The sequence below is a fragment of the Dermochelys coriacea genome, chromosome 10 (genome assembly GCF_009764565.3).
Source record: "Dermochelys coriacea isolate rDerCor1 chromosome 10, rDerCor1.pri.v4, whole genome shotgun sequence".
Classification (NCBI taxonomy): Eukaryota; Metazoa; Chordata; order Testudines; family Dermochelyidae; genus Dermochelys; species Dermochelys coriacea.
Genome location: NC_050077.1, coordinates 48,563,337 through 48,635,425, shown reverse-complemented (window position 1 = coordinate 48,635,425; position 72,089 = coordinate 48,563,337). Strand labels below are relative to the sequence as shown.

General features: G+C 48.6%; 1 long non-coding RNA gene across 1 annotated transcript; it reads right to left on the bottom strand.

Moving 5' to 3' along the window:
• Nucleotides 1–31,456: 31,456 nt before the first annotated feature.
• Nucleotides 31,457–54,174, bottom strand: LOC122456000. The gene is made up of 3 exons (XR_006274590.1): nt 54,046–54,174; nt 32,162–32,170; nt 31,457–31,467 (listed from the first exon to the last, which is right to left on the bottom strand). It is a non-coding gene; the product is annotated as an uncharacterized LOC122456000 (long non-coding RNA).
• Nucleotides 54,175–72,089: the final 17,915 nt, after the last annotated feature.

The following is a 72,089-nucleotide window of genomic DNA, read 5'->3' as shown; positions in this document are numbered from 1 at the left end:
CACCACCACAGCTGGGGTCAGTCTTTCTAATTAAGCCCCATTACACTGAGCTGGGGTCACTAATTAGCCTTTATGGGTATGCATACACTGCATTGTAAATCCAGGTCTGTAGGACCTGGGCTTCTGTACTCAGCATTTCCAGGCCCGTGCTAGAGCATCCACACTACATAGTAAACCTGGGTTCACAACTGCTGGACCTGGGTCTCACAGCCATGCTAATGGGTCCATGCTGCACTACGCAGACCTTCTGAGTCGGGTCTGTAGCTTGAGCTGCATCCACACTGCAAAAATGACAAGGCTTGGACCTGGGACTCTGGCTCTGACCCACCCCCCCAGCAGGGTCCCAGGATCCCAGTGCTTGCTGCCCCAAGTCAGACTGATCTGTGTGTGGATGGAAGCAGGGCTTGGGCTCAAACCTGTGTTGGAGCCCAGGCTTAGTGTGCAGTGTAGACATACTATATGCTGCTCAGTGAGGCTGAGAGAGAGCTGCTAAGTCCTAGGCAAGGCTGAGACCAGCTTGCTTCAGAGGATCAGTCAGCCCATGACAAGAGGCAAGGAAACAAACAGCAGCTGATGGCTTGTGTGGAGCAGGTCCTGGGAGCCTGCTTCTTCCCAGTGCATCATTGTGTGGGATCCTAGAAGGGACATCTCCATACCAGCGGAGTGACAGTGCTGCAGATGAGAGCTAAGTGAATGAGGGGCAACCTCTGGGAACGGAGTTGGGCAAAAGATTCTTTAGCAGTTCACTGATATGGGCCTGGTTTCAGGAGCTTTTCAGGCAAGTGGCTGAGGCAACGAGACAGCCTGGCCTAGGGGGGTGAGCAGAGGGCTGGCAGCCAGAAGCTCCAAGATTCTGCTCCCGCATGGCCCACTGCCTGGTCTTTTGCATGGATACAGCATTTCCCAAAGGTTATGGGGCCTCACAGCAACCTGAAAATGTAGGCGTGGTCTTTGAGCCTTAAACCTCCACCTGCCCTGCAGGAAAGAGCAACTTGTGTGCAGGAGATCAGTGTTATTCAGTGTCAGTGCCCAGTAAGGCAGGAGGGATTTCAAGGTCCTGCCAATGTAAATATCATTAACCCCTTTCACAGAGGCTCAGGGAAGGCAAGTGACCTCCCCAAGATCACAGAGCCCATCAGCGTCAGAATCAGCCCCTGACTCACCACTAGATCCCAGTGCCCTCCAGGCAGGGGGCTAGTGCCAGCAAATCTGTCCTCTGATCTTGGGTGCCCAGCCTGAGGCATCTTAAGTCTGACAAGGGGATTTGTGTGGGCTCATCCCCTCTGGAATCCACCTTAAGCCTGACAAGGGGATTTCTGGGGCCCTCATCTGAGGCCCCAGAATCTCTAGCTGGGCACCTGAACAACAGGCCACTTCTGAAAATCTGGACCTAGAGCTCTCTATGTCTCAGTTTCCCTATCTGTGCAATGGGAATAATGCTACTTGCTTACTTGTCTCCAAGCGGTGTCCTCCCCATTGCCTGGCTGAACCTAAGGACTGCACTCCATTTGCTGTCAGTCTCATTGGCTGAGTGGGGCAGTTGCAGGGTAAGACATTTCCACACTAGAGGCTGACCATGGATCCCCAGAGTTGGGCGCATGAATCTCCACAGCTTGAGCCAGGCCTCAAAGCTGGCTCTCAAGCTGAGAGTCGTAACAGTCCCATGTCCTCAGTAGAGTGGGCACCGTGGGCGATAGATAACACAAGAGCCAGTGGGTTCCACTCCCACAACAAACATCAGGACCATCCAGGTGGCAGACCAGGGACACAGTGTGTGAGAAGCTACTTGACCAGCATTGGAGGAGGGAAACTGGACGGAGGGAAAGGGTGACCACTGCATTGCAGCACCAGCCAGCAGGAAGCCACACTGCAGTTCCCAAATGATCAGATACTTCTCAGAACCCATTGCAGAAACTAATGGAAGTGCTAGATAAGCAGATGGCCAGTTCCTCTCCTCTGAGTCTGTGGCCTCAGCCAGTGTGGTGTGAGCAGTATAGGATCACCACCCTGCTGCCAGTAAACCCCCAAAGTAAATGCTCCCCAGCAGGTTAGCTTTGCAGTGTTTCCCATGTTTCCCAAACTAGTGAGAAGAGGCAGTGTGAGCCAGTGGTTAGGGCACTAGACTGCATCAGGAGACCCGGGGACTATTCCCGGCTCTGCTGCTGAAGTCAGCTCTCTGGGACTCTGTTTCCCCTCACTCCCTGTTCCTACCTTGTCTGTTTAGCTTGTAAATGCATCAGGGCAGCAGCCGGCTGTTACCATGAGTATATACAGTGCTTAGATAACCCTCAGATGGGGCTATTGATGCTTCTCTAGTACAAACTGTAATAAATGATGGGGGTGGGGTGGGTGGAAAGTTATATAAGTGATCGATTTTGCTGCGAAATACCTCGTTGCATTCCTTCTAAATGTGTGTCCCTTTGTTCTTGACGGAAAGAGTGGGTTAAAGGCAGCGGCCTCGTCTATCCCAGTCATTACTGGATAAATCTCTTTTATGATACTTCCTACACATCTCCTCTTTAAACTGAATAGCTCCTGTCCTCTAAATCTCTTCCTCTATGGGGACCTCCCTCTTCACTTCCTACGCTCTCAGAGCAGATTCTGGAGCACCTTGCAGCACAAATTGCTTCTCAAGCTGTAGCTACAGATGGATGTGCTGCATCCCAAGTGAAATGGAGCTGCGGTCTCTCTTGGGTGGGCAGACGACTGGCATGTGGGCTGCTGTGCATCAGCAGGGAGGCCGTAACACTGTGGCCAAGGGCACTGGAGTAAACCCCTACCCTTCAGAAAGGTGGCATGGCATCATTAGGGCCAGTTAAGGCACATGGGGCAGCGTGGCAGCATCTTGGGGCTCAAAGGGAGCATGCCATCTGCTACACACCTTAAAGGAGCTGCAGCATATGCTCCCCTGCATGGCTGCCCCTTTTTGGGGTGGTTTGCAGGGACCAGATCCTGAATTCATGAGAGCACAGGAACTGCAATTGTGGTTGTTTGTGCCACCCATATGGGGCATGCATGTGGGGAGGGAGCTGATTCTTGCAGATTCTCCGCCCTTGCCCAGGCATCCACACAGGAGCCAGCTGCAATGTGCATGCAGAACCTTGGTTAATTGCCCAAAAGAACTCCATGTAGGGACATAGCATGGAACTCGATGTATCCACCTGGCAAGATCCAAACCTCTGCCCAAGGTGTATATCCAAGCTCAGGGACTGCAACATGGAGCCCATATTGGAAATCTGAGGTCAATGGAAAGACTCCCCTTGACTTCAGTGGGTTTTGGATCAGGCCCTTAGAGAACAGAACTGTGCAGAATTATCTATAGACTATATCCTCTCATAGCAACAACACATTGATTTGAATTTATAACAATGTGCCTGTCCAAGGTTCTATGCACCTAACGTATTACTCTTAACACCCACCCCTGACATACAATAATTCCCATTGACCCAGTCTCAGCACTAAATCTTGCCCATCTCAACTCAGCCCTTCCCTGCTGTTCTAGCCCTACGCTTGCCCTAGGCAGAGATTGCTCATCATACCAAGTTAGGTAGTGGGTTTCTAACATCGACACGTAGGAACTAAGATGAGACCCCTTGGGCCCAAAGCTGGAATTTGAACCTGCTTATCCCTACTCCCACCTAGTCACACCACAGGCTTTAAAACACTAACCTGGTTTTGTAGTGCTTAAATTGTTGTCCATGTTCCTTGTTTGAGCCTGGATCACAGCACCTTCAGATCCATTGGTGTCAGAGATAAATTACAACAATCAGATCATCATTGGCCATGGCCTCACCGGCACATCCTGGGGTCCAGCCCTGCTTGAGGCGGCTGCAGATATATGATGAATGATGCAGTTCACACCCCTGGGAGCTGTGGATTCATAGAATCATAGAAGATTAGGGTTGGAAGAGACCTCAAGAGGTCATCTAGTCCAATCCCCTGCTCAAAGCAGGACCACACCAACTAAATCATCCCAGCCAAGGCTTTGTCAAGCAGGGCCTTAAAAACCTCTAAGGATGAAGATTCCATCACCTCCCTAGGTAACCCATTCCAGTGCTTCACCACCCTCCTAGTGAATAGTGTTTCCCAGTACCCAACCTAGACCTCCCTCACTGCAACTTGAGACCATTGCTTCTTGTTCTGTCATCTGCCACCACTGAGAACAGCCTAGCTCCATCCTCTTTGGAATCCCCCTTCAGGTTGCTGAAGGCTGCTATCAAATTCCCCCTCACTCTTCTCTTCTGCAGAGTAAATAACCCCAGTTCCCTCAGCCTCTCCTCGTAATTTATGTGCTCCAGACCCCTAATAATTTTCGTTGCCCTCCACTGGACTCTCTCCAATTTGTCCATATCCCTTCCATAGTGGGGGCACCAAAACGGACGCTGTACTCCAGGTGTGGTCTGACCAGTGCCAAATAGAGGGGAATAATCACTTCCCTCGATCTACTGGCAATGCTCCTACTAATACAGCCCAATATGCCGTTGGCATTCTTGGCAACGAGGGCACACTGCTGACTCATATCAAGCTTCTTGTCCACTGTAATCCCCAGGTCCTTTTCTGCAGAAGTGCTGCTTAGCCAGTCGGTCCCCTGCCTGTAACAGTGCATGGGATTCTCCCTTCCTAAGTGCAGGACTCTGCACTTGTTCTTGTTGAACCTCATCAGATTTCGTTTGGCCCAATCCTCCAATTTGTCTAGGTCACTCTGGATCCTATCCCTATCCTCCATCGTATCTACCTCTCCCCCCAGCTTAGTGTCATCCACGAACTTGTTGAGGGTCCAATTAATTCCATCATCCAGATCATTGATAAAGATGTTGAATAAAACCAGCCCCAGGACCGACCCCTGGGGCACTCCACTTGATACCGGCTACCAACTAGATATCAAGTCGTTGATCACCATCCGTTGAACCCAACAATCTAGCCAGCTTTCTATCCACCTTATAGTCCATTCATCCAATCCATACTTTTTTAACTTGCTGGCACGAATACTGTGGGAGACTGTATCAAAAGCGTTGCTAAAGTCAAGATATATCACATCCACCACTTTCCCCATATCACAGAGCTAGTTATCCCATCACAATCAGGTTGGTCAGGCATGACTTGATTCAGGCTGTCTGCACCCTTGGGGTCACATTTTTGAGCTTTTTCTTTATATTCAGGAGAGCTAGAGACATCTTTTTTTTTTTTAAATGAAAGCTCATCATGTGACTCCAGCAGCAGGGTCCTGTATATGGGCCTGGACTGCCAATGCCTTAATCTGGCCCTGATGGTGTGCGCTTGTACGGCATTTGTCTGCGCTGTCCTGCTCTGTGACTAAATTGAGACCTCACTTTCCAGAGCTGTCAGTACCGCTCCTTTCCCCCAATCTTCCCTAGTCAGGCATCCAGGTGGAGTTCCTCTGGGCAGTGTCCACTGACTCCTTGGACTCCCTGTTGTCTGAGGTTCTCTGCTCAGTTTCCTGGTCTGGACTCCTTATTTTGAACTTCTGACCCCAACTCCTGTTCCTGTTTTTTCATCTTTTGTCCCATTCAAGTAGCTGTTTTCTGGATTCTGCTGCCCCTTCCCTAGGTTGGTGGGGGGGGGGTCTTTTGTCCTTGGTGGGCTTAGGGCCATCCTCCTGGAATTAAATAGGCCATTTCCTTTCCCCCTCTTTTCCCTAGTAATCATCGGTATCCAGGTGGCCTTCCTCTGGGCACATCCAACGCCTTTGGATTCCTTCAAGGAGCAGAGGGTGTTATCTGGGGTTCTCTGCACAGAGCATCTGGCTCCTTCGTTTCATACCTTTGACACACACACCCCCGCCCCAACTCCTCATTTTTCCTTTCATTAGCCCAAGCAATTAGTTCAGTCGTTTCTTGGTAGGAAGGAGCGGGTGTGAGGACCATTCCCCAGGAATGTAATCAGCGGGCTCCTTCCCCAGCTCTGCCATTCACTTCTCCAGTGAAATATTTCTCAGAGATGGAAGAGAAATCATTTCTGCACCAAACAAACACCTAACAAACCCCGGCCTTTCACTCAGCGCATTCGTCAATAGCATAGCCTAGGAAGACCCTGCTGCTTTCCACGCAGCCAAAAAGAATCTCTGCAAACTCCACTCGGTGACAAATGAGAGTAAAAGCTGCTTGTTAGAACAGTGGGGATGAAAGGAGCTACAAGGGAAATGCACCAGCATCGTTAATATTCTATTAAAAAATGCATGTGATTTTTCCTTTTCATTCTGCTCCCCTTAATACCCGATCCCAGCTGACGGGAAATAACAGCAAGCTAAAGCCTGGGGAGAGAGGAAAATGGGCCCTATTGTAAAGGTGCCCTTATTTCTTTAGCACTCTTGTCCCCTTTCTGCTGCTCTGCCCTGTGTTCAGTGAGGGGCTAATTCTCTCCGGGCTTGGCCCTCTCTCTTTGGCCATGGTCTGTATATTGGGCTTGCAGGAGGCCTGTGCCTTTAAGAGTGAACACGCTGGGTGGAGAGTGCAATGCTCAGTTAGCAGCTGATCCTGCTCGGACTGAGGCCCCCTCAGCTCACCATGGACTCTGGAAGGAGTACAGCACCTCCGCAGGACTGAGCAGTTAGCGACAGAGGCAGCTGCTAGCAAGTACTGAGATGCAGATTCCTATTATGGTCCAATCTGTGCTAAACCTTCATTGCCTGGGGAAGTCAATAGCACACGCTCACCGGCTGGGCATGTGGCAGTTGGGGTCACCATAGAACGCAGACAGCTTCCATCAGGATAATCAGGTGTTTTCCCTGGTTTGGAGACAGGGTGAAGGTTGTGTTTGCCAGGGTGAAAGAAGAGAGGTATCACCTGATTGGTATGTGGGCCAAATGAATTAGCTGACTGGGGAGAGTTTGATTTGAACTATACACTGCCTGCTTTGCGATATTTATTGATTGGCTACTTGACAGGCAGTGTAAGCACAAGGTTCTTTCATGCGAGCTATATTTGTGCATGCAACCCGCATTGAGAAACCCTGGATCTTGGTCTCTCTAACAGCTGGTCCACAGAAGAGAATAAAAACCTACTATAGCCTGCCTGCATGACTACATTAGATGGAGCCCCAGATCTCACACTTCTGCTGCCTCTGGGTATCACAGTTTGAGCTTAGCCACTCAGATTCGCCTGTAGTGACTACATCACTCGTCATATTGCCTGAGTTATAAGGGAAACAACCTGCCCAAAGAATGGAGAGTATATAAATATATGCTCATTAAGACATTAAGAAATTTGACTAATTGAGTTTATCCTTATAAAATAACAACATGATAGCAAACAGATCACTCATTTCTTTATCCAACTATTTTCTGTCTAGATATCATTAATAACTGGTGACATTATTAATTATTATTATTATTATTAAATGACAGGCCCCAACTTGCGACTGGGGCCCCATTGCGCTAGGTGCTGTATGGACACATTGTGAAAGATAGGCCTTGCCCTCAAGCAGGGTCGCCCATAGGATTCAGGGGACCTGGGGTTTTCGGCAGGGGGGGTCCTTCCAGTCCAGGTCTTCAGGGCACTTCACCGAAGACATGGAGCGGAAGGACCCCCACTGCCAAATTGCTGCCGAAGACCCAGAGCGGAAGAAGCGGTGGCGGGTCCTTCATTCTGGGTGTGTTCGGCAGCACCGAAGGACCCCCTGCCACCAAAGTGCTGCCGAAAACTCTTATGGGGGCCCCTGTGGCAAATTGCCCCACTTGCCCCCCCCCCGGCTGGGCGGCCCTGCCCTCAAGAGCTTACTGTCTAAACAGACCAGACAGACAAACAATGGGAAGGGAAACTGAGGCACAGAGACTTGCCCAAAGTCACCCAGCGGGTCAGTAACAGAGTGGCCAATAGAATGCATTGCAATGGTATTTGCTGTGTGTAATGTGGGAGAATTGACTAATAAAAGAAACAAATGGAAAAGGAAAAGAATTACTCCCTTTAAAATTCAAGTTTCTCCCCCCCCCCACTCTCTTTGACCTCAGTGCACCCCTTCCCCCCACACACACACTTGGACAAGATTGTGACAGTGAGCCATGGTTGCACTGAGGAGGGGGCATGCGTGGGATGTATTTGCATAACTAGCAGCCCCTCATACCTACAGGGTATGATGCATGTGATCCTCTACACTCGCTCCCACCTCCTTCTGGCAATCTCGCACCATTGGTACCACTAGACTTACCCTGCCTTTGCATGCCAAGAGTTCACTGGCCAGAACTCTTCCTGGCTCCAGTGTAAATATACTGGAGCCACCTTGCCCCATCCCACCAATAACATGCATCTAGGCTGTAGTGAATTCTCCATCACTGGCACCTTTAAAATCCAGCCAGGATGTTTTGATAAAAGATCTGCCCTCATTCAAACAGGAATGATTTGGGGGCAGTTCTCTGGCCTGGGTTATGCAGAGGGTCAGAACTAGATGAACACGATGGTTCCTTTTGGCCTTGGAATCTATGATTCTGTGAATTAAGAGCTAGGTGCAAACTTGGTTTTAATGGTCAGAGATTATCCTAAGATTCCAGGCTCTTGCTATCAGCCCATTGCTCATAAAACAAAGCTAGTGGCCCATAGCACACAGAGAGGACAGATTTCAGAGTAGCAGCCGTGTTAGTCTGTATTCGCAAAAAGAAAAGGAGTACTTGTGGCACCTTAGAGACTAACAAATTTATTAGAGCATAAGCTTTCGTGAGCTACAGCTCACTTCATCGGACAGAGGTGCTCTATACGAAGGGCAGAGCCTGCTGGCTCTGGCTCATGTCTCTGCTGAGCCAACCCAAGTACAGGAAGTGTGTATAGAGCCATGGAGGTGGATGTGTCCCATACCTGCTAGGATACTGCTCTGGAGACGGTACTGAGCGGTGCTCTATTGTGGGGGCACCTGACAAGCTGTAGCTGTTGCATATGGGGGGAGGGGAAGGGGACACAGAGAGATGGAAGGGTCTGGTGAGGAAGATGCAGGAGTGAATCCAGGGAGGCTGTTTAAGGTCAGCATAGGAGGGAATATGTGTGCCGAAGGGTTACGAGGTAGCCCTGCCAAGTGCCTACGGAGGGCGGTAGTGATTGATTCAGTATGATTTCTTCTTTTTGAAGGTGACAGTTGTTCACAGAGCCCATCACTATTCTTCATCAGGGAAAGCAGTATGCATTGGCTTCAGGCAGGCAGGAGTAAGCATCCCTCAAGCGGCGGGAAGGAGGGAGTCTCCAGCTGGGAGCCGAATCGACTACTGCAGACTGGGTGTAAAGCAGTGGCCCAGTGGAGGAGAACCTAGCAACATGTCTCTATGACAGCTGCCCAAAGCCACATATGAGACGAGATTTTCAGTGCTCAGTGACAGGAGTCAACTCAGCTTTAACCCCAGCTCTCAGGCAACAGGAAAAGTAAAGAGGGAGTTGGAGAGGGAGAATGCAGCGAAGTTTGGCTGATGTGGCCGAAGCTCCCCATCCTCCTTCAATCTGCTTCAGTTACTGCTCACAGGAATATATCCACCTGCCCCTGGGTACTTCACAGTACAGGTCCTTCCACCTCCCTCCCACGTGGCCCCTTCTGCTTTAGCCATCCCTATTGGGGTCCCCCCAGTCCAAATGCGAGTGCTGTCTCCCAAATAAAGCTCAATGCAGAGCTCAGCCCCGCTCATAGACCAGATGAGAGGTTCTGATCTTGCAAAATGTCACAAAGTCTAGATTTCAGAGTAGCAGCCGTGTTAGTCTGTATTCGCAAAAAGAAAAGGAGTACTTGTGGCACCTTAGAGACTAACAAATTTATTAGAGCATAAGCTTTCATGAGCTACAGCTCACTTCATCGGATGCATTAGCTCACGAAAGCTTATGCTCTAATAAATTTGTTAGTCTCTAAGGTGCCACAAGTACTCCTTTTCTTTTTACAAAGTCTAGATTATCACAGCAAACTCCTCAGGTCCCCTGGGCATAAGGTGAATGGAAGGTCCTTGTACCTGCTTAAAAGTGGTTGGACCATGGTCTGGGTGGTCTCCCTGGCTCTGCAGCCTGTGACTTTGCAAGCATGAAAGTTAGGGAGTTCACATCTGAGAGCAGCAGGAGAATCTCATGGCTACACCTTCCTCTCCTTGGGGGAAGAGGACACAATGGACAGCTGGGCAGACATATTAGGGCCTGCGATTTCCTCCCATGGGCATGCATCACATCATACAGCTCCATTCCACATGGGCAAGGAACTCCAGAACATATTGCAGTTCCAGACTCATTCCAGCTGGATACACCACGAGTCTGTACCATGTGACCAGAGAAATTCAATTCATATGATCCCCCATCCCCATAAGTATATGTGGGGTATGGCCCCCAGAGCTGTCAAGGCCAGTGTGTTGAAAAGTCAATTTATATTGGATTATGGATTGAAAATCTCCCCTATGGAGCTGCACCCTGAAATTTTAAACTGAAGTCTCCAAACCAGGCCCATTATTATAGTAGTAGGGGGCTCCTCACAGATACAAACTTAGCCAACCTGATGTACTTGGCAACAAGATTCAACCCAAAATCAGCCAGTTGGTGGGATACAAGCAAGTCCAAAAGTCACAATGGAGGCTGATAAGGAGAGACAATTGCTTTGTATAGGGTTTAAGAGAAATAGATGAAGCATTGAACAGGCCCCCTTTAACCTTCCTGAAATAATACATTCTTCCCACAGACTAAAACATTTGTACACCACTCATCTCGGGCCAGATTTTCAAGAGAGCTCAGAGCATTGCAGCTCTGATTGTTCTCAATGGGAAAGAATGAGTGCTAAGCAAATTTGGCCCCTTGAGCCTTTCACAGCTAGGCACAGAAATCCAGTTCAGGTTCTTCCCCTACCAGGGGCTGTACCCAAAATGGATAAGGTGAGACAGTTGGTACTGAAGAAATGCCCTCCCAACAAAACACTTCAGAGTCCATTTTCAAGGTAGGGCAATGCTGCTTCAGGGAACCCTACTGTTATTCTTCTCGGTCCCTATACCTTAAGGACGGCCCATGGAACGAATGCATCATACTTAGATTGCAAGCTCTTTGGGCAAGGAACTGTCTTTTTGTTCTGCCTACAGCGCCTTGCACAGCAGGGTCCTGGACCATGTCTTGGGGTCTGAGGTGCTAATACAATGCCAATAATCATCATTATCATTCATCTTTTAATTGTCTTGTAGTTTTAGATTAGAGCTATTGAAATTTTCCAAATTCAAATTTTTGATGACATTTTCCATTTAGATTTAGTCAAGGAGAAACAGAACCAAAATGCAGTTCATTTTCTGGTGAATCTTCTTTGTCATTTTTCAATCGTGTGGGCAAAATTTTTCAAATTTTGATGAATATTTTCATCAAAAGTAATTTGAATTTTGTTTAAAAAAATGGTTTTAAAGGACAGAATTTTCTCAGAAATGTTGCCTAACTTTTTGACAGCTGGTGTTTTAGATTGTGATTTATGAGATGTAAAAGGATTATTTAATATGCATGGCTGATTTACATACCTCTGCCCCACCCACTAATGTGAGTATAACCCATGGGTGCTTCCCCTGCATAGTGGAACAGTCACTGGCCCTTTCAAATGCATAAGGCAATGACCCTCTCCAGAAAACACCACCAATACACAGCCCCTTTGCTTAAATGCCCCCAGGTGCTTGCTTCCTGCAGTAGAAAAATGCAGTGTGAAAGGTGGGTTTGTCTAGAGCAGAGACAGTCTGTGCCTGAATCAAAGGGAGGATAAAGAATTACAGGCAGCACCGGCTTCACTCCCACATACCCTGCTCTCTCCAACCCCAGAGTGTCTTCAGATGGCTAATTTATGCAGATAATGAGTGACAGGCACTGCCAGGGGAAGCAGCTGAAGCTCCAGCAGCACCTGGGGCCTCCTCCCAGCTCTCAATCTGTTTGCCTGTCACTTAGCAGAGAGAAAAACACAGGATGGAGATGGGCGGGGAAGTGGCTGCCAATGCCCAAAGTAGCTCTTAGCTTGCCAGAAACCACCTGCACAACTAGTCCTGGGGAGGAGGGGGCTCATCTCATCCATCTTTTGGGGTTATCCCCCTCCACAAACTCACTTACAATCTCTCCTGACCCTCATCTCTCTTCATCTAAAACCAGACACAGCTAGCAGGGTGCTAACCAATGCTCTGATACAGCAGGCCCGACAGTCCTGTGCTAAATTCACAACTGCCCGGTGCAAGTGACTCAGCGAGCAGTATAGTTGTCACCATGTCAGCCCCAGGATGTGACAGAGACAAGGTGGGTGAGGTGATATCTTTTATGGGACCGACCAACTTCTGTTGGTGAGGGAGACAAGCTAGACTGGAAAGCTTGTCTCTGTCATCAACAGAAGTTGGTCCCATGAAAAATATTAGCTCACAGACCTGGTCGATCAGGGAGCCCGTCACTCACAGGTTCCAGGAGCGCTGCTCACATCTGCAGCCAGCAGCTACAGCACCCCCCATCAGAAAAGCAGTCTCTTTAGAGGACATTCTCAGTGTTGTTCCTACTGTGTGTCATCGATGTCTGAGCATGAGCTCACCCTCAGCCTCCATCACCAGCTCCCCCAAGGGCATATGGCAGCTCCTTCAGGATCGCTGGGGTCTTAGGTCTGCTCGCTTGGGTCTCTGCCTGGCTCCTTCTTTCTCCATTGGCAGGAGCTGTGCTGTGTCCTGGAAAAGAGGGTGAATGGAGAGTCTCCCTCCTTGTTGATATGCCAAGTTACTTTGAGCAGGTGAAACAGGTGCAGGGAGGGGTAACTTCTAACATCCCAGTGATTATAAGGGTCGCCCCCTTGTGGTGATCAATGATGCAAGACTTTATGGGTCTCCCTCAAGATACATGATAGGGGTTTGTAACTAAATACCCCAACTTTGCCCAGAATACCCTGCCTGCAACTGCCCATTTTATCCCCCCTCTAAGTCCCTGCTCTTCATAAACAGCAGTAGGGTCTCTCTAAACTGCAGGAAAATGCATCTCACTCTTTGCACATCGCATGTAGGGCCTGATCCAAAAACACCTGGAGTCAATGGGAAGCTTTCCGTTTATTTCAATCCACACTGGAGCAGGCGCTTCCTGAGTGCAGGGGGTTCTAGCCTCAACTGTTCCTAATGTTTGCTGATTTACTGCAGTCATGCATACTTCAGAGAGATACTACCCGTCCTCATCTGCTTCATAACTCACATTGATCTAAGCTTCTGTCAGCTTCCCAGACTGAGTTTATGGCTGACAAATTTCAGGGGTGCTCATTAAACAGCACGTGAGGTGCTAAGTGGAACAAGAGGCAGATTTGCTGAGAGCAGAAACTGGAGCGACATCAGTATTATACACCTCAGTTTGGAAAGGTTTTGTTCTAAGGAGCATGCAAAGTTGGTAAAAATACAGGTGTGGGGACTGCTCACTGGTTGAAGGCAATGGAAAAGAGGTACGTGGTGAGTTGCAATTTAAAAAGCAGAGTGAATGACACTAAGGGAGACAGGTGGGTTTTTCCAGGCAGTTGGAGAGGTAGCAGCAAAGGATCAACTAGAGCTGGTCAAAAATATGATTTTTCTGGTTACTGGTAATTTCAAAAAGTAAAAAAAAAAACATTTTGGGTCAAATGAAATATCAAAGGATCTACGTACATAAAAAGTCATTTTGAACCAAAAAAAAAAAAAATCAAAAATTTTCAAAATTTTTACTTTTTGGGTTTCTTGAAACCAGCACGAATTTGTGAGCCATTTCAGTGCTACCAAATCTGCTTTTTCTACTGAAAAGGTTTGGTCAATTTTCTTCTCACAGCTCTAGGATCAACCTGCAACAGAGAAGACTCCTACAGGAGATGAGGAGGCTGTTGTGAGACTTAATCAGGCTGTAGGGATAAGCTTTGGGTTGTAGAAATATTGTAGTCTGAGAAGCCTTCATTGACAGGCCTACTGGCTGTGGAAATGGTGGGCCTCACAGGCCTTCTCGACAAACAGAGACAGCTCAGGTCACATATTGGTAACAGTGACATAGGAAGGAGTATGAGAGTAGTCCTGGAAGCCACATTTACATATTATGAAGGAAGGTTAAGCCCAAGGCCTCTATCAGAGCTTTCTCTGAAATGTTATTGTTTCCTCACACAGGGCCAACTAGACAGGGAGAGCTTCAAGGTCTGAATTCACCATGAGAAGACTGTGTAGAGAAGAAGCATTTATGAGGCAGTGGGTCCTTTGGCTGGAAGGGAGAGCCAATATAGAAAAGATGGGGCATATTAATACAGCATTAGTGAGAGCTGAGAGAGTCCGGGGAGCAAGTATTGCTCTGGCTGGCTTCACCATAACATGCTGGGTTATAAAATCAAGGCACCCTACAGAAAGCATTGGCATGAAGCACGAAAACTCTGCTGTGGATATAAGGAAGGAGCTTAGCAACCTGTCTCCTTCCTTTCTCCCTGACGCCAGTTTTGTTCCTTAAAAAAGAACAGCGCAAGAATTGAAATGAGCAAAGCCCAGAACACTGTCAGGAGGGGAATGGGTGCCAAGATTCTGAGCTAATGGCTAGTAATAAGAGCAGCCAGTCTGAGACAGGGAACTGAATCTATTCACAGACAAATAGTTTGTTAAAAAAAAGAGTTAAGGTTGAAAGCATGTTTCAGTGGTGTCCAACCCACATCGTTATTAACAACACCTAGCTCTTATCTAGCACTTTTCACCAACAAATCTCAAAAGGCTTTACAAGGAGGTCAGTATCTTTATTCCCATTTTACAGATGGGAAAACTGAGGCACAGAGGAAAGCAGCAACTTGCTTAAGGTCACCCAGTAGGCCAGTGGCAGAGCCTGGAACAGACCCCAGGTCTCCCAAGTCCCAGTTTAGTGCTCTAACCACTGAGCCACACTGCTCCTTTGTGTGCAAAGATTCAACAATCTTAAAACAACCTAATATTTCTATGTCGGGTAGAAGATTCAACTAGTGCTCCATGTAGAACGTGATCCAAAGCCCATAAAAATCAATATGAGTTCTTCCATTGACTTCAATGAATGAGTTTGGATTAGACTTCATCACTCACGGTCAGTGACTTGTCCTGTAATGGAAAAAAGGCCTGTTGGGTATATTATTGTTTGTTTATTAAGGACCAGAGTCTGAGCATCTTACTCACCTTGAGTAGCAGCTTAATCTATGAATAGAAATCAATTGCAGCACAGTTCAGAAGATAAGGCACTAGATTGAGAGATCTGGGTTCTCTTCCTAGCTCTTTCACTAACCAGCTGTACTACTCTGGTCAAGTTATTGCTCCTCGCATGCCATGTCTGTCTTACTAATTCTGACTATGAGCTTTTCAGGGCAAGCCCTGTCTCTCCTTAAGTGTTTGTTCATCACATAGCACAACGAAGGCCTATCCTTGACTGGGACCTCGAGATGCTATTGCAGGACACTTAAGAATAGCATTCACAGAATAAGATACTCACAGTGTGAGTAAAGCTGGTAGATTCTTCTCCTACATGTTCAGTAAAGGTTTTGTAAGGAATGTTGTCCTAGGGAACATTAAAGCTTTGTTAGAGTTCTATACATTTGTTCCAAATGCGATTGTTTTTATTATTAGACTTGGAATGATTGCTCTCTGTGCTGGTATGAAATGGGATGATTATATGGTGGTGTAAATTTCTGTACACATACAAAAATGTAGACCTAGGAAATCTGTATTGTTATCTAAATAAACTATGTTGTGTAGCAACCAACGTATACAGGGGATTGTTTGGGACTTTTATTAAGTGGGTAATGTTGACAATTATATTAGCATTACAGTGTATTGGAAATGGCCCCTTTGAATAGGAAATGGGGATTTTATAATAGGGTTTTGTTATTTGGATTTTTGTACATATTTCTTTTAAGTTTTAGGGGGCAAGTTATGATTGGGTTGGTGATGTAGGTTTAGGTTGGCAGTATAGATTGGGTGGTGTAGGTTAGCAGTGTAGATTACATGGGGTGGGTGGTATAGAATGACAGTGAGAGACAAAACATTATACAGCATTGTGGAAGTGACTGGATCCCTTTACTATTTGTTTTCAGCCTTTTTAATATTTGTGCATTTATTTGTTTGTGTAAGGTGTAAAATTGTTGTAAAGAAAGTGGAATATTGCCTGGGCTCCATGACACACACTTTCAACCTTCACTCTTTTTTCTCCACATTTTTTTGTTTGGGAGTTTCCCTGCTTTGTTTGGATGAGTATTAATTAGGGCATCGGTATAAAGTCCTCAGTTGGGATCTATAGCCATGTGACTAATTGCTGCATATAGCCTGATGCATGAGGACCTAGATTCAATTCCTAGCCCTTGTTTCTCACTGTGATCTATCCCCCCGGGTGGAAGGAGCTAGGAATGCAATGGAGGCAGAGCAGTTAGCTCCAGGGTGTGAGGGGTAGGTGGGGAGAGTACATACCCTGCTTGTTAGCAGTTCTGTTAGCCAGTAATGGACTCCCAAGGTGTTTTCAGCGGAAAGGCTTGTGGCTGTGCTGTCTGGTGGTGAGCGACTCCAGAGAGAATGTACAGGACCGCCGAATGAAAATAAGTGACAAACCTTTTCCCATCCCATCATGAGGAGGAAAGAATTCAAAGACTGGTTTCTTGTGCTGGAGCTCTAAGGGTTTCCTAGTTATCCAAAAATCAATGTGAACTATTTGGGGCAATTTGTCTTTCAATGTGTTAATTGTGGGTGAGGAAAACACTCTCGTAATTGACTATTAATAGCATTATTAAACGAATTAGCCCCTTTCTCTCACTTCTTAGGAGTAGTTCATTTCACTCTGAAAAGCGAGAAGTGAAAGGACTGGCTGGCAGTCCCCCAGGGACAGGTGGCCCCTTTGAATAGGAAATGGGGATTTTATAATAGGGTTTTGTTATTTGGATTTTTGTACATATTTCTTTCAAGTTTTAGGGGGCAAAGTTACGATTGGGTTGGTGATGTAGGTTTAGGTTGGCAGTATAGATTGGGTGGTGTAGGTTAGCAGTGTAGGTTACATGGGGTGGGTGGTATAGAATGACAGTGAGAGACAAAACATTATACAGCATTGTGGAAGTGACTGGATCCCTTTACTATTTGTTTTCAGCCTTTTTAATATTTGTGCCTTTATTTGTTTGTGTAAGGTGTAAAATTGTTGTAAAGAAAGTGGAATAATGCCTGGGCTCCATGACACACGCTTTCAACCTTCACTCTTTTTTCTCCACATTTTTTTGTTTGGGAGTTTCCCTGCTTTGTTTGGATGAGTATTAATTAGGTCATCGGTATAAAGTCCTCAGTTGGGATCTATAGCCATGTGACTAATTGCTACGTATGGCCTGATGCATGAGGACCTAGATTCAATTCGAGGCTGTCACAAGTGAAAGGGAAGGCCCCTGTGACTGGTTGCCTGCTGCTGCTGGGTTGAAAGGGAACATAGCTGGGCTTCGTAAGGAGGGAAGGGAGGGCAGGAAGGGTGGTGTGAGAGCTTCCTGGAAAAACACAGGACGGGTTCTGGAGACAGAGAAAGCAGCTGGGCAATGGCTTAAGCTAAAGGGAAAGTGCCTGAGGGGCTGGAGGAAGCAGCTAAGGAGCTGGGGTAAAGCCCCTGAGGGAAGCAGTTGGGGAAGCTCTCAGAAAGGCGTGGCCTGAAGATCTAGGAGGCACAGGTCCATGAAGACCAGCCCCTATTGTAACCGCATGGCTCTAAGAGGAGAGAGCAAGGAGCAGGCAGGGAGGGCTGAAATCCTGTCTTTAGCTGGGAACAACTGAAGCCAGACCTCAGACTGTGTTTGAAGCTGCAAAGTATAGAGTCTTCAGAAAGGGGGGGCTGTGCCTGGTAGGAGACTGGGGTGACAGAGACTGTGTTTGAAGCTATGTTAATAAATTAGTCCCCAAGAAGTAGAATAGTTTTATGACTCAGGCCTCAGTGGACTTATTGAAGAACTCCAGGGCAAAGGGAAACTGAGGCTGGGTGCTGCAGAACCACCCAAGGCCAGAAGGAGGTGCTGCAGAACAGGTATGCCTCTTTACAGAGCAGTATTTCCTCCCACCCTTTGCTGGTTTAATTTAGGAGGAGTAATAATAATAAAACTTTCTTCTTAGTTTTCAGTTAAAAAGAAAATGTTGATCAAAATGAATATTTTTCACTGCAAGTTTTGTTTTGATTGGAAAAAAATATTTTGTCAAAAAAGTGTTCTGATGAAAAAATTCCCACCAACTGCAGTACCCAGCACTGTGTTGTACTGTGTGCAGAGAGTATTGCTATTCTGGGGCTGGACATTGAGCTGGAGGAAGGTAGACATAGAGTAAAGGCATTTAAGGCCAGAAGGGACCATCTAGTCTGACCTCCTGTATATCACAGGCCCCTAAACCCCATGCAGTTACCTCTGCATAGAGCCCAGGAACCTCAGTTAGATTAAAGCATGACAGCCCTCTGGAGACCGAACTAGTATATGTCCCTGGCAAAGAACAGGTAGGAGAGAGGTGCACCAATGCCAGAGGCCTCTGCAGTGGCAGAGAAGGAATTTAGTGAGAGATACCCAGATGATCCCAGCAGGCAAACAACCATGCCCCACGCTGCAGAGGAAGGCAGAAAACCCATTACGGTCCCTGCCAATCTGATGTGGGGGAAAATTCCTTCCCAGCCCCATGTATATGTGTGTAGCATGTTTATGAGTGAAGTGGTTATATGCCATATGCATATATCTATGGAGATAGGTTGTCTTTTTGATCTCCCAGCTGGCTCAAGAATCTGGAGTTCTCTACAGGAAGAGGTCAAGATTGGAGCATGATGCAAAATCTAAGAGACCACAATGAGACCTTGAGAGCACGATGCAAAATCCACTTCAACCCACTTCAATGGGGAAAGCGGTGATATACCTTGACTTTAGCAAAGTTTTTGATACAGTCTCTCACAGTATTCTTGCCAGCAAGTTAAAGAAGTATGGATTGGATGAATGGACTATAAGGTGGATAGAAAGCTGGCTAGATTATCGGGCTCAACGAGTAGTGATTAATGGCTCGATATCTAGTTGGCAGCCGGTATCAAATGGAGTGCCCCAGTGGTCAGTCCTGGGGCCAGTTTTGTTCAACATCTTCATTAATGATCTGGATTGATGGGATGGATTGCACTGCCACCCTCAGCAAGTTCGCAGATGACACTAAGCTGGGGGGAGTGGTAGACACGCTGGATTGTAGGGATAGGGTCCAGAGTGACCTAGACAAATTGGAGGATTGGGCCAAAAGGAATCTGATGAGGTTCAACAAGGACAAGTTCAGAGTCCTGCACTTAGGACGGAAGAATCCCATACACTGCTACAGGCTGAGGACTGACTGGCTAAGCAGCAGTTCTTCAGAAAAGGACCTGGGGATTACAGTGGTTGAGAAGCTGGATATGAGTCAACAGTGTGCCCTTGTTGCCAAGAAGGCTAATAGCATATTGGGCTGCATTAGTAGGAGCATTGCGAGCAGATCGAGAGAAGTGATTATTCCCCTCTTTTCAGCACTGGTGAAGCCACATCTGGAGTATTATGTCCAGTTTTGGGCTCCCCGTTATAGAAATGATGTGGACACAGTGGAGAGAGTCCAGCGGAGGGCAACAAAGATGATTAGGGGTCTGGGGCACATGACTTATGAGGAGAGGCTGAGGGAACTGGAGTTATTTAATCTGCAGAAGAGAAGAGTGAGGGGGGATTTGATAGCAGCCTTCAACTACCTGAAGGGGGGTTCCAAAGAGGATGGAGCTAGGCTGTTCTCAGTGGTGGCAGATGACAGAACAAGAAGCAATGGTCTCAAGTTGCAGTGAGGGAGGTCTAGGTTGGATATTAGGAAACACTATTTCACTAGGAGGGTGGTGAAGCATTGGAATGGCTTACCTAGGGAGGTGGTGGAATCTCCATCCTCAGAGGTTTTTAAGGCCCGGCTTGACAAAGCTCTGGCTGGGATGATTTAGTTGGGGTTGGTCCTGCTTTGAGCAGGGGATTGGACTAGATGACCTCCTGAGGTCTCTTCCAACTCTCATCTTCCTTGATTCCCACAGCAATGCCATGTTAAAAGCAAGAACGTCCAAGACCAAGTCCACTCCCTGGTGTATGGAGGGAAGAGAGAGAAGAAAATGAACTATGCTATCACATGTACTCTTGGGATATGCTCATACAACATGGTGATGGCAGCCATGTAAGAATCTATGTATTGAGATGCCTTTGGAATGGAAGCCACACCCAGGGTAGTGTTAAGGTAATACACCTTTACACATCATGCATTTACTAAAGGATGCCCCAAGGAATACAGCCCATATTTTTCCTTTAAAAGGGGTAGTCAGACCCAATCACAACTTCTCCAAGGGGAAAATGGCATCTTAACCTTCACTTTACAATGGAGCATAATTCTGGGACTGGGTTATTAAACAGCCAAGCAGAAGAGTGGGCTTAAGGAATGAGGCATTAGAAGCGGAAGGAATTCAACACTATGAACAAACCAGGCAGAAACAGTCTAAAAATATGGACGAACAAGAAAATAGTGATGGTCCCTTACTAAGAGCCAGTTCCTCAGCTGGCATAATTCAGCACAGCTCCCTTGAAGTCAATGAGGCTCCATGAATTTACTGCCTGACCTGACATAAATAAATGACTAAAATGCAACAGGAGTTTTGCAAATGCTGGAATTTGGCATGGGCTATTTGCGGGAGTTGGGGGAGAGGGGGTTATTTACTCTGCAGCTTAAAAGCAACTTAAACTGATTTGGAAGCAGGTGAAGAATTAATTGCCTCTTTAAAGAATCCAGCTGTTCATAATATTGCCTACAGCAGCAGGTTATAAATGTCCCTGTCGGGGTGGAACATGGTCTGTGAAGCGGGACAGAGAAGGATGGAAAGGCCTAGAGGTGAGGCTACCACCTCCCCTGCCTGAAAAAATGAAACAAAGTTGAAATGTTTTCTGCCATCCAGCTGTTCCTAACACCTGGATGTCAAATCAATAGTATAATGACAGCACCACGGAACAATGCCCTATTACTGCATGGAAAATATTTATATTACCTCCCACTCTCCAAGGTATAGGCTGTTAATTGAGCACAAAGGGTAGGATTTGCCTGGAGCCTGCAGAACCCATTAAGGAAGCAACAGATAATGTTAGGATTAAATTGGGTAAATCCAGCGCTGCGAGGAGTAGGCACCTTGTGCAGGAAGAGGTGTGAACAAGGTATTCTTTGTGCTTTTTAGTACCATCGCTGGGAGAATCATATTGCGGAGCCACTGAAATTAGAGGTGGAAAAAGACCTTTGAGATAATCCAGGGATTAGATCCATAGCTATCATAGACTGCTGTCACTTTGGTAACTTCGATGCAAACATTAAAGCAGCAATAATACAAGAAAACAACCATGCAAAAATGAATCAAGACTTGCCCATCTATAAATATTCCCAACCCCCAACTCCAAGATGCTGTCTTAAGACTAGGAACCCCTTCTAGTTAGTGGCCAAAGACCTTAAAACCTCAGAACTGTCACCAAAAGACAAGTGACAGAGTCTGTGGGAAAATAGCAGGATCAAGAATCAAGACCTGATTATGGATCCTAGAGATCAGCCACCTGGTTTCACCATGCCACGTAAGGAATGGATCACAGAAAACCACATCAGAAGCTTATATGGGCATTGTAATTACCTACTACACAAACGGAACATGAGGGACACCCCAATATGTCAATGTGGAGAAATCTAGTGAACTGCTGCCCTCTAAGATCCTTCTCTGGACAGACACCATGATTCATTTCATGTCCCCAGAAGCCATAGAGTGGATGACAATCCTTGACGTTCACCTTTAACGTTGCTTTTCAAGTTGCCATACAAAAGAAGAGGAATGGAGCAACTCCAATGTAGAGCAGCTAAGGATCTGGCTTATTTTATCCATCTCCCAGCCAGTGCTGGATTGTCCCCTTCAGCATATTCTGAAGCCTTAAAATTTAAATATGCCAAGGGATGGAGCTTCTGTCACTTTCCTTGGGAGTCCATTCCACAGTCCACCCCACTATTAGGACATTTCCCCTGATATTCTGATTTCTCTTTTATTCACTTATGTGCCATTACAACAAAGCTTGGAACAAAATAAACAATTCTTTTCCTTCCTTGCGGTTTCACCCTTCATATATGGGGGGGGGGGCGCTGGTGGGGAAATGCCTGAATTGAACAGTGAAATGTGAAGTGATGGTCTCTTGCGAGTTCTCTCTCACTCTCCATCCATCTATTCCCTGTATATCTATCCATCCATCCATTTGTCCATCTTATTTATTGCCATCAATATCCCTCTATTGCTGTACAAGCCCATCTACCCAACTATTGCAGTACATACCCATCTTACTATCTGTCATCCATTGTTTTTTAAACAGCACCTATTCATCTTATAAGTATGTAAGCACTTATCTCTCTCTCACTCATGCACAAGGCAGAGGAGAGGGGGAGGCAAGACGCATAGCTTTGTGCACTCAGTGCTAATGGTGCCTGTGTTGTGTTCAGTGTTGAAACTGTCGGAGAGGAAGAGTGATGTCCCAGTTCAGCTGCAAGTGCATCCGAAGCAGCCTCCAAGCATCTGAAGAGAAAAAACTCCACAAGGGAGGCTTTAGTTTGAAACAGTTTCAGGGGAAGGTGAGTGGATGCACGCCACCAGTGCTGGCCTAGTGATTAGGTTCGAACAAATTGGTGGTCAAATAGTCCAATAAGAGATTGAAATCCTGCTGTTGACTAGCTCAGCAGGAGGTGACGGCATCTGTGGGGTTATCAGCTTCGAATCAACTTGCTGTGGAGAGAAAAGGTCTAAATTACTGTTCTGTCTGCTAAATCCATCTCAGCATTCCTTGGGGATGCTAGAGGAAATCATACTGCCGACAGGCTAGATGCGAGTGCTCTGTGTGATGGCACACAATATCAGAGATGGGTGTGTTGTTTCAGGAAGTCTTGCCAGCCACCCATCCAGGTAATTACATGGCCCTCATCACCAAGAGTACGAGACAGGTTTATTTTCACATCCTTACATTACATTTAATGTTTGCATTATAGCACCTAGAGACCCCAGCCAGGTCTGTGCTAGGCACTGTACATGAGAAATGAGTTAGAACTGATGGTCCCAGTGGATTCAGGTAAGTGATTTATGTATAGCTCTTGTATGAACAAACAAGTGACAACCCTCTAATATTTCCATTTGCTGGCAATCAACTGTTTATTCTTCCAGGTCATTTAAATACCTCCTATCTAATCTTCTAGGCTCATTATAGCCTAAAGCCAGATCCACAAGAACAGCTGGAGTTATAATAGTAAGAATTAACAAAAAATAGCAAAAAAATGTTTTGGAAGGAATCTAAACCCTCATGCTTCAGGGCATAATGAGCTTGTAACTAATGGGGGTTAGGAGGGAACTTTCCCTGGAGCCAGGTTATCTCCTATCCACCTGCTGCAGGGTTTCTTGCACATTCCTCTGAAGCAGCTGGTTTGGCTTCTGTTAGGGTATTGGGCTAGATGGACCGTGAGTCTCATCCAGTCAGGCAATTCCTATACTCCTAAATCCATGCTGTATACGTGACCTCATGACTAAACCCAAGGAGTGGAAGTTAGGACTTCTAGCTCTGCTTGGACATACTGGGTGACCTTGGGCAAGTCACAAACTCTCCGTGCCCCGGTTTCTCCATCTATAAAGTTGGAATAATACCAGCTCACAGTGGTTGCTGGGAGGCTCAGTCCATTAGCATTTAGAATGTATGTAGCAATCCTTGGGTGGATGAATGGATGGCTGTATAGAAAGGCAACATGCCCTCCTCTCTCTCCTTCTATCAAAGTTTCATCTTCAGTTTGGTGCTGCCAATGACATCCAGACTCTGAACCCAAGCCATTCCCAGCCTGATACCAGAGGAGACAGTGACCTTATGTCCACCAAGTCCACTAGTTTATTTAATTCAACCACATTAAAGGAGGCGGGGTGGGGGGGAAATTGACGACATCACCAGGCAGACCTGCTCCCCAGGGCCATCAGCTACACTCCAAAGGAGATACATCACAGGCAGCTGCAGGTCTGAGCCACCTGCACTGGGACAGCAGCCTCTCTTCTCTCCCTGAGAAAGCATTGAGCTGGCAACCCAGCAGCTCAGCAAGAGGCAGAAGCAGAGCTGGGCTCTTCCTGTAAAGGAATAGAGAGAGGAACATTCCGCCCTTCATCAGGCACATCTGCTCCAGCACTGCCCCTGATACACAGGCAAAACTGTTGCCCCCTGGCTCCTCAACCGTGATAGAATAACTATATTGTGTCTCCTTCTCAACAGGAGAATACCAGAGAAACTCCATTTTGAAGTCCCCAAATTCCATTTTATATCCCTGGCTTCCATTTTGAATAAGCAAGAGTCACTCCACCACCAGATGGAAGCAGCAGGTGACATAATGCTAAATATATAATTGGTGAGGGAAAGGTGGTAAACAACAACTCAGCAGATCAAATAATGGTTGTGAGTCTAAAAATAGAACTGGCAGTTAGCAAAAGAAGGTAAACAAGTAGGATGATGTCATGTGTCTAAAAATAGAATTGAAAAATGGTATAAAGGTCAGCGTGTCAGTTGAGGAGACAATTAAGAAGAGAGAGAGACCACCCGAGGGAGATAAAACCTGCCCTAATGAACACCTAAAGACTATTACAAACTGCTGTCAGCAACCTTGTGGAAGACTGGCCATTTGAAGCAGGGGGCAGTCACCTAGGATCATCTCGCCTCTATGTTATTGCGGGTCGGGGTGCTCTTTAACATGTTGTAAGGGATTTATGTTTTAGATTGTTACTGTATGGGGGTTGTGATTAGCACCAATAGAAAGGTGTCTTTTTTTTTTTTTTTTTTTTTTTAGAAAAGCATACTGCTTGGGTCAGTCATTTATCAGTTGTGTCCATATCCTCTGGGGGTAACAGCTCTGAGATGTTCTTGGGAGCTTCTGAAACAGAGAACCCTAGGCAAGCCCAAGATAATCCTTGGTCACTATTGTTCTGGGCCAAGGTGCTCGAAGCACCACAGGCCTGGCAGGAGTACTCTGAGAAAAACAAGGCTTACACGCAGCTGTGAGTTATTGGCTTTATTGAAGGTTAGTGACCCACCCGCAACGGGGACTCCAAGCATTGCAGTCACGGAGGCGGGGAACCCAGCACACCGGAGCTTTGCCTGGAATGGAGTCCGACGGAGGGGCAGACAGTCAGCATTAATGAGCATTACACAAAAACAGCTTATGAATATAAAGTTAGGTGCTTCTTAAGGAGGGGCTTTCTACTACCTGGCGAAGGGCCATGCAAAGCAGCTGTGTCCTTCAAGAACTATCTCTATCCCACAATAACGAAGCAGCTATCTATGTCCCACAGTAACCTCTCAGCTCGAGAAAGTGGAAGTTCCCTGGCTAGGCCGTAACAAAGTCTTCCGCAGTCCCTTACACTCCTCCCCTCGCTTTCTCGAGTGACGCTAAGGACCATGAGGATGCAGTGTGGAGAAAAAACTGCACACAGCACTGGGACACTAGGCCACGATTGCAAAGGCAGCAAAAATATAAGCCAATAAGGCCAATAAGTAGGCCTTGAACAAGATGGGCGGCCCAACCCCGTAACGTGAAGAGCCAGGACCAAAGCCAGGTATCCCCTTGCTGTTGGCGGATCCCTACCGCCAACTGACAGAGCCATTGTAAATCGGCCTCAATGGAGGGCCCGGCATCCGTCACATTAAAGCAGCACATAGCAGCAAACTCCTGGCACAGATGGCCATGTCGGAGTAACAAATAATCAATAGCTAGCCTATTTTGCAGCATGCCCTGGTGTACCTTGCCCAACTTGTGTGAAAGGAGTGCGAGGACTGTAGAGGTCAGGTTGATTGCTTTCACGACAGCACACGCAAGGTGTTCCACCACATGATAATTATGCACCACCAACCCAGGAATGCCAATCAACGAAAAAGCAAGGGCCGCAGCTTCGGCCTCGGAAAATAATGTCACATTGGCTTTACAGGTGGAGTCGAGGGATGGTGTCTCTCCAGTGGTGGGCAGAGACTTGTGAAGGATGAGGAAAAATAAGGGGGTCCACGCGGCCAAGGGCGCAGGGGCCCCCTGAACTATTGGCTGGAATGAAAGAATAAGCGGTCCTGCCACATAAGAGAAACCATCCTGTGGGCAATTTCATATGCCCGTATGCAAATGAAACCTCAGTGCTTTCATTACAGGTTAACTCCACATTGGTGTGATTTGCCCCAACGTGCCTGGCATTTACAAAGAACATACAAAAGGAGGCAACACTTACATTGGCCAAACGAAATGAATACATAGATGCATCTAAATTATATTGGGCGGGACCCAAAGCATACAAATCCATATATGTAATAGTCTTATCAATTGTCTTCAGTAAGGAATAGTGCTGGACGAGGATCAGGTCGGTGCAAACAGGTTCCCATCACAGCACCCACGGCATATGTATGCGGTAAGCAAAATGATGTTGCATTAACAGCACTTTGGGCTAACACCAACCGGGCATTCACGGAGGACGTGGCAGCTCCTTCAGCGGTGAGGCTCATAAGGAGCACCGTGACAAGCAGGAGAGTGAGACCATGCGAGGATAGTCTTCCCACTCGGGGAATATGTATACCCATCCTTCCCCGGTGGTAAGGACTACGGCGGCTTGCAATTCCTGCTCCGGTACCGTCCACCACACGTTAGCCAATACCTGCAACTCGGTCTCGCTCGGGGCGCTGGTTTCTAGGCCTGCGGGAGGTAAAGGAAACAGGTTACACAGGCAGGGCCTCCCCTTGCTCCCATTGCAGTGGCTCTGTTGCTGCGCTGGTGCAAGAGAGGGCGCCCAACGAGTGGTCTGAACTTAACCAATACAGGGGATAAAATCGTAAGCCTGAAATCAACTGTGTGATGAAAAATAAGCATGGTGGCTCACATTGGAGCTGTGACTGGGCAGACCAGGGGTTCACCTCCTGTCCGGGCTGCAGGGCATAAGGGTGTGGTGCGTAAAGGGTAATTACGCCTTGCACGGGGTCGATCACACCCAGCACCTGTATGAGACTCACCCGTAGGTGGGCATGTACGGCAGAGGGAAAGACCAGACACTGTAAGGGCGTCTGGCCACCCAACGAACGATTGTTGAGTAGCCAGACAGCCTGCTCCAGTACCCCAGACCACCCACGGAGCATATGGGTGGGGGTGAGGCGACGGATCTGATCCTTCAAGAGCCCGTTCAGGCACTCAATAAGGCTGCTTGCTGTAGGCATATACGGAAGATGGTAGTGCCAGTCCACTGCCACATTTGCGGCCCAGGTCCGTATGGCCTGGGCCGTAAAGTGGGTTCCTTGGTTGCTCTGTAGAGTGCGTGGAATTCTATAGCGGGAGCACAGTTGCTGTAGCGCAGCCAATGTAATAGCTGCGGCCGCGGTGGCGCTGGAATATACAAACAGCAGGCCAGTATATGTATCCACAGCCGTAAAGGCATACTGCCAGCGCTGCTCTTGAGGCAAGCGGCCAATATAGTCCACTTGCCAATCCTGACAGGGACCTGCAGCCCGAGCAATTCTGCCGGTTGGTCCAAGGAGGGCGATGGGCGCCAAGCGGGAGCAAACCAGACAACTGGCATGAACCGTCCGACAGGCTACCAAGGGCAGGGAGGCGCCTTGGCGGAGGGCCGTGATTTGCATTGCTTGGGCTCCTCAGTGGCCTCCTTCCACGTGGTACCGTTACGCCAGCTGCAAGACCTCCCTCCGCGCCATGGCATCGGCCGCTGCATTCCAGTGGGCCTTGGAGGTTTTAGCCTTTGTGTGGGCATCTACATGTCGCACAGCCAGAGGGGCCCGTCGGGCATAGCGCAGGAGCTGCTGCCAGAGCACCGCTCCCCACAGGGGTCGGCCGGCAAGTTCCCAACCCTTCACCTCCCACGCAGTTATCCAGGTCCGGAGGCCCTTGTATAATACCCAGCTGTCCGTATAAAGGTAAACCCGTGGTGGGGCGCCCTCAATTGTTAGGGTGGCGGCCCGCAATTCAGCCCACTGGCTGGAGCCGGCCGTCCCCCAAGCCATTGCCACGACATCTGCATAGGGGGCATAGGCTATGGCCCGCCATTTCCTGGCTCCCTGCGCTGTATAGGAGGCTGACCTGTCCATGAACCATGCATGTTCCTGCTCCTCGGTGGACAGTTGGTCCACTGAGGGGGCCTCCTCTATTGGAGAGGTGGGCACAGGGTCTTCCACTGGGGGCAGCTCCTCCGTGAGGGAGGGCACATGCTCGAATGTGACGGCCCCCAGTAACAGGGCATGTGGGGTAGAAAGGGAGGGCCGGCCCAGCAGCATGCGCTGTTGCAGGTAATGCTTCCACTTAAAGTGGGTTGCGCTCTGTGCAACCCCTGTCTGCTTTTGGGCCGATTCTGCCCGTACCCAGTGCCCCAGAGGGATGGGCGTGCACGATGACCGGGGTGAGGCCCGTTACGCGCTCAGTATCCTGCAACGCCCAGACCACCGCCAGGATCTGCTTTTCCAGGGGGGCGTATCCTGGTTCAGCCCCCTTCAACGTACGGGACCAGAACCTGATCGGTTCCTTTTGCTGGGCCCCTACCTGCTGCCATAGCCCCCAAGAGGCCACATCCACCACCCTGGTGACCTTGAGCTCGAAGGGGACCCCAGGCTGTGGAGCATGGAGCCGAGCATGAGTGAGCAGGGCCTCTTTACACAGGTCAAAGGCAGTTTGATGGCTCCGCTGTCATTGCCAGGGTGCAGCCTTTCGTAGTAAGACCTGCAAAGGCCGCATAAGGAAGGCTAGATAAGGAACGAAGGCACGCCAGAACCCAAGTAGACCGAGGAAAGCATGCAACTCTTTCTTCGTCTGGGGTAGGGGATAACCCTGCACCGTTTGTTGCACCTTCTGAGGAATTTGCCGATCTGGTCCCACCCACATAATACCTAGACAGACTGCCTGAGTGGGGCCCTGGATTTTCTGTGGGTTCGGAGTCCATCCGCGCGCCTCCAAGCCAGTAACGACTGCGTGTAACGCATCCGCCACCAGTTTGCGGGAGGGGCCGGATACCATCACGTCGTCAATGTAATGGTAACAACGGGTCATGTCCGGCAGCCGTTTTCGAGCAAGGTCAGCACTCACCAAGTGGTGGCAAATAGTTGGGGAGTGCTTCCAGCCCTGTGGCAGAACACAAAGTATATTGGCGGGCCTGCCACGAAAAGGCAAACTGCTCCTGACTCTCAGGGGCGATGGTGATAGAAAAGAAGGCATTCGCGAGGTCAATTACGGCGTGCCAGGGCAAGGCAGCTGCCGCAATGTGCTCGATCAGGGTCACCATATCCGGCACGACCGCCGTCAGCGGAGGGGTGACCCTGTTCAACTCGCGATAGTCTACCATCATACGCCAAATCCCATCCGGTTTCCGCACTGGCCAAAGGGGGCTATTTTACGGGCTTAAGGTGGGCCGAATAATCTTGGCCTCTAACAGCGCGCTGATTGTCTGGGTGATCTCCTCCTCCCCTCCAGGGAGGCGATACTGTTGTTTAGATACTACAGCAGTTGGGAGAGGCAACACCACGGGCTCCCACCGGGGGGGAGCCCCATAGGATTGTCAATGCCCGTACCTCCCGTACCCGAGGCGCACTTACATACCGGGGATGTCTGAACGCGAAGAGGCCGTACTGGGTATCCACAGAGCGACCCTGTAGGACGTCGATGCCCAGTATGTATTCTCCAATAGCGGCCACCAAAACAGTGGCCCGGAATAGGGGAGCCTTCCCCAGGGTCAGAGTGACAGTAACCTCATACGTCGGGGTCTCCGCTCCTCCGAGGTCTTTAATGACAGTGGCTCGGCCCTGGGTCTACGCAGAGTGAAAGATGGTGACCTTAGCGCCCGTATCTATCAACGCCAACACGTGTTGGACTCCTCCCCTCGGCCAGTGAATCGCTAGGGGTACATAGGGGCGTCGGTCCTCCGCCTCCCTCCTGTGTGTGGCCGCTGTGACACACGGAACGGAGGACCTGCCACGCCCTCAATATGGGCGTGGCAGTTTCCACTCGGCTGGCGGAGCAGAGGGCTCCACGGTCTTGGTTCGCTCCACACTCTTCTCCCCTTTTCCTCTGGCACTACGTTTGGTAGGGGGCAGCTGCATCCACTGCTTGTATAAGTCCGCCGTCAGCTTTCCATTGATTTCCTCGTGAGGGACACCAGCCTGCAAGAGATCTAGCCACAAGGTCTTCCGGGGCACCCGCAACTCCCCTTTCTCCCTACCTTGCTGTCCCTTTGTAGCCCGTATGGCTCTTGGCCTAGCACCCGCCAAGGCAGCTTCCAATTGCATAAGGGTGGCTGCCAAGTCTCCCACGCACCCATTCCCTGCCATGACGGCGGCGAGGAGGGAAGTTTTAACTCATCAGGGGCCAGGCGTAACACTGTGGCTTTAATCGATTTTGTCACCGGTACATCATCCAGCCCCATCTCCCCGCCCGTGGAGACAGCCCAGGCCATTCCCAAGTGACGGAGGGTTTGCACCCTTCCGGAACTGTCTTCCAGGGGCGCACCTGTGCCTCCAACTCCCCCAACGAGGGGTAGGCCGCCTCCACTGCAGCCGCCAGACAGCAGTACAAGGAGGGGCTTTTGATGTCTTGCCCCCCAGCCTGCGGCTATGGCGGGTTTGCCAATTGTGCACGTACCTGAGAGTCTTGCGATAGGACCCCCAACTGTTGAAATTCATAAGAAAGCAACAAAACCGTGTTACCTGCATTGTCCAAGACCCTCACGAGCCACTGCAGGCCGCTCTCCCCGGGCTCCTGTCAGAACGTCTTCACAATTTCCTGCAACTCACTTGTTTTAAACGGACAACTTCTGGCTGTAGGGCGCCTCCTTGCACCCGCAACTCCCGGACCGGGCGCGCCAGAGCCACAGCAGGAGACTCCTCCCCCCCTCGTCCGAGGATGAGGAGTCCCAAATATTCCCATCCCAAGTCTCGGGGTCCCAGGAGGGGGCAGCGGTCACCGCGCGCACCTGGGCGGTGGTTACCGGCTGCTGCCCACACCTAAGGCGCCTTTTATTCGCTACCCGGGCAACCAACACTTCGCAGCGTCGTGTCAGCTCCTGGGCGCGCTCCGCCTGAGAGGTGACAACTTCTTGAGCCATGGCACGGGTCTCTGCCTGCACCGTGCATTCCTGAGTCTTCCCTTCCAGTGCCCGCTGTAAGCGGAGCACCTCCTCGTCCTGGGCCCGGACGGCGGTCAGCAGGAGCCACCCTTGCTCCCCCATCGCCCGCCTCTCTGCCCCAAAGCGCCGGTTCGCTCGCAACCCGTGTAATCCCTCAACCAGCTGCAGGGGCATGACCCCTGCAGCCTGTTGAAACTCCAGCCAGTTCATAACCCTCGCTACCGGCCCCCAGCGCTCCGTCGAGGGCCATCCTGGTATGCGCTGTAGGGACAGCAACAGTTTCCCCACTTTCCCTACCTTCGGCCAAAGCGGCATCGCTTCTCAGAGTACCCTGCTCGCTGCGCCAAATGTTCTGGGCCAAGGTGCTCGAAGCACCACAGGCCTGGCAGGAGTACTCTGAGAAAAACGAGGCTGACACACAGCTGTGAGTTATTGGCTTTATTGAAGGTTAGTGACACACCCGCAACAGGGACTCCAAGCATTGCAGTCACGGAGGCAGGGAACCCAGCACACCGGAGCTTTGCCTGGGACGGAGTCCGACGGAGGGGCAGACAGTCAGCATTAATAAGCATTACACAAAAACAGCTCATGAATATAAAGTTAGGTGCTTCTTAAGGAGGGGCTTTCTACTACCTGGCAAAGGGCCATGCAAAGCAGCTGTGTCCTTCAAGAACTATCTCTATCCCACAATAACAAAGCAGCTATCTATGTCCCACAGTAACCTCTCAGCTCGAGAAAGTGGAAGTTCCCTGGCTAGGCCATAACAAAGTCTTCCGCAGTCCCTTACAACTATGGAGACCCATCCCTAATGAGAACAGATTGGTTATAACAGGTGCACTGTTTTAGGGGATCCCTTGGAAAACCCAGGAGGGGGCAATAGATTAGCTATTCTGGGGGCACCCAGATTCTGTTTTGGGGGTAACAGCTTTACTAGGGAGAATTCCCCTGGGGTGAAATCCTGACCCCACTGAAGACAATTGTAAAACTCCCATTGATTTCAATGGGGACAGGATTTCACTTCTGGATTTGGCTACATCCTCTGGGTCCCATAGCCCAGGGGTTTGCAGAATTAGCTCTGTCTTGGTCACTGCTGTCTTCTTCCAGACACTCTGGCCAAATCCTTATTCTCTGTCAGACCGTGATTCTGTGTCATTGCGGGAGCCCATCCTTTCCTCACCGTTCACACCCAGATCTTGCCTCTGGTCCCACAACATCTGTACCGTGCCCAACACTCCTCACCTCTGCCACCATCCCAATTTTGGGAATGTCTAAACATCAAGGATAATCTCAGCTTTCATGTCACTAAAAACACAGCTCTGTCATTCTCCTCTCCCTGAATGATTACAGGTTTTAAGTGCCCCCTCTGGCTTTTTGGGGGCCTGTAATGAGGTCCTGCCACTGTATATGGGATCCCCCAACTGAGTCATGGCTGTGGGGCGGAGTAGTGTGGCCCAAGCTATCATTGATGATGCTAGGGCTGCTGCAAACTCCTTCCCAGCCAGCTGCCTGCCTTTGAACCGGTTCCTTGGCTGAGCACCCAGTGCAACCTCCCACTGTGCAGGCCAGAGAGACGGCTCGATGGCATGAGCGGCAGCATGATTTAGTGGAATTGGCATAGGAGTAAGAAGTTGCTGTGTTCTCATCCCAGCTCTGACACTTGGGGCCTGATCTAAAACCCATGAAAGCTTCCCATTATTGTCGATGTACTAGGATAGCCCTCAGAGGCTCCAGCCAAGATGAGGGCCCATGATACCAGGAGCTGTCCAAACACACAGTGTAATCTCTCTGCTACTGTAATGCAAATGAATTCCAACAGCTATAATCATCCGAATACCAAGATTTAGCAGAGGGGTAGGCTCAGACTGGCCCAACAAGGCTAGGGGAGGTAAGGCAGAGCTGATCCTACTGCCATGCCAATAAAAGGGACAAGGCTGTCACCCACAGTGGTTCCCCACCCATGCTCTGCTCTTTTCTTCTCTGCCAGCCTCCTCTAGCTATGCAGGGCCGTGGAGAGGACGGAGATGCCCAGGAGCAGCAGTAACCGTTCCAGTGTCTTAGGCCAGGCAGGGCCCAGCTGGAGTAAGGGAGGCAGAAGGGAGGAGATGGGATTAGCGTGCATGCAGAATTTCTCAGGTGCGGAGGGACAGGTGAAGAAGGGGTGCAGTTCCACCACTGGGGAGTCCTCTGCTCTCTGCTCAGGGTGGCTCCTCCTCCACCAGCCAAGAATATCAATGAATCTGTCTCTCTCCCCTCCCGTTCTCTCAAGTCCTCTCTCCTTTAACCCATTGTCATTCAGGGTTGGTGACAGGAAACCCAAGTCTCTCACTCCAGGCACCATGACCTGAAATTCAAAATGGCAGGTGCAAGCCATGGCTGAAAGCTGAAGTTAATCAGATAAATTCCTTTGCAGTACCACCAACAATTTTGCTAAAGCACAGTCTCCCTGGAGCAGCTAATAATTACTCCAGACCCAGACACTAAAACAAAAAAAATATTTTTAATTAATTTTATTTTTTCAAATAGACCCACTGGTGTTAAGCTGGCTACATCGATCAGAGAGGAAATCCAGAAGCATTGCTCTGGTCCTTATGGCTCTCCCATCACAGCAGAGTGACTGCTTTACAGATTTGGTTGGGGGAGCAGGGTCATGCCTTCCTTCCTGACTCTGCTGTTTGTTTTCTGCACATCTCCACTGCCCTTACACTAGCTGGTGAGAACACTGTGGATCTAATGGAGCATTGTCCTCTCTCTCTCTCTCTCTCTCTCTCTCTCTCCAGCACAGCTGTCGCTGCTCATTCTTTTTGCATGTGGTATCTAAGAAAGCAGAGGCACCATGATAGGACACTTTGGTCCAATTCTGCCACAGCTTCCCCCTCCTTTTGACTTCAATGGAAGCTGCAGGTGCTCGGCCCGTGGGAAACCAAGCTGTTTTTTATGTAGGTGCCAAAATATGGATTTAGGAACCTAATTGGAGGCACTGGCAGGTGAAAGCAAAGGCCCGGTGGGTTCTCAAACATTTTCATGTTGGGGAACATGTCTTAAGGGAGAGGTTGTCTCATTGACACCTCTCTTCTCATTGGGCCAGCCCCTCTCCTATTCACTATCGCATGCCAGTGCTGTAAAGACAATAGCAACTCATTGCATGGAGGAGGCAACAACAGGAAAGTATTTATTGTCTTTAGAGGTCTCGCATGTCGTTTAGCAATTGGCAAATAGGAGGAGGAGCCCACTCTCCACTCCTCTGATGACAGCTACTTTAGAGCAGTCAGTATTTGCAATTCACTATGCAAGCTGTTTGGTTGGCCAGTTAAATCACATGGTGTGATCAGAAGATCTAGGTCAGCATTTCTGATACAAATACTGAGGGAAAGGAGGAGGAGGACTTGGAGATCATGTGGGGCAGATATGACAGCGATGAGGGGGGTATTTCACTGCTCTCACCTGATGCCGTTTTAAACCATATCATAGAAATGGAAGAGACCTCTTAGGTCATACTGTTCCCAATCCTGCAAGCTCATCCATGTGGGCAGACCTCTGTGCCCATCCAGAGTCCTACTGGGATTCTGGGGAGGCATAAGGGCTTGCAGGATTAGGGGTTAAGTCCCGGGCAGGGTAGCTTTCTGCAGTATCAGTGCTTGGGTATCACGGTGATAGGCCATATGTACAGCCCTAAGAACAAGACAGAGCTGTATAACCTTCCCCAGGGAGTCTGTGTGTTTTAGGTTATCAAGGATTGGAGTGAGGGGGCTTTCACCACAACCCAGGATAGGGAAGCAGTTGCCCAGGTTACTGGGTATTGCAGTTAGGAGGACATCTCCTATCATGCACACTTTGTTCCTTTCCTTATTTCATTCCTTCCCTCTTAGTTCTACCCCCTTGTATGACCTTAAACACTTCCTGTCTCTTTGTTGCTACCATGGTAGCACCAGAAAGCTCCCACTGAAATCAGGATCCATTCCAGTGTGGGACTAGGGAGAGCTCATTCTATTCCCAGGTCTGCTGCCAACCTGCTGGGTGACTTGGGCAAGTCACAGCCCTGCTCTGTGCCTCGGTTTCCCCATCCATAAAATGGGAATAATGATACTGAGCTCCTTTGTAAAGGGCTTTGAGCTATCTACTGATGAAAAACGCCATGGAAGAACTATATATTATGCCATACAAAGTAGGAAATAGTCACAGCCCCAACAAGCTTAATCATAGAAATGTAGGAGTGGAGGGGATCTCAAGAGGTCATCTGGTCCAGTCCCCTGCACTGGGGCAGGACTAACTATTAGCTAGACCAGCGGTTTTCCACCTTTTTTCATTTGCAGACCCCTAAAAATTTTTGAACGGAGATGCAGACCCCTGTGAAACTCATAGACATAATTGCAGACCCCCAGCGGATCCCCAGACCACAAGTTGCAAATCACTGATCTTGACTATCCCTGATGGATGTTTGTCTAATTTGTTCTTAAAAACCTCCAATGACGGAGATTCCACAACCTCCCTAGGCAATTTGTTCCAGTGCTTAACCACCCTGATAGTTAAGAAGTTTTTCCTAATGTCTAACCTAAATCTCCCTTGCTGCAATTAAAGCCCATTGCTTCTTGTCCTGCCCTCAGTGGAAAAGGAGAACAATTTATCATCTTCCTCTTTATAACAACCTTTGACATACTGTTATTGTGTTCCCCCTCAATCTTCTCTTTTCCAGATTAAACAAACCCAGATCTTTCAATCGTTCCTCATAGGTCATGTTTTCCTTGTTAATCACGACAGGCCTGAGGAGTATCATCCTCAATTTCATGTTACAGGCAGGGAGTGAAAGCACAGAGAGAGTTGGCGACTTGACTATTGGAAGCATGTGACAGGGCTGGGAATGAAACACAGATCTCCCGAGTCCCAGTGTAGAGCTTTAACCACAAGACCAGGCTATTTGAGGCTGAAACCCCTTTGATGTTTCTTCCTCACCAAATCGATCCCTAGGCTAGCTGCTCATCATCCAGAGCCAGCAGGGCCATTGATATATCTCCATTGTCCCATCATCCTGTACAGCCAGCTCTTTCCCAGCCACTGATCAGTGCCAGTTGATTGATCTATTCCACCTACGTCCCCATCTAGCAGCTGCTCAGCACCTCTGAACTTCCTTCAGCCAGGAGGCTTCCCTTGCAAGGAGGAGGAGGGAGCATGGGCAGCATGTGAACCGCCAACTGGTGGGCAGTTTTACCAGCGCTCCTTGATGACTGGTGCTCACTGGTAACAGCTGAACAGAGTTATTAACTGAGCCATGGACACTCACTTAGAACCCTTCACACAGTCCTGGCAGGTCAGGGTGGAGGCACGCTGGCTGTGGCAAGGGTAATTACCCTGCAGTTGTACCTGCTGTGATGGTAAATGGAGACCTTAGCTCTTAATCTGGCACCTCTCACTAGAAACAAACACTGATTCTCCCTTGGCACGATGCGGAGAAATGAAGATTTCACCTTCCCCCAATCCACATGTGGAGTAGGGGATTCCTGCTGAGAAGAATATGAGAAATGTGGCCTCAAGTCACTGCAGATCAGTTCATCCAGTAGAAATTGATACATAAACCCCTTGCACCTAATAAGGGGACAGACCTCCTGAAGAGGGTGCTGTTGCAGCGGATTTTTGCTCTCTCCTTTCACCCCGTGAACTGATGTTCAGATTCACCTCAAGTCACAAGTGAAATGTGTTTGCTTCATCTCTTGTACATCACAAAGTGATAACAGTGTACAGCTCGGTGAGTACAGCTGGCTGTGTGTCTCCCAGGCCTCTAGTACGCACTTGGCCTCAGCCCCTCAGTTGGTAGGGGACTCTGCAGAGCAGGAGTGAGTGAAAAGGTGCATGAGTGCAGCTCTGTGTGGACCCAGAACTGGAACCACAGAAGAGCTGGACTGTTGCAGGATGAAGGTGCGTTGGTAGAGCTGGGTGGGGTCCTGGACTGCCACAGCTGTGGATGCTGCAAGTCACAACTGAGAACTCTGCTGAGAGATCAGGAGTAAAAACCACACCACATGCATCTCCAATGACTTAGCCAAGCTGTAATGGTGACCCAGAATTGCCATCACAGAAAGTGCAGGTCAGAGGTGCACTGGCAGAGACATGTGGTTTTCCAGGATTGGAACAGTAGAATATGAGAGGGTGCTGCAGCTCAGGACTGAGTGGCAACGGCCGAACACTATATGGGGTCCCAGCACAGGAACAGGAGAGCTGCAGGAACGCTGCAGGTCTGGACTCAGGCCCTCAGAGGGGCTTGGAGACCCAAGTTACTGGGAGTAGGGGTGCCACATAAAAATAACCCCCCAGGGACCCCTTTTCTCATCCTAACTCCTCCTCTTCACCTTACTGCAGAAGTAAAAACTTGTAGACGTCTGGAGCCAGAGACGAAAAGCCGCTCGGAAATTCCAGCCACCGTGCTCTGTGCTCTAAAGAAATTGAGTGTTTTATTTGGCATGATAATTTTACTGCTCTGAAGTGGAGAGGCAACGGTGCAGGCCGCATTGCATCATACTGGATTAATGAGCACCTCGGGTCAGCACTTCTCGGGGTGCAATCCTGGCCTCGGAGGCTAAGCAGCAGAAGGTACATTAATTAGCACAGTCCCCAGAGGCAGAGCTGTTGCTGATGCTGCACAGTGCATCTTTGGCAGAATTCACTTTGGTGCCATGTTAAGTGCCAGGGCTGCACAGAAAAGAGAGCAAGAAATTGACAATGAATCCTCCAGAGTCAGCCTCTGGGTAGTTGGGGGGGATCTTTACCGTAGTACACAGTGTATATGGCTGCTTTACTTTATGAACAGCACACGTCCAGATCTCTCCCCTTAGAACATCCACTGCTGCTAGTTAAGACTCTGGCAGTGTGAGTGTCTTCACAGCTCTGAAGCGCCGGCAGGTCTCCAGCTGGGAGAAAGCAGGGACCCCCCGGCTGCTAGGATGCCTGACGACATCATCGCAACATCTCGTTAATTCCAGGTGGACTCCAGCAACATGTAGGGAGCAGCTTCATGGCAGCGACTCATGGATGCTAGCTAAGATTCTAGCTATGGGCTTTTTCACATCAGGGCCTAGCCAGACTCCAGTGCTGGGGGCTTCCTCAAAACAGGTTTCCTGGAGCACGTGGCTTGATTAGGATCCAGCAAAGGCATGTTCAGGCCCTAAGACAGGTAGGCACAAAGCTCAGCTGTGGATACTCAGGAGAAGAGTAACCAACACGTCCCCGTGCAAGACATTGGCATGCAAGATATCTGAGTCTGGTTATGTAGGTAATTGCTGAAGGGGGCTGCATCTGGGTTATCTAGTGGCTCACTCTTACTGTTCAGCTGAAGAATAATGTGGAATTACTATCTATAGCTATCTTAGGTTTTTATATGGTACCTTTGGCCACGTAGTAGCCTATTGGGGGCATCTCTGGGCTAGTGGCTGGAGTCCAGGGCTGAGAATCCGGAGACCTGATATAGTCCCAATTTTGCCACTAACTTGCTATGAAACTGTGGGTAGATAACTTAACTTCTCTGTGTCTCAATTTCCCTGTATAATGATACTGAATCCTCCTTTCCAATATGCTTTGAGATCTACGGATGAGAAGCCCCTAGTTAAGGTTGTAAATGAATTTACATGGTGAACACAGTTTTCCCCCTTCCTCACCAAAATACACACACACACGAAGTCATAGATTCAAAATTGGTAGGTTAGGTCTAGGGCCAAGAAAGTTTTTTATAACAAAGGTTCCATGGTGAGCAGGAGGTGTTTGTGGTCAGCAAACGAAGGGGGGCATCCTGTCTTTGAAAATCCTAGGGTCTGCTGAATTGGGCCTTCCCATTGTAGATCTGCTAATGTTTGCAAGAAACATACTCTTCCCCAACCGACCTTAGGACCGTTCCATTTAAAATGAAGGAAATTCTCACCCACAAAAACTTCACAAAGGGGCAGACAAGGTTGCAGGTGTATATCGACATCTTGAATGCTTGTGCCTTTGCAGGACCATCACTAGAGTTTTTTTTAAAATTAGAAACTTACGAGATTGTACTTCTCAAACAAAGCTCCCAAATAACCATAACTCTACCCCACAATAATGCCCGGGGAAAAAATAACCAGAGAAACGTACTGCCTTATCCATCCGCAAGACACAGTTTCATTTTATCTTTGATCATAAAAGCTCAGACTCAGCTCTGTAGAGGTTGTGCTGTTTTATGGCTTGCTTTACAACCCTACACTACACAGATTCAAGTTCCTAATTACACAAATAGCATACTGAAGGCCCTCTAAGGCACAGAGGTGTTCAGAGCAGAAGCACCGCACCTCACAAGATTGGGTCCTATGATGCCATTTGAGCATCAATTCTCCAGTTGTGTCATTAGACACAGACTGAGCGTGTCTCTAATACAACCCCCTTATGCTCAGATCTGTATGAAAAGAACAAAAGCTAGTGTGGTGGCAAATCACCATATTTTGTATCAGAGATGTGTAGGTATGAAACAAACTAGGAAGCCGATCTTCTGTGGTGCACATCTTCAATCCCTTGCATGCAAAGGAGGGCAGGTGGAGATGGACACAGCATTAACAAGGCTCGGGGTTGGTGGGCATCTCTATAATCTCTCTGGCAGTGGGAGGGCATGTGCAATGATGCTGGGAGGGGATAGAATGACTCCCACAGAAGGGGAGAGATGTTGGGCCACCAGCTCATGCAGTGGAGCGATTTCCACTGCCCATCCCAGCCTGAGGTCTCTAGCAAGGTAAGAGGGACAGCCCTGAACCAGGTGAGTTACTGCTGAGGGAGAGGTAAGCCGGAGGTGCTGGCTTTTCCCTTTGGGAGAGGAGTGGAGGGTGCATTTTTCTTCCTTTTCTCTGTGGGTCTGAGGCCTGAAGCAGAAAATGCACAGAGGTGCCCCTGAGAAGCAGTAGTGTTGGTTCAGGGCAAGGCTTTATTACAAGCAATACAATAGGACTGCTGAGATATCCTGGTTTAAAGAGCCTTGCAGAGATTCACAACCGATGGGCCAGTCGAGTCTGTTCCCATGAACAATCACCTCTAGCCTCTGGTGACTGGAGCCCCTACGCAGTCCCTGACCAACCTGTAATAGGAAGGCACTAGATGTAGCATGCAGCATAATTCCCTCCCCTGAAGACGCTCTAACCAGCTGGGCTGAATTTATTATTGCTGGGCTGGGGGGGGGGAACCAAAATAAAACGCATGGTCAGTGGAAAAATTTCCATTACCTAGAAGAGTTTGCAATGAAAAAGTGCAAATTCACTCAGCCCCGGTTATAACCTGATCAATTGCAGGAGGAGTGAGCGTGGCGGCGCTGAGAGATATGGCTTAAACCACCGCTCCCCCGAGCCCCATCACTCAGTGATATGGTAATAAAGCGACCAAGGCTTACGAGACTCTGGAGGGTTCTGTCTCATCTTGCTGTATTATATCCCTGTTATCTGCACTCCAGGGCCTTGTTAGAGCTCACGCAGGCCCGCTTAGGAGAAACAGGCCTGCAGCTGGGGCAGGGGAGTGGACTCCTCTGTCACACCTGCAGCTGGAGGGGGAGTAGATCACATTTCTGGGAACATTCATCCCTAGCAGGGCTCTTCTCAGGTGTGTCTCGGCGAGCAGCTGCCTCGGTGGTGGAGAGCTCCAGCCAGAAGGTGCCTTCCGTTCAAGTTCTCGCCATCACCCTCAAGTGCATCCGGCACACCTACTCGTATGGTGCCTGAGCCAAAGCCCACTAAAGTCAATGAAAAGACTCATGGGAAGGGCTTCCCTCCATCCTGTCCAATCAGCAACCACTGGGAGTGCAGCCTTCCACCCGAAATTTGTACACTCCATTCCCTGCCCCCACCCATCATCTATCTTTTTGACACTGTTGGTGATGGGCCCAGGCCAAAACCTCCCCTCCAGACAACCTGGAATTTTGTGAAAGTTTGGATCTGGTTCCAAACATCATGGCCTTTGCCTACCTCTTGCTACTACATCCAATATAATCACTAGGGCCCCAGTCCAGCAAAGTACTTAAGCCTGTGTTTAGCTGTTAGAACATGAGTCAACCCACTGACTTCAGTGGAATTACTCAGATGCTTACTGTTAAATGTGGGCTTACGTCCTTCATTGAATCTGGGCCCAAGGGTCTGATCCTATCTGATCCCATTGCACTGACTTCAATAGTCTTTGGAGCAGGCCCTCATGTCAAGGGTTCACTTAGATGGACAGAGCTAGATGAATGTTAATAAATGCCTTTAGGATGAACAAAAAATAACCCCCCGAAAGTGTGCATGAACAACTTGATTCCCCACCATCAACTGGGAGGTTTAAAAATGGCAGCAATGGTGAGCACAGTATGTGTCCACCTTGTATTGCCTAGAGCCTCTGAGGAACCCTTTCAGGGGTTTTCCTAGTACAGGACAATGTTCTGCTTAAATATGAAGCTCCAGCTATAGACCAGGGTCTCACGGTGGAAGGTGCTGTACAAACACAGAACAGGAAGGCAGCCCCTTCTCCAAAGAGCTTACAATCTAAGGACTGACACTACCAGCCCAAACCCTCCCAGTAAATACAACCAGGTGCCTTTCAGGTGCACATATTATGCATTTAAATCACCATCAGCCTCTGGTATCACATTTTCTCTAGCTCAGGAAATATTCCTCTCCTCTGTGGCTCATTAGTGATGCTCTTGTTTGAAACATGGTTGATCCCTGGGTTCAAAGGCAGCTTTCCTTTCTGTCTTTGGCCTTCATTAGAATACATGGCACCTAGACACTGCAGTGATGGGCAGTCTATGCATGTGAGAGATTAGGCTACTGCTGAGCCTGAACCAGAACACCAGCTATGAATGCTGCCTTTCCATAGTTTGGATATGAACTTCACAATGTGACTCTGTCTTTGCAGTAGCCTGTAATTACGAACTTGAATAATTCTTGTATCTGTGTAGTGTAGGGCTGTAAAGCAAGCCATAAAACAGCAGAACCTCTACAGAGCTTCCACTCCAAACAACCCCTCAACTTGAGTGACCTTCAGAAAAATTGACCTTATTGCCACAAAAATTCCCAGTGGAAATTTCATGAACATTTTCTCCTCATATATTTTTTCTAGTAAACATTTTCTAACCAGCCCTAGCAACACTTGAGCTTTCCTATTCTTTCCCCTTTCTCACTCTTTAGTCTAGGTGTCCCATACTCTGGCCCACCTAGAAAGAACATCATAAATCTTTTCACAGTCACTTTCCAGCTACAAGATTTGTAGAGGAGGATAATGAATGTTTTTATATAATAGATTCTGTGAATGTTTTACACAAGCCTTGTTAAAAAAACCAGTCTTTGACAGTTACTCTAACAAAAGATGTCTTTATTGCACAGTCATAAAAGCCATGATATATAGAGCAGTGTGATACTTCAGTTGTATTTGTTGAATTAATTGGATGGGGGAAAAATACCTAAATATGTAAGTGGAAAAGAAATAAAGCAACATTTGTATGGGATTTATTTACGATGACCCCAGCAATGGCAATAGCTTTAAGAAAGGCGCTAGGTGTAATAGCATTGATTTCAATGGAGGAATACCAACAGAGAAAATGGCATTGTGTATCTATCTGTAAAAGATAGTGCTAATGTATTGGAAAGATGCTCTGCACGCTTTTTACCAGGACTTTGGTCTGGACAAAGTAGAGACAGTCTCCTAAAGAGCTTAACCCAATTAATAGGCTGGGCTCAGCACGTGCTGGTTAAGGACTCCAGGAGTTTTTAAAACAAAAGCTGTACATAATGCCAACCCTGCTGGTGTCATTCCATAAACTGCTGTGTTAGTTAAAGCCTCCCTGCAATCCAGACCATGAGAAGAGCTGTGCGGAGAGGCAACTTTCAGGGGAGTTGGCCAACCCAATTCGGCAGTGAAATACACAGTGTGGTAAGTTACGCATTGGCCAGAAAATCTGTGTAAGCGACAAGTCAGAGTAATTTGCACTGACTGGATACACTCTACAGGTGGTCTCTATACACCTCTTCTGTGGGCCACAGACTTTTCCTTTACTGTGTGCCAATTTTAACCAGGTGTAACCCTATGGCCTGAGATGGTTTAGATCAGAGATGAGCAAACTACAGCCCGCGGGCCACATCCGGCCAACAGGACCATCCTGCCTGGCCCTTGAGCTCCAGCTGGGGAGGCTAGTCCCCGACCCCTCCCCTGCTGTCAACCCTCCCCGGCAGCCTCAGTTCGCTGTGTCAACAGAGCTCTGGGTGGCTGGGCTGCGAGCTCCTGCTGGGCAGTGCAGTGTCGTGGCTGGCTCTGGCCGGGCGGCTGCCAGACATGCTGCTCCAAGCGGCATGGTAAGGGGGTGGAGAGCGGGGGGTAGGATAAGGGACAGCGGTACCGGGGGGCAGTCAGGGGACAGGGAGCAGGGGATAGTTGGATGGGGTGGAGGTTCTGGGGGGGAGGGCTGTCAGGGGATGGGGAATGGGGGGGTTGTATAGGCGTGGGAGTCCAGGGAGGCCTGTCAGAGGGTGGGGATGTGGATATGGGTTGGGACAGTCAGGGTACAGGGAGCAGGGGGGATTGGATAGGGGGTGGGGTCCCAGGGGGGCGGTTGGGGTGGAGGGTCCTGGGAGACAAGGAGCGGGGCGGGGGGGCGTTGGATGGGTGGGGAGTTTTGAGGGGGGCAGTCAGGGAGCAGGAAGTGGGAGGGGTGGGGGACAGGATGTTTGGGGAGTCCCTCCATTCAGTTTTGGAAACCCGATGTGGCCCTGAGGCCAAAAAAAGTTTGCCCACCCCTGGTTTAGATCTAACTCCCCAAGCCCCATCAGACACTTGCATTTCTTGTGGCCATCATGTGAATCTCTGGATGAACTCCAAACAGCTCCAATTAGCGATACACCTCATTGCTAATGAGCAACAAATCTACCACCACCACCAACAAGGTGGAACTATTGCATTAGGGAATGGAGCTCCCTGCACAAAGGAGAGCACTGGATTATTTTATATTGGAGGTAAGGGATTTTAAAGGCCAGCTGCCTTGCTCCAGCTTCCATCTGCTGCATGCTGGATTGCGACCGGAACTCTGAGCATGCTGCGTGCCAGCCCCTGAGGGAGCGAGCAGCCGCAGCCAACACCAGAGCAGCTCTGCTTGGATCCAACTTCTGGATCAGGCTCCTAGGTGCTAACAAAGGCAGCTGATCCTTTTCAGAACATAGGCAGAAAAGACGTGAGAACTCGGGGCAGGGGGTTAAATCAGGTTATTTGATAGCGTCAGCAATTATGATGCCAAAATTGGGGCTAGTATATAGCTGCACCTTCAGGGAAGTGGATGCACCCCTTTCAGGACTATTGAAAGCTACTGAGCACTCACAGCTCCCTTAGTCAGCAAGTCTCAGGTTGAAGCTTGTATTTGCTTGAGCCTCCCTGTACACACGCCAACAGGCCATCTGCTCAGACCCGTGTTGTCCTCAAAAAATGAGTAGCAATTGCTGGCCCCACAGCTGATCAGCTTTGCCCTTCCCCCCACCCCCACTGGAATCAAAGCAAGGGGAAGGATTCTAGAGCGCTGCTGGGTGCACTTGACCCCCCAAGTTGTGCATGGAAATCTCAGGTCTGGATACCGATTTCAGTGTGGGACAATAGCTCTTTATGATTATTCAACATAGTAATCAATACCAGGCCTTGTTTTCTGCTTAAAGGCTGCACAGGTCTGTGTAGACTGATTCCGCTGCAGATTGCTGGTGTCCCAGAGAATGTAACCCAGTTCCTCTGAAGCACAGTTAACTGGCTGGCAGGAGGTTAGTCTTACGGGTATGTTCCTTATGGGTAGGGCATAAATCAGAGATTCCTAAACTGTAGTCAGTGGAGTAGCATGATAATGGGTCCATGAATGGCTGCAAGTGTGAGGTTTGAAGTAGGAATGCCTGAATTTTGTCTATTCAGGTACTTACCTGACCTTCCTCACTGGTAATCAGTAGAGGGCTTTAGCCTCACAATGTCCCTGGGAAGCAAAGATGAGAAACTGGGCAGAAAAGGGGACTTGCCCAGGGTCACACAGCACATCTCTGGCTGAGCTGCCAGTCGAACGCTCACCTCCTGAGCCACAGGCCAAAACCCCACCCACTTGCCCATGCTTTCTACCCATAGTGCATGCCACTTTCCAACTCTCAGCAATTATATTTTTGGGCACCACAGGGTTTGTAGGATTAATTCGGAATCATAGACTATCAGGGTTGGAAGGGACCTCAGGAGGTCATCTAGTCCAACCCCCTGCTCAAAGCAGGACCAATCCCCAGTTTTTCCCCAGATCCCTAAATGGCCCCCTCAAGGATTGAACTCACAATCCTGGGTTTAGCGGGCTAATCGTCAAACCCCTGAGCTATCCCTCCCCCCATGGGTCCTTCCCAGGGCAATTCAGTTTTCTTTGGTAAATCATGTCCCCCCGCGCTGAAGCTAGAAGACACCCCCCGCCCAAAAGCCAGGCAGCACAACAGCTCCACAATGTGGGTGTGCCATGCTTTAGATTTTCAGGTGGATTTTTCCCTCTCCCCCTTCCATTGTCTCACTCTGCTCCCTGTCTCACACTCTCCTAAGCTGAACACAAACAATGGAGCAGTTGATCTTTCAAGCCCTGGATCCTTGTGTGGGCTCAGCCACGCCAGCTTTGTTGTTATACCTGACTCCTAGCTCCAGCCCCATCTACCCCCAGCAGCCTCGTCAATGCATGTGCAGCTGTCTGAACTGGCACACCTAGCAGATTTGCAGCCCCCTCTGGAGGTCACGGGGAGCACTACAATATACAGCTGGGAGCATTACAAGTCGCAAGTTAAGATTCGCCTGAAGAATAATGATTCCTAAACACTCCAAAAAGACAAATCTTTAACAAATTCACTCTCCAGTGTCTGAGCCAAGGACTCCATGGAATGCAGCCTAGAGCGCAAGAGAAGCTGTGACAGGCATACAGCTGAGACCAGGAGCCATGCGGCTGAGCCTAGGGAATCAAGACACTGGAATGCAAGCAATCTGAGCACTGCGATGCAGCGAGCCAGGAGCGGTTTTGCTAGAATGCAGCTGAGGCTGGGTGGCTGGAACACACGGCAGCAGGAGCCAAGTTGCTGGGATATGGATGGAGACAGAAAGTGAGGCGCTGGAGCGCTGCCAGAAGCCTGGGACATCCCCCTAATGCCACGCTTTCAGGAAACTTCCATTTGAAAAACAATCCTCGGGCCTGGCTCTCAGAGGCGAGTCAATAGTTTACAGAGAATCAATGGCCTGATGAAATTCATCTCTTTCTCTGTCTGCGAGCAGCTTCCCATCTTCTCAGAGGGATTCGTTACTTGCTGAATAATTTCCATGACTCATTCTTGGGCCGCAGCCTATTCCTGAGCCACTCGTTGTCGACAGTCAGCATTCAAGCTGTGCTGGCTAGTTTTGATTGGACACAAGAAGCAGATCACATGATGTGGTTTTCTGCTCCCTGGGAAGCGCGCTGCTTAGAATGAAGTTAATGGTGCAAGGGCTTGTGGTTATGTATTTAACAACCATGTCCAGCTCATTGTTTTCATCGGTGTTCTCCTGAAGCCAGGTAGTCATATGGCCCCTGGGGCCGCTGTATCTGAGCACCTCACAAATGTTCATCAGTTTAATCTTCTGGGAGGTAGGAAAGTATCATGGTTCTCTTGTTACAGATGGGGAACTGAGGCACAGGGAGCTTACACGATTTGCCCTAGGTCACACAGGATGCCTGTGACAGAACTGAGAGTAAGAAACCAGCTCTGCCGAGTCTCAGTCCAGTCCCAAGCAAACATGAAATGAGTGCAAGTCAAGACAAAGAAGTTATGGAAAAACTGGAATGAAGGATCGCAGGGTCATGTTACCAACACTGGCCTCACTCTGCTTTCTCTGAAACAAGAGGAATGAGAGAGAGTTCAGCTCCTCCATCCACTCAGAATGCACCAGCTCTCTGGATGCTAAATGGAGGATTTCCAAAAACAAACTGCCTCTGACATGAACAATTATCCAGAGGCTGTGGGTCTCCTTGACTGTTTTGGTACCACACATAGATTAGCCTGTGATTTCACAGCACCATTGCCTTGAGCCGTACTCTGGTCGGCTCCAGCGATGCGGCTACCTAATTAATCACAGATGTTATCCTCTCTGAATAAGAGATTGAGTGAGATTTAGATGTGAGCATGGACAGCAGGTTGGATACAAGCTTGCAGAATGGGCTGGCGACAAACAATAACAAAGCCATTGTCATGTTGGGTGGTATGTGCAGAAACATCATGTCACAGACAGGTAATAGTCCCATCTGTATTCGGCACTGATGAGGTACATCTAGAATACCACACTCAGTTTTGGGCATCTCAGCACCAGAAAGACAGCAACAGATGGGAAGGGGATGAGTAGGAACAATGATGGCAGGAGTTGGTATACACCTAGAGCAGTGGTTCTCAAAGCTGGTCTGCCGCTTGTTCAGGGAAAGCCCCTGGCGTGCTGGACCGCTTTGTTTACCTGCCGCGTCCGTAGGTTCAGCTGATCGCGACTCCCACTGGCCACGGTTCGCTGCTCCAGGCCAATGGGGGCTGCAGGAAACGGCGTGGGCCAAGGGATGTGCTGGCCGTCCTTCCCACACCCCCCATTGACTTGGAGCCAGCCAGTGGGAGCCACGATCGGCCGAACCTGCGGACATGGCAGGTAAACAAACCGGTCTGGCCTGCCAGGGGCTTTCCCTGGACAAGTGGCAGACCGACTTTGAGAACCACTGGCCTAGAGGAAAGGTTCAAAGAACCAAACACATGCAGCTTGATTAAGTGATCAGCAGGAGGATATGGGAACCCCTATATGTCTACTGAAGGTGGGGGAGAGGCACTCAGACCCTACAGTGATGGGTGCTTGTAGAGACCACAGTAACACAATGTGGCTCTTTTTCCCCCTCTCTCTAGTGGCTAGATCACATAGAAAGGTTTGTGAATCCATTGCTGCCATTCATTAACGGAGCTGGTTGTTCAGATCAAGCAGCAAAGAGCTATGCTTTCAGACATAGAGGATCCTGGGTTCCACTCCCAGTCAGGGTCATTGCTACACTACAATAAGCAAATAGAGTTGTTAAGGGGAGTAGAGCTATAATTAATGGCATGAAACTGAGCAAAGGAAAGTTTAGGTTGAACTCTTCTCAACAGTACAATCAACTGACTTGTGGAAAAGTCTCCCAAAGGATGTGGTGAGTCGTTCAAAACTAGCTCATAGCAACCACTAGTCAGGCAGAGCACCTGTTAACTTTTGCCTGAGTTAAGGAGCTGCTGGGAGTGAGCTCGGAATGAGGGACAATGCTGGGCTAGCGCAGACAGGATGACCCCAGGGGTCTGTCCCATCTCTCAGATTCCACAGTGGCCCAAAAGAGGCTGCCTCCCCAGCCCAATAACAAAGGCTATGATGACCTCCACAGCCTCTCAAAGGAGCCTCAACCCATATGCTTGTTTGCGGCATAGATCTCCCTAAATCAGCCCAGGTTTATCTGAAAGGTCACTGGCCTTTTGAGCAAATCTGGCTGGAGTTCTGGTTTCCCATTCAGTTTTGGGTGTTCCGGTGAAGGTCAAAGTGAAACTCAGTGGGGCAAAGTGGACAGATAGAGCTCAGGAGGGCACCAGATGGGACAAAGGTGGATCAACAGCACACAGAATGTTTGTGTGAACAAACATGCTGATCTGTGCCCAGCACCTACTGCTATCCAGAAAGCATCTTTCCCTTCAATGAACTGTGATGAGGCAAGGTCACTGCCAAAGAACAAAGGGTTAACTCCAGCTCAGGTACCTCCCTCTCTTCCCTTGTGCAGATGCTCAGGAGAAGGGCACTGCTTGGGCTGCCAGAGGGGAGAATGGCTGCCTCTGGGGAGATAGGACTCCACCAGTGGTCACAGAGATTGGGTCTAGCCCCTTCCGGAGGAGTGCCCTGTTCTAAGCACTGGGGTGTTGTAGGAATACAGGTCCACATTGGGCCTGGGTGTCCTATGGTTTTAAATTGAGTGTTACCATTAGCACAAGTGAGAGGCTCAAAGCAGATAATTAAAAAGAGTGAGGTCATGAGAAAGAAGGATGGTTTGTGTTCAACTTGGAGTGACCCTTGAACTACCAGTATTATCTTATTGAAGGTTTGGGTTGAGGGAATAGAAATGAAGAAAATATGGTTAATTGGATCTCAGGTGCTGTAAAAAATTGGTTTGTTTAGTATATTATAAAGAAATGCTTAGTACAGGAAGAAATATGGCAAAACAAGATAAGGAAAAAAACCTTGAAGAGAGAGAGACCCAGCCATTAATCTTGTCTTGCCTGGGCCAGAAGACAGAGTTTAGCCCTACACGCCCTCATCTGGCCTTAACTAAGGTCCGAAAACCAGCAATGACATCACTGGTTTGTTATAGTGTAGAAAAAGACAAGATTTCAAGAGGTTCTTTGTCAGAGCTTTTCCTTGCCCCTCTGTAGTCGAGTCATTATGGGAAAGTGTCTCCCGAGCCTGATGCTGTTGTACTTGGTCAACGCTTGTGACTGTATTGTTTCTAGGTTATAGACTATAAGGGGGTATTTGCTTGTACTGATATTTTGGATGTAACCAACACCCAGCGGCCTTTGGACTCTTAAAGGAATGGGGAGGGAGAAACGGAGTCATGGTAAGCTTTCATTAATTCGTTAGGAAAATCATTTCTTACAGGCTTGATTTTCAGAGGTGCTGGGCACTGACAAACCATGTTGCAGGCACTCACACCTCTGAGAGCCAGGACCCTTGCTTTATCAGTGAAAGACCTGCCAGCAACTAGGACTGTTTCTTCTCCTGAGCCTGTTCCATCAGCTTACATGGGCATCTCTAGACACTGCAGTATGATGATCCTGCCACCATTCTCCACACTGCAGTCCTGGGGCACAGGGCACAACTTTCACTCTTCATCATCTCCTGCAAACAAAGAACCCAGCACCTTTGCTCCCCACAGTAGTTCTAGCTGAGTTATTGGTCTGGTCCCTGTTACCACTGTACCCGAGTGCTTCACCATCTTTAATGTGCTCATCCACAGAGTACTGCTGTGAGGTAGGGCAGGGCTGTTATCACCTTTTCAGATAGAAAATCAGGGCACAGAGAGGCAAAAAGACTTGTCCAAGGTCACACAAAGTCTATGATGCAGCAGAGAATTGAACTAGGGTCTTCCAACTCCAAGACTAGTCCCCAACCACTGGATCATCCTGCTTCTCTGCACTGCTCACTATGCCACATGACTTTCCGTCTCTCATGGGGCAACATTCACCCTTGTGCCACATAGAACATCCACCTTGCACTTTGAAAACATGCTGTGTCCCACTTATGCTCTTAAAGAAGGCACACGCTGCATGGGCCTTCTCCCAGCCCGCTGCATAGGGTGACACGTCCCCGCAGAGAGGAGCAGGCTGCGTCTGAAGAACCATCCACCCTTTCCCAGCCAGCCCCTCTGCTGCAGCTGGAATGCCAAACCACAGCAAAAGAGAAAGGGGGGTGAAAAGCAGCCTGAAGTAGAGGGGGCCCGGGCAGTTAGAGAGGCCCAGATGCTGTGTCCACCCAACCACTGGTTTTTCAAGGGGATGTTGCTCTCCACAGCATCCCTGGTTGAAGCCACCCTTCCTTTTATGCAAACTGACAGCTGTCAGATGCATTATCTCTATTGCCCTATGTGAGATGAGGCCTCAGTCTCCCACAATCACATTAATTTGTTTGCGCCACAGCCCCCGGTGTCCCTCCTAGCAGGTTTGTTTGGTTTCACGGGCTTTACTAGGGAAACGGCAAGGCGCAATTAAAAAGCCCTTGGAAGGCTGAAGCATGTGTGAGACACTGGGTGTTGGGAGACGTGATGGGAGAATGAACCCTATCTACAGGGGGAAGGCTTGTGATTTACACGTTAGACTAAAACAGCAGCTATAGCCCTGGTGGCGACACTTACTAGAAGGGAAAATATCTTGCTGGTGCCAGCAGAAGGCACTTTACCAAATGTGAACTGAGAATGCTGGGGGTTGGGGGGTCCCTCAAAGCATGGAGACTGGAAATGGCTCATTGGTGGTAGCAGTGGGGCCTTCCCCACATGTGCTGTGGGGGCACTGTCTGATATGTATTATATGTCCCCCTCCCACCCACAGAAGAGATGCGGTTGCTACAGCTCTTAGTTAAGGGAGTTAGTCCTTTGGCTGAATGTATAGCAGCTAACATTCCTACCTCTAGAAATCCCTGGTAGGGACCACAACAATGATTGTTGCACTAGAACAATGGGAAAGGAATCCCCAGACTGGCAATGAGTCAACAGCTTACTATGAAAAGGAGTACTTGTGGCACCTTAGAGACTAACAAATTTATTAGAGCATAAGCTTTCGTGAGCTACAGCTCACTTCATCGGAAGTGAGCTGTAGCTCACGAAAGCTTATGCTCTAATAAATTTGTTAGTCTCTAAGGTGCCACAAGTACTCCTTTTCTTTTTGAGAATACAGACTAACACGGCTGCTACTCTGAAACAGCTTACTATGTAACTTTCACTTGATGAAACTTGTACCCTTTCTTGCCTACAGAATATCCCTGAGCCGATCAGTAGACCCTCAGAGTCCCGTGTTATTCCCATCTATTCAGTGAATGTTTTTTACTCTACAGCAGTGGTTCTCAAAGCCTCGACGCTCGTTCAGGAAAAGCCCCTGGCGCGCCAGACCGGTTTGTTTACCTGCCGTGTCCACAGGTTCGGCCAATTGCGACTCCCACTGGCCACAGTTCGCCGCTCCAGGCCAATAGGGGCTGCGGGAAGGGCGGCCAGCACGTCCATTGGCCCGCGCCGCTTCCCGCAGCCCCCATTGGCCTGGAGCAGTGAACCGCGGCCAGTGGAAGTTGCGATCGGCTGAACCTGTGGACGCGGCAGGTAAACAAACTGGTCCGGCGCACCAGGGGCTTTCCCTAAACAAGCAGCAGACCGGATTTGAGAACCACTGGTCTACAGCATGACTGTGACCATTCTAAATAAATTACAATTGGCCAGATAAATCATGTGGCATTGACTTTCTTCCTTGAGGGGCTGAGTGCCCAAGCACTTTTGGCATGAATACTTGTGAATTCAAAATTCACTCTCTCTGAACTCTCCATCTGCAGCTTTGATAGGTGGCTTCTCATGGACTTTTTGGCCAGTGAAATGCCATCACAGAGAGATGTGCGGAGTACAAACTCAAGAGGGACGTGAATCTAGCTGGAGGTAATGGACTTAACATCTGGAGCACAGATTCCCAGGAAACAAGTTACTACCACGATCCAAGCAATATATTATTATTGATTTGCCCAGCTGCGTCCGGGTCTGAAAGCGGGAAGAACTTGCAATGCCTGCCTGTTGCCAGCAGGGTGTGTTGCCAGCCAGTTGGGGGGAGGTGCAGCACTGGACAGAGCTCTCTTCTATTATGGGGGTACCGTAGCTATTCCATAGCGAAGGTTGCATGGAGATTAGCTCTTAAGGCAGGGACTAAAGGTGAGATTTTCCAAGCAAACTAAAAAAGATTTGGGCGCTCAGTTCCCATTAATTTTTAATGGAACTTGGGTGTCCAGCTCCCTTGGGTACCTTGAAAAAAAAATCTCATCCTTAATCTCCCCAGATTTACAGTCTTTTCCCTTTGTGACCAGACGGAAACCCATTGAGGCTCTGCCAGGCAGCGTGTTGATTTGACATGGACAATGTTGGAATGCAAAGCCAAGGAAGGCAGTGCCTGGAAGGGTTAAAGCAAACCCTACTGTTCAGCATATCAGTGCCTCCCTGCCCTTCCCCCACAGCTGCCACTTCTTGTTAGGAGTGAGTGACAGACAGGAGCTGGGATAGAAGGCCATATGGGCTGTGTCTTGGGAAGCCGCTGGGAAACGTGAGAGGAGTTCAGGGATAAGGCATCTTGCCACCCGTTGGAAAACAACACACACATAGAGATAGATCTAAGCCCATTCTGATCTCATGTCCATGCTTTTACCCCAGAGTAATTCCCCCCGTGACCTCAGTGGAGCTGTGTCTGATTTACACCAGTGCACGTGAGATCAAAATCAAAACTGGGGCAGATTCAAATTTATTTCTTCATTGGATTCATCAGGCTACCATTGCACACTAGGTGCACATGGTACAGCAGTGAAAACAGACATGCAACACATTGGAACAAATTAACCCAATGTGAAGCAAAGAATTCCACCACCTGGCAAATGGAGATAGAAAACCAAAGCCCTCCCAAACTCAGTACACCTCCTCAATAAAAGTCTGGACAAGAACAGACAGGCCTTACAACCTGCCTGTGAGATCGAGAGACCCAGGGCTCTTTGGGCCAATGGAGAATGTGAACTCCAGAGTCCAAGACCCTCCACTGAGGACAGATCCCGGACGTGTTAATCTGCAGAGCCTCAGCTCATGCATTCCAATGGTTCTCAGGGATGGAAAGCCTTATGGAGCTCTGCACTGCTAGCTTTGCAATAGGAAAGACCCTAAAAATGAAGGGCTCTGTAGCTTAGAAACAACATCTTGAATTACACCTGGATACTGACTGGAAGCTAGTGCAGATTTGGGAGCATAGGTGCCATCTACCCCATGCACACTGCTAAAGCCAGCAGCCAGTTGCATTCGGCATTAGCTAAAGCTGATGAGTGGTCCTCCAGGTGCAGCCCAAATCAGAATGTAAAGCAGTCATAATATGGAGAGGTTAAAGCCTGGCTAACTGTGGGGAGGGCCCACTGAAAGGCACAATCACAACATTCTAGCTAAGCACAGTTGGGAAAAGAGATCAGGCCACCCAGAGTCAGACGGGAAACCAGCAGCTTGGGAAGCATAGAAATCAAAGGCAGGCATATTTCTGCAGTGGAAAGGGCTGGTTAATCTCCACCACCAGTCTGAGCCCTCATCTACCTTTCCTCCAAGCCCAAATGTCTGCTAAGTATTGGGAAACTCAGTTAGCCTCACAGGTCAGATCAGATGAAAGAGACACACACACATGAGCGTCATCTTCAGAATGACAGCCACATGACCCTAGGGTTGCCAAGCTTCCAGGATTATCCTGGAGTCCCCAGGAATTGAAGATTAATCTTTAATTAAAGATTATGTCATGTGATGAAACCCCCAGGAATACCTCCAACCAAAATTGGCAACCCTCCTTAAGGCTGAGCAGCCTGGAGCTCACAAGAAGACCAGCCTGAGAGCAGGTAAGGAGACTCCCTACTTGGCCTTAGTGCTCTATCTAAACAGGAAAAGCATGACGAAACTGATCATCTTGCCCGAGGTTGTGCTCCCCTTCCCCCTGGAAGGTTAGCTGAACCAGGCACACAGCTTTTGTTTGGGGGATCGGAGTCTGGGGCCTGAATTGTTCCATGTGCTCCTTCCCGGGGCTTCATTAAAGGAGAGATACTTGGGACTTGTTTGGTTTGGCTTCTCATTGCCCTGATGTGTGCAAGCGGATTAGCTGATGCCCAGTTGGGGGAAGGTAAGGTGGGACTCACCTGCAATGCCAAACCTGGCCAAAAGGGGGGGCTTAGGGTGGCCCACCCACACTGCCTTGGCTCACTACAGCAGGAGAGACAGAACAGAGCCCTCTGGTACCCTGCACAAGAAAGCCCTTGAGAAAAGAACAATCGCCCAGCACTGCCCTCCACCTCCTTGCTGACATGGGAGACTGGTGCCCCTCTGGCTCAAATCCCTCTAACCCTGCCAGCCACCACAAATTGGTCAGGAAGACTTTTTGGTTAATGGTATCAAAGGCAGTCGATGTCTGAAAGAATCAACACGGACACCTAGTCTTCATCCATCACCAGAGGAGATTGCCAATCAGCTGCTCTAGGGAGGATGGTCTAGGAGATTGACCATGGCACTGGGACTCAGAAGACCTGTGTTCAATTCTTGGCTCTGCCACAAACTTCCCAGGTGACCTTGGGCAAGTCATTTGTTCTCCTCTGTGCCTTAGTTCCCCATCTGGGCTACAGAAATAATAGCATTGCCATTAATGACTGTGAGGTGCTCAGATACTATAGGGATGAGGGCCATGTAAGTACCTAGATAGACAGAATCTAGTGCTGGCCCAAAGCACAGGGGATCTCCTCAGCTGTTGTGCTCCAGGCTCTGACCTCTGCTAGATCCATAACCACCAAGCTGACGTGCAGGCAGCCTCCCCTCTGGGACTGCTTACACCAGGCCAGGTTCAGGGAGTCCGGGTGTGGTGCGCAGGTTGTGTCAATCTGGGAGCAGAAGAACCCCTCAGGCTTGTCTGGGCCCTGCAGCCTGGGAAAAGAATCCCCTCCTTAGGCATTACAACCAGATCCTCATCCCCCGCCACATAGCAGCACATCTATGCTATGCATACCTACATGCACAGTGCAAAGGACGCCAGTGCATGTGCCAGGCCTTACATGTGACCACACAGTGCTACCAGAAACAGAGCAGAGTACCCCTCAGGGGATGAGCCATGCCCCACAGCCCCGAGGTGTGGGTGTCTCCTGCCTGGACGTGTGGATCCCACAGTCACCGACAGAGAACACATGTCATGTCACCCACACTGTTAGGAAAAAGCAGGCCACAGGTTCTGTTTCTCTCAATGCCCATTGCTCCTTCCTTTTATACAGAAATACCCTCTTGGCTTTCCAGCTCCTTAGATAAGTCAGCACCCCCTACATACCTTCCCATTCTCCCAGCTGAGTGAGTCTGTCCATTGAGACAGCCAGCCCAGCCTCCAATTGTCTGAGCTATCCATAGCTCTCCCCAGAGCAGGCTGCTGTAGCCTGAGCCTGGTGGTCAATGGCGAGTGAAATTAGCAATTCAGAACCAGAGACTCCCTTAACAGTGTGACTAATAAGCCTGCGCCCAGCTCAGTATAGGGCGGTGGCTGCCACGGCAGCGGTAGCAGCTGCTCCAGCATGCCCTTGGAAACGAGCTGCTGTGACCTCCGGGGCTCTCCTTGCATTCTAACCAGGATGCTGCGGGCCATCAGCATTCCCCCCCATACCTGGGGGAGCCGGAGAGCCCCGCCCCTAGCCCCGTACACCGCTTCCACTTTGGGAAGCAGCTGCCAGTGACTGCAAAATTCTGGATCACACATTAAATCTCTCTACTTTCATCTCTTTATCTTGCTGCCTTCCCATCTCTCGCGCCTTACTGGCAGGCATGCTATTTCATCGGCAGCAAATGGAATGACAGGATGGTGCGGAGGGATGGGGTGATAGAGGCATAGGGCCAATTTCTCCCAGTAAGGGGAGGTGACAGAATTAGCGGTATGGGGCAGGGTGACTGGGGGAGAGGTATCGCTAGTGGCTGCGGGGGCAGTGGGGGATTCCGCTTCCTGGTGGTGGCCCCTCCACTCTGCTTCCCCATGATGAGGACCCAGCAGTGGGACATTCTGCAGAAGGAAGAGCCTGGGGAGACTGGTTGGAGCCCTCCAGCAGGAAACACACCCAGGGATTGGTCTCTGTGGGGACCATATAGACTCAGCACCACCCTGAACCCCAGCCACCATGGCAACTTCCAGCGTGTTACCAGAGCCACAATTTGGGGGTTCTGCTCCAGATGCCTACATGCCGCCTCCCCCCAGTGGACACAACTCTTCCTAACATACAGTAGCAGAGACATGGCCAGAGGAAGCCATCTCATCCTTGCCTGTCTTTAAAATTTATCCTTCCATGGATGACCCAGTGGCCAGGGTGCTGCTAGCCTGCAATGCAGGAATCCTGGGTTTAATTCCCTGCTCTGCCACCATCTTCCTGGGTGACCCTGGGCAAGCCGCTGTGTGCCTCAGTTCCTCCTCTGTACGATGGGGATATTAGCACTGCCCTCCCTCACAGGGGTGTGGTGGGGATAAATACGTAAAAGATTGAGTTGCTATGGTGATGAGGCCACATAAGTCCCATGGACAGACATCCATTTGGCCACAGAGAAAGAGAACAACCAGACCTGCTCCTGAGCTGCAAGTCCTTTCCTTTCCTTTCTCCCTCTTGCTTCATTTCCGAGAGCAAAGGGACAGGAAGAAAGGAAGCGGGGAGGGCTGAGGAAAGGTCAGAAGCAGCTGCAGAGAGCTCACTTCGCACAGATGAAAATCCAGACTATTTCAAATGGAACAGCTCAAAGTAGATTAGAGGAAGGAAAAGGCTGGGGTGAAAGGTGAGCTTACAAAGGCTTTCTCTTCCTTCTCCATTTCTGAAGGATTGCAAACCACAAGCGGCTTCAGAGGGAGACTGAATGGATGCCCTTCAGCCTCAGGGTACTGCTGTTGTTTTCAGGCTATTAGCAGCATCACTGGGTGACAGGCAATGACCCCCACTGAAGGAACCAAGGAGCAGTCAATGCAATCTGCACTAAACTGGGGGAGCCTCTCTATGCTGGGTGGAGGCAGAGGGCACCAGCCATGGTGTATCTCACAAGAACAGCTCCTGTGACTTCCTTCCCCTGTCATAACTGAGGGAATTCAAAAGCCAGACCTCAGGGACAGGTCCAGGGGCTCCCGAATCACACCCCCAAACCTTCCTCCTTGATCCCGGACATACATATCTCCTGGTTCCAACTGGGCTCTCCAGGAACTGACAAGGTTCCTGGAGACAAGTGGTTTGTTCCTTTGGGAACCTTCCAGCCAACCTGGCCTGGCTTTGGGGCTTCCGAGTCTCACCGGGGCCTGTTGGCGACATTTTCCCAGCTCTGCTGGTAACACCCTGATGACTTTTGTGCAGTTGTGCCAGCCCAGCCCTCTGCGAGCCTGGGGGAATCCATGTAGTAAAGAGTCAGCTACTTTCTCTCTGGGGGCATCCCCGAGTTGGTACACAAAAGGGAAGATCATCCATGGACGAAGCTCTCTCTGTCCATGTGAAAGGTGGGAGTGCTGCACATCCTTCCCCCACAAGGACCCAGTGCAGAAGGGATTCTATGGGGCCTGGGGTGAGGCTGGGGACACACCCTTCCCTGCAGTGCCACCCCTTGTGTGGCATTTGGGAGTTCGCAGAGTGGAGCTGTGTTAGCAACTTCTGGTTCCCCTCCTCAGCTGCTAATGACCATGGGGAGTGTCAGCTGCCTGAGTGGGGCTCCTGCCCTCACAAAGTTGTCCTTCCCTACAGGTCTCCAAGGATCCTTTGGATGGGGAGGCTCCCAAACCCCTCCACAGTGTTCCAAAGAGCTCCCCCTGGAGGGAGGACTTGGCAGGAAACCCCACTCATGGGAATTTTCCTGCCTCTCCGGCTCCACAAAAAGACACATGCAACCCAACAGGCATCACTGTCTCCATTAAAATCAGTACAAACCCAGCTGGGGCTGGGAGCAGCTTGGGGCTGATTTCAGATTGCAAGTGGAGGGTCAGCATTGTCATGCCTGCGATAACCTGGGGCATTGAACTGCTCCTTAATGTTAATTTTCTAGTGTTTTGTCCACCTGCCTGGCACATTGGCATCCCCAATGCACTTCAAGCCATCCAGGCTTCCTAATGAGCACAGAGTGAAGGGCCAGCTCCCTCAATCTTGTTATCATTATTGTAGGTACCTGGAAGTACCCAGTGGGACTAGAGCCCCATTCTGCAGGGCATTGTATATACCTACAGGGCGAGAGAACATGCCCCTAGACAGCTTACTCTAACAGACAAAGCACAAGAGAAAGGAAACAACAGAGAGAGAAGGAATTGAGTCACGGCGATTTTAAGATCCCACATCGAATCTGTGGCAGAGATGGGAATTGAGTCTCAGGCCAATGTTTTAAACCACAGTGCCATCCTTTCTTGCTGGCACTGCCTTCCCACCCCCATGACAACCAACCCCCTTTTTAAACATAAATTCTAATTGTATTGAATTCTCTTCCTGTTTTCTGAAAAGCAGCCCCACAGCTCTTTGGCCTGGGGGAGTTTTGTCTTGCTGCTCCTAGACCGCCACTCTGATACAAGTGACATCTGTGCTCCATTCCCCGAAGGTGTCAGTCATCTGTCCGAGACTTCACTCACCCAAACACAGGCTGGCAGCCAGCAGCCGGCACACAGGGAGTGGGAATCAGGGAGAGACAAGGAGAAGGAATATTACTTTATTTCCTGTCAGCTCATCAAACGAGTGAGTGAACAACATGCATATCTATTATACTTCATGTACATGGAGCAGAGATTAAAAATGATTCATCCCAGACACTGTCTTCAATAACTTCCCCCTTTTGTTGGTTTCGCGGAACCTTCCAACATCATGAAGCTCTGGAATACTTGGCCAATAGCCCTTTAGATTTTTCAAGCCCTCTGATGTCTTTGTTATTGCCAAGTGTTGTGATTGTCAAGTTTCAGAATACGAGGCAGTATGTCTAGTTGTTAAAGCAGTGGAATGGAAATCAAAACCTCTAGATTCTTGCCCTAGCTCAGGAAGAGGAGTGGGACCTAATGATTAGAACAGTTGGACTGGGAGTCGGGACTGCTGGATTTTAGCCCTAGCTCCAGGAGGGAAGTGGTGTCTAATGATTAGAGCAGGGAACTGGGGGTGTGAAGACTCCTAGATTATTTTCCCAGCTCAAGGAGAGGAGTGGGTTCTAGTGATTGGAGCAGAAGGATTGGGAATCAAGGCCTCGGGGTTCTAGCCCTAGCTCTGGGCAGAATATTGTCTAGTGGTTAAACCAGGGGACTGGGCATCAGGAATTGAGAGTTCTAGTTATGATTCACCTTGTAATCTAGGACAAATGATTTCACCTACAAGTCACCAGGTCTCCCTTTTCCATCTGTAGAATGAAGATAATAATACTTACCCATGTCCATACAGCTGTGAGATCTATGGATGAGAAGCACTTTATAAAGACATTAGCATCAGCATTCGATAACATCATAACCTATGCTGGAAAAAACATTGACTTTCTCCTCTTCACCACAGCTTGTGTCTGGAATAATGATCTATTTTTGAACAGAAACCAAAGGATGGCTCCTCCATGATTCAGAGGACTGATAATGGGCTATAGAACCTTTCACCTATAAATCACTGGTTCAAATTCAGTCCTAATCAGTAGTGCCTGAGCCATGTCTCATTACCAGCTGGGCTTTGTAGCTCACATTAAATTAATTGGCACCATCAGCCAGTTCCTAAAGGACAGATGTTTCCACCACAAATGGCACTAACCGGACCTGTCGTTGGTAGCATCATCAGAGAAGTCAAAGAGGAGAACTAAATGGGCTGTGGTACCCATCTAAAGATGGTTCTCCTGATCTAGGCTGAGGATTATTGCTGGACTAGTATGGGAGAAGTTTGCCCTAGGCTGTAGATAAGGAGGAGACTTCAGGTCTCTGGGACCTGTCAACCTGTGTTAAATTTATTCTAAAGAATATGCTTCATCTATGGGAAGAGTGAACTATTTTTGTGCTTCTTGTTTTCAAAACCTCAGCTTCTTCTTTGACAAGGGAGGATATTTCTGCTTATTTGAAATCCTTTAAAATCAATATAATCATAGAAATGTAGGATTGGAAGGGAACTCATAGGTCATCTAGTTCAGTCCCCTGCACTGAGGCAGGATTAAGTATTATCCAGACCATCCCTGACAGGTGTTTGTCTAACCTGCTCTAATCTATCCTTAATAATCTCACACTTTCCTATCACATCTATCTGGGGAGACAGTAATTTAAAATCCCTTCCTTTAGGCATTAGTGTTGGTGTAGTATGCATTTGTCTCTGCCCAGCAACTGGAAAGTTCACTGCGTGTGAAAACGTTTTTCATACCTTGTGGAACTTGGGAAGCAGGTTTGAGAAAAAGCTTCCAAATTAAAAAAGGTACTTTTGCACCTCTTTGCAACCATGCAGGGTAAGAACTTTTATTTGGGGGGTGGGGGAAAGTAAGCTGAAATGGTTGTGAAATTTCATGCTTCCTGCAGCAGGGACATTAAGAAAATCTCCAAATATTGTTCGCCTAACAATAGAATCCTGACCATTGTAAACATAGTACAAGACACAAGAACATATATTTATTAACATTTGCTGAGATCAGTTCTGACATGACAGCAAGGCAACCCTATTTCTTGGAATGGTGGATTTTTCCAGAAATGTGTAGTTCAGAACAAGTCCATCACGAAATCTTGGTCCAGCGTTGTTAACCTTCACTTTAAGCAAAAGAACAGCTTTTGTGGCATTTATACTCATTCAGCCTCTCTCTACACTCCAGCCTCTGCTCTCCGTGCTTGAACACTCACTCCAGTGGACTGTTTGTTCCTGGAAAACAGGGAGCAAATCCTGCTTCATACAGCAATGCTTTCTGAACAACCAGTTCGACTGATGAAGTGAAAAAAAGATGTCTTGAAAGAAGTTCCTGGGACATCAGGACATCATCTGAAAACCTGGGTCTGTGCTGGTAAAAATGGGGCATATGGTCACGCTGTGTAAAGTTCTGCTCTGTGTGAAACGAGGCATGAAGCAGGATGCATTTGCAGTCTCTTGCCTGGGGCTCCTATACTGATAGTCAAGAAGGATTAGCAAGATGGCTGCCTGCCACCACAACTAGTTATAATCGAGGGCTTGGTTTTCGATGAGAAATGTCATTCTGGCCTTGATCCTGAGAGATAGTGAGTGTCCTCAACCAGCATTGAAGTTAGTGGGGGGCGAGGGCACTCAGCACCTTGCAGGACTAAGTGTGATGGCAAACATTCAGAACACTGAACAGAGTGATGTAGGGGCCGTGTTCTCCACTATTTCCTGAGAGAGGAGAGGTGGCAGAACTGAGCTTTGGGGCATGGGGGAGGTTCAGGGTCAGAGCTGTGCAAAATGCACTGAAAAAACAGCCCCAGACAGGTGATGCTGAATTCCCATGAATCCTTGGGGGGCTGCCTCTCAGATGCCTTGTCCATGTGTAGAGTACAGGCACTACACATGTAGCTACACACCACAGTGCAAGGCAGGCTGCATTCACACTCATTCCTGCAATGTGTAGCTACGCGCAGCAGTTAAAAGCTCTGCTGGGGGCTGGCAGAGGGGAAAGACTCTGGCAGCTCCCACCTGCCTCCAACTGCCAGAGCCTTTCCCCTCTAGCAGGGGGATACTACACTGCTAAAAGTTGCTGTGTAGATGTGGGAGGCCCTGCTTGGGCATGCAGAGAGCCATGTAGGATACATACCCTGGGGGTTCAGGTGTGTAGGGCATGCTACTTGCCTAAGCCATGCCTCACCGTCTACACTGCTATTTATATCCATGTTAGCTGTGCGTCCATACTCTACATGTCACTGCAAGTGTAGCTGTACCTTGCATGTTCCTGAATCCAGAGATGGAAACGTGATAGTTTTCATGTGATTTCCACTCCCTTTTTCCTGAACCCCAGCAAAGCTTGTCCATTTGGGCTGAGTTTTACTCTCGGTCCTGGGTTCCATTCGAACCCAAACCTCAACGTGAATCTGAGAAGGCGCAAATGCCTGGGAGCTAAGGCCCCAGTTCAGTGATTTATATGTAACCCTGCTGAAGTCAAGGAGACAGTTCACATACATAGCGTGAGGCCCATTCTTCAGCACATGCCAAACTGGGGACTAAAGTCAGAAAAGAAAAGTTTGCTCACCCCATTTCTCTCCACCCAAAGGACCAAAACTGCTGATGTTCCTGCTGCTCTACTTAGAGCCCTCCCAAATCAAATCACTTACTATCTGTTTATGGAACAAGTCTCCCATAGGCTAGCGCAGAGCGGCCTAGTCACACGTGAACAATATACACTCAGAAAATACTTTCCCTGAAAGAGATACTCAGATTAATCTGGCATAATGTCCTACTGGGAAACTCACTGAAAATCAATTGCCTCATATTTGTAATGACATTGCTGATTCCTTGGCATGCTCATAAGTGAAACTAATACAGCAGCATGAAAAACCATATTAAAGACAACCCACTAACACCTCATAGGCCAGGAATTCCGCTGATGCTGCAGGTTTTCTGTATTACTTCACCTGAATTTATTTATTTTTTTAATACTAGGGACATTTGCATTGCAATAGGATTGCTGATCCTTAGGAGCTCATCTGTTCTTACTGCTTATTCTTCACCTAAAGGCAGAGGGCCAAATTCATCCTGGAGTAGCTATGGTTAGCATCATTGCTATTTATTATTTGCTTAGCACTGACAACATGCAGTCAGTCCCAGTTCATTTCATTGACTCACTGCACATGGGCTGCAAGGAACAGGGGAGTTGTATGGCGGGATTTGACTTGAAGAGCGTTGGGTTAGTGGGTTAGCAGATTGGAATTTTGAGGGCATGTCATGCATAGCAGGGGCTCAGAAGAAGTCAGGGGGATGGTGATGGAAGAAATGGACAAATGACTCATTTGTTATTTGCAGAGTGGAAGGAGGTCAACTGCATTGCCTTCAGTGGAGATCTACCTGGGATGGGGTTGGCCCTGAGTTTCTGATGTCCCACCCAGGATTGTAGGTCCATTTGGGAAGAAGAAGCAGGTGAAAGCCTGAGAAGTAACACAGATTCTGGACCAGACCTTCTAGTGCTGGAAATTGGCATTGACTTTAATGGAGCTACAGTCACTGAAGGTGAAGCTCTAGCCCTGAGTTTCTATACAAATATCCCTAACAGTCAATAACAAAGGGGGTAACATCCCAGCCAACAGCTGCTACATGGTCACACTTGTTCCCAAACAGATTGTGCTTCATATTTTTCCATATGGTGCCAGTGGAGATGGGTCAGAACGAAAACCTTGGATCTGAAGTTTGGCTTCATTTCAGCTTCCCCTTGCCCTGTCAAGGACCATGCAAACATCCTCAGATTTGACAAAATTCACATCTGACTCAAGCTCTCAGCTTTGCCCAATTTCCAGACCTCCATGATTTTTAGCTACTTCATGGACTCCTTTTATATTAAATGCAGTTAATTCGCTTTGCAGAAAAGTCTGTGCTGTTCTGGCACTTCTACGCCAGCTTTAGCCTCATCCCACAGTGACTGTGTTTGGGAGCAAATTAATAGACCTGGTCAATTAATTCATTTTGAGTCAATTACCCAGTCAACTGAGCTCATCTTTCGTGTTCACAAATCATTTGTGAACTGCTCTGGATTTCTGTACTGAGTGTACTTATTCTTTGTAAGTTTCTGCTGAGAAGGTTGGATAAACAGGTTTTAGCACATTGACTGTGAATTGTTTCAGAGTAGCAGCTGTGTTAATCTGTATTCGCAAAAAGAAAAGGAGTACTTGTGGCACCTTAGAGACTAACAAATTTATTTGAGCATAAGCTTTTGTGATCTTCAGCTCACTTCATCGCATGCAACTGTAGTGAGCTGTAGCTCACGAAAGCTTATGCTCAAATAAATTTGTTAGTCTCTAAGGTGTCACAAGTACTCCTTTTCTTTTTGTGAATGTGAACTGTTCACAACCTTTCTTCACTGTACACTGTATGGTTGGGTATTGTTTCTGTGGCCTGATTGGATAGATGAAACTTTTTTTAAGCAGGAGAATAATGAATAACAGTTTTTTTTAAAAGCATGTGAATACAGGTATTAGTTCATAACCAGCCACTCTCCCACCAAAAAGACAAATAATTTGTTATGCCTTCTATAGCACCATCCATTGATCTCAAGACCTTTCCAAAGAAGGTCAGCATCATTATTCCCATTTTACAGATGGGGAAAATGAGGCACAGAGGGGACATGACATGCCTAAATTCATCCAGCAGGCCAATGGCAGAACTGGGAATAGAATCCAGGTCTCTTTAGTTCTAATCCAGTACACTACCCACTGGGTAGTACTGCCAATCCTTTGCAAATGTTGAAGGGTATGAACCAGAGGCAAACATATAATGAGAGGCTGCACCTTTTTGCATGGGCATGAATGAGCATGAAGGTGATGAAATGTGAATGAGACGTACAGAATCACATGCATGGTGACACATGTGGATGGATGTGACCTGTACCAACCTGCAATAGCCAACCTGTGAGTCAGTCCATGAGCATGCATGGGAATGAAAATGTTTGTGTGCTGCCATATGCCGGAAAAAAAACCTCTCGCACATTCACCTCTAATATGAACATGGTTAAGCTGAAAAGCCATTCAATATGGGAGCAAGTGTCCTACAGCACTGTTCTTGTAGCCATCAGCCAGCCAGCTCTTGCGATTAGCAATCATTAATTTTCCTTAGATTAGCACCCATGTGTCCAAAAACATATTATTTGAGGGGAAAAAATCTCCTCTTTTCTGCTCATACCACGAAAGGGATTTGTGAAAGGGATGTAGCAACAAGCACCAGCAGTGGCTAGGAAATTGTTACTCTAATCTTGCAAGTCACTTTCTGTACTAACCGTAGCCTTCTGTCAAATTGGATTACAGACTTTGCTGCACTGGACAAGAGTCACTTTCAGAGAGACACACAATACAGATGGCTTCATAGAAACCTGATCCTGCTTTGTGGACACCTCTGACTAAAATTTTCTATCATCTAAATACTTTGAAGTGTATTTAGTCAAGGATAACTTACTGTGGTGTTACAGAGACATGTTTATAGAGAGAAGTCAGCCCAGGCTGAAGCACAGCCAAGTCTCTAAACAGTGTATGTATATTTTGTTTTTATTCATTGGGCGTACTATAGAATCTTATTTGCTGTGGTTTTCTTTTTCTGTGGGAGAACTTAATAAATCTTTTAAACGATCAGAAAGAAATATAGCTTCAACACTTACAAAACACGTGTGTGTTACTTCCCTGGGGTATAAACTAAGGCTGTAAAATTCAATGTTTTCATCCTATAATGCAGGAGAATTAAAGTCAGGGTACAAGAAGAACATGGAGATGAAATAGCCCTCTTGTTGAGCATTCCACTGCTAATGTCAACATGTGGTAGGCTGAGACATCCCAAAGCTAAATGATCATAAGAGAGATTTTCAAATGCAGTGAGTGGTTTGGGGGTGCCTCCATTCTGGGGTGTACTAACCTACATATTTTAGAGGCCTGATTTTCAGAAAGTGCTGAACCCCCTCCCTCTGCAAACTAGGCCTCTCAAAAGTGCCTCAAAATTGGATACCCCAAAACTGAGGCACCCACAAAATCACTAGTCACTTTTGAAAATCCTAGCCATAGAGCCAAACCTTGAAGTCCTTATTCTGGGGGAAAAAAGAAAAGGAAAAAAAAAACCTCTCCCAAGAGCAAGGACTGAGTAAAAAGAGAGGAAGAACCTCAAAGATTGGCCTTGGGACTATATTATCCTCTTCCTCCAATAGAACATGATCTCTAAGTGTCAAGGTCAGTCTGTAGGAGGCCAAGAGATGAGGCTGGAACTCAAGAGCCTTGACTGCAAAGATGCCTTTATTTTCTTCTCCTCTTCCTCTCATCTGATGAGGATTGAAATTTCATCTCGTCTCATTATTATCAATGTCTCCAGGTGACCCTAAACAAGATGGTCACTGACTTGATGAAACACACCTGCGATGTGGCACACCAAGGGGCCAGGGGCACCAAGAACTTCAATAAAGGACCAGCAGAGACAGATTAAATAACCCAGGAGGTGTCAATCTTGCTTTTTTAATAACGTTTTATTGAGTGTTTGAAGAGACAGGGGAGGATAGAAGATGTGGGCCAAGTGGACCCACGGAAAGACCCAAATTGAGTTCCTAAGCTCTTCCCTGAGGGAAATGGCTGGTGTCACTCTAAGTTACTGGAGCACCAGGGTTAGTGGCACAGGGGTTTCCATAGCAACAGCAGGGAAGGAGATGCAATAAAACTTTGGAGCAAAAGCAAAAGGAGAAACAGGTCAGAGACTAACTTTCTGTATAGCCTGGCTGGCGCCTGCCCTTGGAACAAACTCAGGGGCCCTGCCCTCTTCCTGCCCCCCAATCCCATCGCCATGGAAACCACAGACTGGCTGCAGCCTGGCCCAGGACACTGACACAAAGCATGAGGAACAACTCTCAGAGACTCGATATTGCTGGACTTAGCTCGTTCTACTGTTTAATTCTTAATGCTCATGACAGGAAGAGGCTGGTAGCAATGGCAAGTGTCAGTCAAAGTTCCCAGAGCCCCTCGGTCTTAACCGCAGCAGCCCCTGCCATTTCAGAGCTGGGCTCCATCCATGTGTCTCGCTCCTGACCGGCTGCATCTCCTCATCTTTCAGGGCTCTCTCTCTCTCTTCCCCACAGCTTGGGCAATGGGTGTTACTTCCAGCTTGCAACATCTCCTGGTCCAGTCAAGTCCCTAGGTCCCCACAACGCTCTGCTATAAACCTCTTTCCTGCCCTACAATACCCCCTATTATTTCAGTCCTGGGTCCTCTCACAGTCTGCCGCTAAGCCTCAATCCAGGCCTACGCCAACGTCTGTTACTCCAGTCCTGGCCTTTTTTAACTTCATCCTGAGGCTGAGATGCCCCAGAATGCACTGTGGTATTGGGAAAGATTGTTGCCCAGCAAAAAGCAGGGTACCGACAACAGCCAGTTAAGGGATCAGAAAAGGGCAACAAAAATTATTAGTTTCAGAGTAGCAGCCGTGTTAGTCTGTATTCGCAAAAAGAAAAGGAGTACTTGTGGCACCTTAGAGACTAACAAATTTATTAGAGCATAAGCGAGTGAGCTGTAGCTCACGAAAGCTTATGCTCTAATAAATTTGTTAGTCTCTAAGGTGCCAAAAATTATTAGGGGTATGGAACGGCTTCTGTATGAGGAGAGATTAATAAAACTGGGAGACTTTTCAGCTTGGAAAAGAGATGACTAAGGAGGGATATGATTGAGGTGTATAAAATCATGACTGGTGTGGAGAAAGTAAATAAGGATGTGTTATTTACTCCTCATAACACACGAACTAGGAGTCACCAACTGAAATTAATAGGCAGCAGGTTTAAAACAGACAAAAGGAAGTATTTCTTCACACAACGCACAGTCAACCTGTGGAATGCTTTGGCAGAGGCTGTTGTGAAGGCCAAGACTGCAACAGCATTCAAAAAAAAGAACTAGATAAATTCATGGAGGATAGGTCCATCAATGGCTATTAGCCAGGATGGGTAGGGATGGTGTTCCTAACCTCTGTTTGCCAGAAGGGAATGGGTGACCTGGGATGGATCACTTGATGTTACCTGTTCTGTTCATTCCCTCCGGGGCACTTGGCATTGGCCATTGTTGGAAGACAGGATACTGAGCTAGATGGACCTTTGGTCTGACCCAGTATGGCCATTCGTATGTTCTTATAATGGGCAGCCAAGGACCTGAATAAGCACAGCAGCAGAAATATGGCGGAACATCTGCTTGGCCCAACATGGCTGATGCCTCTGGTCTTTGCAAAGCCATGATCCAAATTGCCCATCACTGCCTAGCGCATTAATGTCTTACTGTGCTATCTCTTCCCCTCCCCATCCTTATTATGCAGCAGAACCTGGATCATCAGACAGCCCCACGGGAAGCAGTTTGGACAGAGGAGGGAACTTTCCCAGTAATTAAGGCAACAAGATGCCAAAGGAGGTGACCCGGTGTTTCAGATGCCGGGCAGTTCTGGGTAATTGAGATGCAGATCATTGTGGCTATGCGGTAGCCTTGATTTATTTTCTCAAGCCTCATGCTCTTTAAATCTTATTTCATGAGTATTACCTCACAGGCAAGCACAATTAGCAATATATTAGCAATAAAAAGGCATCCGGAGCCAGAAATATTGCAGTTATTATCTTTAATAGCGCATATGCTGGATGGATGGACGACACATGCCTTAACAATAACCCCTTGCTCGCCCTTTGACCCTCCCCTAATTGCTGAGTGCCATGCCCTCCCGCCCTCAGGGGAGGCGAGCTCCTCGGAGCCATCTGACCTTCCATGCAATACTGCAGCCACAGCCAGTCCTCCTATAAGTAACAGTTAATCCTCCGTCTCAATTGTTTTTATCCAGTGCTGCAGCAGAGCTGACACTTATCCCGGCCACGTTTAACCATTTATATCGATTACCCTGTCATCTCATTTGGATAATTAAAACCAGATGGAGTCCTTTTATGTGTTTAAGGAACAGCACCAGGAGCATCCTCGGAGGTGTGTGCTTTGCATAGTTCACCTAGGCGGCGACTGGGTTATTCAAATAGGTATCTTGAATTTTCTTTTGAAAGATGACTCTCTAGCTATCACTTTGGGGAGCTGGTCTGTACACACACCTTCACGCCCTTGCCTTCAGGGAGCAAAATCACCCTAGACTGGCGCAGAAAGGTGCAATTGCATGCACGTAGAGACCTGTCATTTGGAACCTTAAGAATGGTTGAGGTGCAATTAGAAATTCAGGTAAAGGTTCAGGTTCGGTCTCATCTGAGCAGGTTTGGCCCCATCTAGTTACAGCCTCCTCTAAAATCAGTTAGGCCTGATTTGCACCAATGTAAGTGAAGGGAAATCAGGAATCACTCAGCTGAACATCAGAGAGTTTCACCAGTGGAAAACTGTGTAAGCGGGAGGAGAATCACGCTTCTTTCATTCGTCCATCCCTTCTTGCATTTGGACCTCCTGGTACCAATGATCTCTTCACAGGCATACCAACATTTTCATATCATGGGCTATTGGAACCTATATGGCAACTATTCACTATTCCAGGTGCTGCCTTTTCCATCAGAGCTGAGACGTGGTCTTCCAGGCCCATAACCACTGACTAACCATCATGACTAAAATGCATGTGTTCATGGTAGCAGGGACAGAATGACTGACATCTGGGGTTTGTCCGTCTTGTCGAGGTTTCTGTTCTAGACACTGAATCACATGCTGACATTGCGGGACATACCCTGGCCTGAGCCCATGGGTTAGAGTGCCACCAACTAAAGTGCAGCAGCAGGATGTTAGCCGTGCCACCATGGGCTGTGATTTTAATCACATCTCGGAAGCTAAGCAGCCTACAGCCTGCTCTTGAACTTGGAAGGGTGACCATCAAGCAAAAGCCAAGTGCTGAGTCAGTACTGAACCCATGTGCCAGCTGCTGCTAGAAGTGACATCTTTGTGCAGAGAGGTGAAAGCAAGATCCTAGCCACAAGTAGCCATGAAATACCCCCACAGAGCACTTTTCATAAGAGCAGGGGGGTTAGCGTGGGCATCCTGGTTAAATGCCAGTTTGGATGCCTATTCTCCTGACCCAGTGATGCTGAACTGCACTGGGAGGCAGGGGGAAGAATGTTCACCAGCTCTTGCTTCATGCCCCCAGACCTCCTGCTACAGGCAAAGGCATCTTTTGGTGCCTTTGAAAGAAATTCTTCTTCTTGTTTGTATTACAATAGCACCTAGAGACCACAGTCACAATCAAGGCTCTGTTGTGCTACTTCAGACACATAATGAGAGATGGCACCTGTGTCCAGACAGCCAAAGGGTGGGGGGGAAACAAAGGCACAGGTTGAGTAAGTGACTTGCCCAAGGTCACACACCTGGTCTGTGGCAAAGCCAGGAATAGAACCCAGCTCTCTGGGGTGCCGACTGCTTGCAGCACATGGTCCCAGCTACCAAATATGCCAAAGCCCCTTCCCCCAGCTCACTTCCATTAGACCACAAGAAGCGAGTACAGAAGCAGCAGTTTGGTGGGCTGGGATGAGCCCTTTGGAGAATTCCACCTCCTTCAGGAGCTCAGCCTAATGAGTGACTTGTTAAGCAAACTAGGAAAGGCATGAAAATCACTGGCTGTAAACAAGCCTCATCCCGAGCACATTCCCGTCCAAGTGCCACAGCAGAGAGAGCAGCAAATCCTCCAGCGGCCCTGAGTGCAAGCAGCTCAGTGCCTGGGTTTATTATCATTACTGCTCCTTCGTTAGGTTCTGGTGCCACTCCAGGAAAATTAAAGGAGGTGGGAACCCAGGGCTTAGCGTTTACGTTCAGCGCAGCTGCATAAAATCACAGCTGGGGGAAAGGCGCTCCTGGGGAATCCCACTGGGGCCCAAATACAGGGTGCCCTCCCATCCTGCAGTGGGAGGAGAGGGCCTCAGGCTGTTGGTGCTGGAAAGTGCCCCATGGGAGAGAGAACTATAGCAATAGGGGGGTTGAATCCTACACTTCTTATTCAGTCCTGTCTCAGGCTTTGACTCCCACTCACTTTGAGGGCTTTATCTGAGGACCCTGATCCCTTTCCTCGTGAGATATAAGTGACTCCCACTGGCTTCCACTGAGCCTGCTGAGGGAGAACAGGGTCTCAGAACTTGGCTCTCAGGGAGTTTTGTCAGCGAGAAAGAGTGAAAGAGAGAGAATAGGCCTGATCCAGCCCTCCTCTCTCTTACACTGGTGTAAATTCAGGGGAATGAATTACACCAGTGTCAAAATGGTGCAAGTGAGAGAAGAATCAGGCCTAGAGAGGCTACAGAGAGAGAGACACACACAGAAGAGAACCCCATTATGGGCTATCGCGGGGCCCCCTGACAGCATTCATGTTCTTATTTATATGGGAATAATTGCTGCCTTACACTGATGGCATTGCTTATATAAACAGCACTAAACCCGCCAGCCAGCCGCCAAACTGATAAACGGTATCCCATAAATTAATCCAGCGCCAACGACAGACGGGACCAAAGCCGGCTTGAGAGGGAGGGGAGGAACTGCAAGAGATGCACAGAGCAGAGCCAGAGCCAAACCTGGAAGGAAAAAACGCAAAGAGAAAATAAGGGAGTGAAAAAGAGGGGAGGGAGGAATAAATGAAGTTCTAAGGTATCATGCAAAGGTGGTGGGATGGGAGAGGGACACGAGGACCTGGAACACAGTAGCCTCTCTATTATTGTAGCGGGCAGAGGGGACACTTCACCCCACACAGGACCTGATCCACAGCCCATTGGTGATTTGTCAGACTCCCATTGACTTCGGTGGGTTTAGAATCCAACCTATAGATTTGCACAGAGAGGGGAAGTGCAGCAGAGATGCTAGAACCCATGATGGGCTGGGTGCAGCGCTCTGCTGATAATGTACTGTGCTGCCCCATGGGGAAATCCAGCATCCCAGGCCGGAGCTCCCAGGCTGACAGGGGCTGGGGGGCACTTGTCCCTGGAGCTACATCCTCTGGCCAGCTCAGGAGCAGCATCCCAGGAGAGCCCCAGCCCAGCCCTCCTCTCTGCAGTGCCAGCAAAGGAATCAGGGTGCTGGACTCTCTCTAGTTCTTAGACAGGAGGCAGAGTTGGGCTTAGCAAGCAATGACTTATTAACATTGTGTTGCAGTAGCAGGAGGGAGGGT